This window comes from Equus przewalskii, chromosome 27, assembly GCF_037783145.1.
Source record: "Equus przewalskii isolate Varuska chromosome 27, EquPr2, whole genome shotgun sequence".
In the NCBI taxonomy this organism is placed as follows: domain Eukaryota; kingdom Metazoa; phylum Chordata; class Mammalia; order Perissodactyla; family Equidae; genus Equus; species Equus przewalskii.
The window spans coordinates 3,124,321-3,196,409 of NC_091857.1; the positions used below are offsets into that span (position 1 = coordinate 3,124,321).

General features: G+C 39.9%; 1 long non-coding RNA gene and 2 pseudogenes across 1 annotated transcript; all 3 read left to right on the plus strand.

Annotated features, from left to right (window-relative positions):
- The first annotated feature begins 18,122 nt into the window (after positions 1 to 18,122).
- On the plus strand, positions 18,123 to 28,166 carry LOC139079831 (uncharacterized). The gene is made up of 2 exons (XR_011533773.1): positions 18,123 to 19,390; positions 22,611 to 28,166. It is a non-coding gene; the product is annotated as an uncharacterized lncRNA (long non-coding RNA).
- A 3,358-nt stretch (positions 28,167 to 31,524) lies between these two features.
- LOC103540975 (small ribosomal subunit protein uS2-like) lies at positions 31,525 to 44,583 on the plus strand (annotated as a pseudogene).
- A 6,884-nt stretch (positions 44,584 to 51,467) lies between these two features.
- Positions 51,468 to 53,491, plus strand: LOC139079842 (tigger transposable element-derived protein 1-like; annotated as a pseudogene).
- The last annotated feature ends 18,598 nt before the right edge of the window (positions 53,492 to 72,089 follow it).

Genomic DNA, 72,089 nt, shown 5'->3' on the forward strand with positions numbered 1-72,089 from the left:
TAAAAAATAAATTAAAATTATATTTAAAATATGTTAGTCTAAAACTGGCAAAGTTTTTGGGTTTAGAGATTACATTACTTGATTAAAAAGTTGGTTACACATGAAAAACGTTAGGATATTTTTCTTAGAATTAACCACAAATTGGGTTCTGTGCAATATCATCACAGCTTTGGAACTTCTTTTCCTGCTGTTAAATTTGTAGCTCAATTATAATTTCCAATATGCTATACTTTATTTTTATTCTACAGACCTTTCTGTGTGGTCACGGTTTTTATGTGGCTCTCTCGTTCCAGGACATGAGTGCCAAACGAACTTCAGTTACCCCTAAGAAGACGTGCTTCACTCTTCTTGTTCTCTGTCCTTGCTCTTAACTAAGGAAGCGCTTTGTATAAAATCAGGAAGTTGGCTATATATATTTTAGAACAAGCCAGGAGAGTCTCAGCAGATACACAGAACAGACTTTTATGCTAACATAAGGTTTATCCTATTTCTTCCAAGTCTTTGTTTCATGGGCAGTTGACATGCATGTAGTATGGTTTGTTCTTTTGGATAGCTCCTTTCACGGAACGAGAACTAGAGGTGAGCCCTTCTCAGTGAGCCCCTTAACACTGATTCCTGGCTCAGATCGTCCAACGGGATTTTTATCCTCACACAAGGCTTATCATATTTCTTCCAATAACTTGTTTTATGGCAGTTGGTCCCTACCCCGGTGGGACTTTCCACAGGCTGCCTCATGACATGGCAGCTGTACACTTCCAGGGTGAGTGATCCAAGAGAGAGATGGGGAGAGAAGCATTGCCAAGACGGAAGCCACAGTCTTCTCAGAACTACGTCTCAGAAATGGCATCCTATCGCTTCTGCCATTTTCTGTTCACCAGAAGCAAATCAACAAGTCCAGCCAACACTCAACGTGAAAGAATGCCCAAAGTGTGAATTCTAGGAGGAAAAACTATTGGGGCCATCTTAGAGGCTGCCTGAACACCAAATAAAATTTGAGAGCAGTGTTGAGAGGTGCTCAGAAAGCAAGTGGGCTGGGCACCTTGCCTGAGGTATTTATATGGAAATAAATTTCAGTGGATATTTTTCAGGACTCAAGCAGGCGGACTGGCCAGAACAAGGAGTGACTCTGGTCACAGAGCTGACACCATGAAGAGGGGCCCCCAGGTACAGGTGTCTGAGGAGTACTAGGAGATAAGAGCCCAAGTTCCGGCTTTGGGGTCTGGGCATATGGACAGGGAGAAGTTGTGACTCAGAAGCTGCTTAGAGGCCATTTGGATCCACAAGGACAACTTCTATTAAACTCTGTTGCTTCAGTTCGAGAACTGAGTAGAGACAGGAGACAAGAATTTGGGAAGCTTCAATGACTCACCTTTGAGAAGCAGAAAGAGGCAAAGCTGACATGAACCACAGAACAGTGTTCTCAAAGTTTGCTTGGTATCAAAATCACTTGTAACTTGTAAAAATGCAAAGAATGTTACTTCAATAAGCCTAGCATCTGTGTTCTTCATTAACGCTCCAGGTAATTCTAATACATACCAAAGTTTGAGGACCACTGCCCTAGAAGAACCACTTGTGTTCTCTAAGGAGTATGCCATTTACTGATTCATGATAATTAATTCACTGAATTAACAGACAAGCACTAAACTCTGACACAGCTCGTGGTAGAAATAAGAATGTGCATCATTGTAGGCAGAAATGGAGAAAAAGATGGTTATAACTAAAAGCATTCCAAGAAAAAGTCCTGTGCTTTTATGCTGGAGAACAAATCATAGCTGGCACTGATTAATAGATTCTTCTCTCTCAGGCTGGCAAAATGCAAAAGAATTTGCCAGAAATAGCAGAATGGACACTCAAGCCAGCATCTGGAAGTTATTCTTAAAGAAATATGGCATTAGCTAAAATCGGAGTGGTGGGTCAACTTCTATTTATCCATGCTTTGGTCCATGCTGACTAAAGGTTAATGCAACTTAAACTAAAATCTTCATCTTGTTTTCACTCTCTTCCTTCTTCTTGTTACATCATATTTATTTCCAAACCTGCTTGACAAACATATATTGGTGGCAGTCTACTAAGACTTAGATACTTATTCTTTTATCAAATAATCTTTTTTTCTTAAGCTTAATTCTCTTTTCTTCTTCTTCTTCATCTCTCTCTCTCTCTTTTTTTTTTTTTTGGTGAGGAAGAGTGGCCCTGAGCTAAGCTCTGTTGCCAATCTTCCTGTTTTTTTTTTCTCCCCAAAGCCCCAGTAAATAGTTCTGTATCCTAGTTGTAAGTTCTTTTAATTCTCCCTATATGGGATGCCACCTCAGCATGTCTTGATGAGTGGTGCATAGGTCTGCGCCCAGGATCCAAACTTGCAAACCCTGGGCCACCGAAGCAGAGCATATGAACTTAACCACTGCACCACTGGACTGGCCTCCAAAATAGTCTTAAGGTGAGAGGGGTCCCAGCATAGAACATATGTGATCCTTGACCGCAGAGAGACCTAGCTTTAAATCCAAGTGATGCCACTTTACTGACTATGAAAATTAAGCAAACAATTCAACTTCTCTAAAGTTGTTTCCTAATTGCTTTGAAAGATTATTGTTAGAAGGAATGTATGCAAAATGGTCCCAAAATGTGTGCAAAATGAGCACCCAGAGCAGGTGCTCAAGAAACTAGACTATTATTTATATTAATGACTGATACTCCCTAACTCTGTAAACATCGAAATATATTAGAACCACAATTCGTTCAGGATCTTGTGCAGTTTATGCCCATCAGGCTGTATTTCTGATTTTAAGTAAGAATTATAGTGTAGTAATTAAGAGCACAGATTCTGGACCCAGCTTGTCAAGTTCAAATCTAACTTTGCCGTTCACTACCAGTGTATCTGAGGACAAGATTTACTAGACAATTTACTTAGCCTTTCTCTACCTTGCTCTCCTTTTTTTTTGGTGAGGAAGATTGGCCCTGAGCTAACACTTGCTACCAATCTTCCTCTTTTTGCTTGAGGAAGATTGTTGCTGAGCTAACATCTATGCCAATTTTCCTCTGTTTTGTATGTGGGATGCTGCCACAGCATGACTTGATGAGTGGTATGTTGGTCCACACCCGGGATCCGAATCTGTGAACCCCTGAGGCAGCATGCGGACTTAACCACTATGCCCCTGGGCCAGCCCCAGCTCTCCTCATCTTTAAAATGGGGATAATAGTGATGCACCAACATCACTAAAGGACTAAATTAGTATTAGTAAAGCACTTACAAGAAAAAGCATCATACATGTTAGCTATCGTTAATCATAATTTCTTTTTTAAAAAGTCCATCCTTTACCTATGCTTTTTACCATATCTACCAATTACTGATGTTGTTTATCAAAGAAAATAATGAGTTGAATTGTCTCTTTGTGCAGGTTTCAGTGTTTTGCTGGAGTGATGGTGCCATACTTCTCTGGATCGTTTGCAGACCTCACCCTGAGTATAGGCTCCAGCTCTTCCGAGCACGTGAGCTGCTCCCTGGGTGCCAGTCACTTTTGGGGCCTGTGGTTAATTTCCCAGTCCATGGAGCTCAGATCCCAGAACAATTTTCTCTCAGTACACTGCTAGCACCGTGTGATCTGGACACGAGAAGGCGCCGTCCAGACTTGCCTGACTGGCTCTCAAGGAGCGCCTGCCCTCTTGAGAACTCCGCTCAGAAGCGAAATAATGGGAGAAAGTGATCCAATTTCTTCTCCTCTCTGACGGCACGCAGCAGTACAGTCTCCTGAGCGGTGGTCGGCCAACAGGTGAACAACAGTGAGAGTAAAAACAGGCCAACCTTTTCCTCTACACGTGAGAGGATATCATATTAACTTGCTTTTTTTCATGTTGTTTAATGAAGGTATTTCTTTCAAAGATTGCCTTCTTCTTAAAACAGAAATAGTTCTACCAGTATCGACGGAGGGAGAAGTTTCAGAGATCACGAAATTTGTTCTTGTGGTCATTAGGGGGAAAAAGGCTTCTCAGGTGGTCTCAGGAGCGTGCCTTTTCCTGAGTCCGCTATTGCTGACGGCAATTCACTCTCTGGGCTGGTGGACGGTAAATCGATGCCACCTTGAGAGAATGCCCCGTAAAGCATTTCTACCCCTCTGTGTGTTTTTGAACGTTCACTTCTTAAAACTGGAAACTGCGTGTGGAACACATCAAGTCGATGTTAAATATCGAAGTTTTTCTGATGTCTGCCCCAGCCCCGGGGACAGAGACCCACTTTGATCCCCTCTCGCAGCTGTGACGCGAGCACTTCAAACGGAGGGAGAAGGAAGTATCGTGTGGAGAGCCGTCTGGATTCCCAGGGCCAAGGCGGCTGTCTTCCCGGGGCTCTCACTAAGAATTCAGAGGCTTCTTCCCGTGAACACGAGCCCCCGAGGTGCAGAAGCCCCGCGATGCAAGGCCTGGAAGAGGTCTGAGCCCGAAGCGGGAGAGCTGTGAGGGCAGATCGGCCACCGAGCGGGACAACACGTGTGACTCGCCCCCTGGGGGCACCTGGCCACAGGACGGGAGGCACGAGTGCAGGGCGGGCCCCAGGGGGGCAACGGAAGCAAGGGCAGCAGGACAGAGACCACGTGTGTGGAAAGACGCTCAAGAGAGAGCAGCAGCCTCAGCAGACCGCGTCGCAGCGTCCAGAACGTGCAGCCGTCCCAGCAGAGGGAGAGGAGAGGACGAAAGCCCAGAGAAGGAGGCACGGCTTCTCTGGACTCGCCTCGCAAACTACAGGGCCCTGGGGACACGTCACTGGCTAGTGAGTGAGTGCGGAGGACTCCCAGCTCTCTGGGGACACACACACAGATTCAGCAGAAAAGGAGAGCAGACAGTTGTCAAAGAGCAGAGCGACATGTTGACATACTTATCTACGGCTTGACAGTATTTACAAATCCTCCTTGTGAAGTAGGCTTAGGATTCAAATTAAACCTCTACTTGTCTGATATGCTTATAATTATGTGTCAGCTTTGTTTTAACTGTTCAGTAATGTCAGCAAATGGTTTATCTTTAATATATAATTGTCACTTTTCGCAAATCCCATTTGTTTTACAAGTTCAAATAAAGTATGACACAAAAAAAGGATGGCTAATAAGGCCTGTTTCCTCATTAGCATCCTTGACATTAACAAGCAGTTGTCAAGGGCTGATGCCAGGGGACTAGTGGTTAACTTCCCTGAGCTCTGCTTTGGCAGCCTGGGTTCCGTTCCCAGGCGCGGACCTACACCACTCGTCAGCCAACGTGCTGTGGCAGCCCACATACCAAATAAAGGAAGATTGGCACAGGTCTTAGCTCAGGGTGAGTCTTCCTCAGGCAAAAAGAGGAAGATTGACAATAGACGTCAGCTCAGGGTGAATCTTCCTCAGCAAAAAAAAAAAAAAAAAAAAGTCAAATTTGCCCACAGTGTGACTGAATGTTAAAGTGTAAAGGTGTGCACATATCCAGCAGTATGGAATACCTGCATTTCTGAAACTTCTCCAGGGATGCACTGTGAGGTACAGGCTCCTTAATATTACCAAAGTCTCTGCAGAAAATAATATACCATCTAATACATTCAACTCATGGTGTTAAATTGTCCAGGGAAGACCCTTATTTGGATTACTTGCAGGTTTCCTTTTAATGAGTCAGCATATCTTTAGCATATTATAAAAAATGTCTCTCTGTAAACTGTCTTATGTTTACTATAAAATCTGTTTTTGAAAGAACATTATTTGTAACATTACACAAGTTCCATTTATGGGAAATATTTTTCTGAGTACCTGGAAAAGTACTGAGCAACCAGTTCAATTTTATCTGGCAGACAATTAAATCACATAATTTATTATGTTTCCCACTTTGCTTGGCTTCTAGAGAGCTTTTAGAGGCGAAATCGTGGTCCATCCAGGTTAAATTCACCAGACCTTATTGCACGAATTTCATGTACGAACCTCACGTCTGGCTTCATTTTTTCTGCCCTCCTTTTTTCTCTCTTCTAGTTTCCTCTATTTAAACAGAGAAAGTGTTGGGTATTCTGATTCTTCTGTGGAAGCAGTTAGGCAATAGGCGGAATTGATAGATGTCTGGATCTATTTATTGAAGTCGGGTGGCTGCCTCCCACCTGCAGGCTCCCTGGCGTAGAGGAAGGTCAGGGCCACAGCTCAAAAAGGGTCAGTTTCATGTGTGTTCTAGCTGTTTTCACTGATAACGATTTCTTTCTGTTGCTGCTGTTCCCGGCTCCCAATCTTATTGCTGTGGCTTTTGTTAACTTACTATCTCATTTGCATTTTTGGAGCACGTTTGTTGCTTTCTGGTTACTTGGAGGTGATTGTGCTTCTCTCTGAAGTGAAATATTTGTGTCTTTTGATTAGACGCCTCCTTGATTTCATAAGCATTTACTTTTTTTTTTGGTGAGGAAGATTGGCCCTGAGATAACATCTATGCCAATCTTCCTCTATTTTGTATGTGGGTTGCCACCACAGTATGGCTTGATGAGCAGTGCGTAGGTCTGCACCCAGGATCTGAACCTGAAAACCTGGGCCACCAAAGCAGTGTGTGAACTTAACCACTACACCACCAGGCCAGTCCCAAGCGTTTACTATTTTTTTTTGAGGAAGATTAGCGCTGAGCTAAAATCTGCAGCCAATCCTCCTCTTTTTTGCTGAGGAAGACTGGCCCTGAGCTAACATCCATGCCCATCCTCCTCTGCTTTACATGTGGGACGCCTGTCACAGCATGGCTTGACAAGTGAGTCTTTTGTTGTCTATATGGAGGACAGACAAGGTTGAATCGCACACATAACCACGTTTGGGACGATTTTCCCCATGGCTTCGTCCACAGCCTTCCACGCGTCCATCTCAGCCAAGTGTCTCCCAGGTTTCTACTGTCATCTGGGTCAGAGGCGCTTTTCTGATCTGGCCTTGGAAAAGCAGGTGGTCAGGAGGTAGATGGGTGAGTTCTGGGAGGTCTAAGGAAGCAGCTGGACACTGGCCCTCTGATCAGTGCTGTCAGTTCCATTATCAACCTAGAGTCATCATCACTGACAACCAGCAGTGGATACACAGCAGCCGCATTGAGCCTGCCTTGAGCGTATCTTCCCCTATAAAGACAGAGAGAGAGACTAGAGGGAGAATCTAAAACGAGGATAGATATTGGAACCCTCCCTGGTTTGACTGAAAATAGAGTAAGAAAAAATAAGAACAGAGAAGTCACAAAGGGAGGATTATAAAGGAGGAAGTTTGGTAGGGGGCCAGATTTATTTATTTGTTTTCCCTGAGGCCAATTCATCTTCACCAATTCAACAAACGTTTATTTCAAGAAGACTATATGTCGGGCATAATTGTAAGTACTGTCCTACAGCAGAGAAAAACAGACGAAGCGCCCCCTCTGATGCAGCTTGGATTCCAGTAGGGGAGGCAGACAATATACAAATAAAGGAATCAATAGTGACGTTGTGAAGAGAAATAAAACAGAGGGGGACAGAAAGTGAGGCAGTGGAAGCCGGTGTGGCAAGGAAGTCTCGGTAAAGTAACTTTTGAGCAGAACCTTGAATCAAAGGAGGGACCAACCTTGGGGACGTGTGGGGAGGGACGCCCAGGCAGAGAGTGCCCGCAGCTGCAGGCTCTCCCAGGCCTTCGGCAAAAGCTGAGCACAGAGCTGGTTTTCTGTTGTGAGATCCTGGATGGCCATATAGGTGGTGACAAGAGATAAAACGGGGAGAAACTTTTCACTCACACAATTTGCATAGATTGCTAGTCTAAAAACTACAGCCAAATTTGTCTTAAAAATGAACTTTCTTGAAAGATAATTCATTACCCAAGATGCCATCATATCTCTCTAATTAGCCTTTTTAGATCTTGCATTTTTAAACATGTAAAGGGATAACACAATTTACAAGGAAATGGAGCAACAGGGAAGAAGAAAAACTATAGCATTTTGTGATACTCATGATTGAACGTTCTCAGTTTTAAATTTTGAATAAAATTCAAATTCTGAATAAAAACTGCACATATCTCAAAAGTAACTGTCAACTAACATTGTCATGAACATCAGCTCTTTCAGTTGATGCTGGAGAACAGAACCAGGGCTCTGTTATGTCTCAGTGACAGTGACCCTCAGAGCTAAGTCACAATGTATATGTTACATAGAATGATTTAAAAGGCAATTAAGTAAATCCAGAATTTATTACTACAACTCACTCATCTGGTTCTTCCATCCTTTGTCAAGCTTAACCAGTGTAAAGGGATTAGCTGCAGGGGGCAATGCATATTTTATGGTTTGTCCAGTGCAGGCCTGGGGGTAGGAAGAGGAAACCCAGCAACAGATGTCCCTGTGTCACAACTTACTGACTTTGTATTTCTGTTTCCAGGAAGACTGGTGGCCACGTCTCTTTCAGTTCTGAGTGACAGGGGTGCCCACATTTCTACAAATCAAATATCCATCTGTCAGACTGAGTTGAACCAGATTTCCATGATGTGGAAAAAAATGCTCGAGAGAATTGCAGATAAAGCCATCAAAATTATGTTCCACCTGTGGCCATGGCCAAGCAAAACCTGCCAGTTCTATCCCATGGCGGATCTGGTGACAGCTCTCATCACTTGGCTTTGCCTGCTTCGTTCCGCCTTCCTCAGTTTCACTCCAGGCTGGATTTTCTCCAAGACCCTGTAGGCTCACGCATCAGGTGAATTCAAGAGATGAGAAGTTCCCTAAAAGGATCTGAGCCTATTTCACAGGCATAATTCACATTTGTAATGGTTTCTCTCAGGTGGCTTATTGAATTCTTCTTTTAAATATATTTGGGCTTTTGCATGTGTATGCCTTGACAAAATGGATTTATATTATATTATATAAATACTCTAGATAAACTATGAAAATTATCTCAAATTCAAAAAAATAGTTTCTAAAGATATATTTTTAAGTATTGGGGAAAATATAAAAATTAAAACATGGATTTCACTCTTTAATTTTTATCATTCTAGAGTAAATTTAGAAATTTCCTATTTTTTCCTCCTTTCCTTGATACTATATTAATAACAAGAGAAAGACTAAGAAAATCCAATGTAGTGGTTTTTGTAATATATTGGGAGTTATAAGGAGTCCAAAACTCTAAGGTTGGAAGATAAAATGAACTCAAATGCAGAGCTCTTTTTCTTAACACAAGTATGCTGTTTAACATACATTGATGCAGATCAAGGCTGCCCCAGGGAGAGAAGCCCAGGCGTCCTGCCCTACATACCGATCTATATCATCCTCTGGGAAGCACAGGACATCCTAATCTGATTCCTATCCAAAGTTATGGGACCACTCAATAACCACATCCCACCTGCACTGATACCATTTTAACGACTTTTTTACATAATCTTTCCTTTGTCTTGTAAAGAGATAACTCACATACCTATGCCTTATAAATTTAGCCCTACCCTCAACCCATGTTTGCAGCTCTTCACTGCCTGTGGGTCCTGTCCCTGTGCTATTCTCTGAATAAAAGAGCACTACCACCAGACCTTGAGAGTCCAAGAAATCTTTCTTTCAACTCCCCAGCTTGCTGAGGCCACATCATTCCTTCTGGAGGCGCATACGGGGATCTTGCTTCATCAGCTTGTGAACTGAAGTTCTGGTAAGTGCGCTTTTCTTCCTTGTGCCTTTCTCTTTTTCAAGGATACATCTAAATTCGCTTATTCATTGGGAACCTTCTCGGACAGCTGTATGAATCCACCTTTTCTGTCCATCGCTACTCTATGGGGCAAACCATGGTGTTCAGCCTGAAGAGAATCAGTACCTTAAGCCTGAGGGTGATGAAGAATGAATTAACCCATTCCTTCCTAATCCTATCTCTAATATATAAATTTTACATGGGCGCAGGTCTACCACTTAAGTCATTAGGACGGTCGCCAATCTCCAAGACTCCTGTGGCAGGTTTCTTTTCCTAAGGCTGGATTGGGATCCCTCCCTATGGCTCCTGACCAAACTCCAAACTGCGGGAAAGTCCCAATCAGGACTCCGGTTCAAGGAAAGTACCAAACTCTAACCTTTGGTTGAGTATGGAAACCCCTTCTTGGGAGAATGGCTCCAGGACGCCATTGGGTAGAATGTCCCCTAGACCGGCGGAAAATTCTTCACTGTTTTTCTTTATTCTTTTATCTCTGGGACCATTCACCAAGCACGTATTACTGCCGAGCATAATAGGGAAGATAGACAAGGGATGCAATGCAGGGGGATGCCCCCATCACCCCTTGCTACAGGAACCCCACAGGAAAAACAGCAGGTAGGATGCTGCCCTAGGTTCCGGGCGTATTTTCAAGGTAATGGACCCTTTCCTTTCATCTGACTTAAAGTTACAGTTGCCAATTTGGGCTCATTTTGAGCTTTGCAAACAAGAAACAAATAAACCTTTAAAGACTCAAAGCCTCCAGCCCTGAGAGCCCCCACTCTGGCTTCCGGGCCTGATCCACCCGGCAACCCCAGGTGGGGTGCCCTCTCTTAATGGTTGACTCCTTGAGTATTTTAGGCTCCTACAGAGTCAGTTATGAGGATAGGAGACCTGTGATTTATTCTGTGAACTGTCCTGCTGGAGTCGTGTGCCCAGCACGGGAACTGTTGTATGATTCTTATCTTGATAACCCTCTGGAAGAGGCCATGAGGATGAGGCCTGATCTCTTCCTTTCTTTGTTTTGTTCGTCACCCCCTCTGTTGTCATCAAGTTGAGGTTAAGTTCAGGCTGGACCTGAGCAGAGCCTGGACCTGCTTTAAAACCAAAAACAAACCTTTTGCGGGGACCTAACTCTCAACCCTAGCACTGGGAGCCCCAGGCCCCAGCCAGCTCCAGGCCTTGCCTCCCGCTTCCCTGGCTCACCTCGTGCTGGCTCAGGGACTAAGTGCCTGGGCTGAGTGGGACTCAGCTACATCTTGTAACTATGTTGATGCCCGCAGTCAGCTCTGCACCCTTCTCCAGCCCACTGTCTGTTGGACACCAGCTTTTCTGCCATGGGGAATGCCCCAAGCATCCCTGGAGACTCATTGCTTGGGTACATTTTAACTAATGGGAAACACTTTCAATTGGATGGGTTATATGCCCCAGCAACTCCATTTGGGAGAAAACTTAAGGGGTTTCTCTTTGCCTTTACGATGTAGTTGGACAGGTAGATCAACCTATAATATCATTTGAATTACAAGCCAATTTCTGAGAAGTCAAGAGCGAGTGTCCTGGGAAAATCCTTGTAAAGCTAGAAAAGCAGCTCTAGAGGCAGTTCAGGTTCCACTCATTTCCCTCATCTCAAAGAGCTTACAAATCCTCTGGGGACTACCCAGCCCATAACTAATTCCTAAGACAGAGGAATATAAAAAGGGATAAAGGAAAAAACACCCATAAGAGCACCCTTGGCAAAAATCTAGCATCTTGAGTGTCTTCTCCACAAATATTAGTAAATGGCTCAAAACAAAGTTTGGATTCATAATTGGTGAGCTTTATATTACTGTACCTCATTCATGTAATTTTAAAACAATAGCTGTGGAGATTCTGTGTATGTGTGTTTATATGTGTATTATACTTGTGTGATATTGTGCCTCTGGATGGTATGGCCAAAATCAAGAGCTCTGTTTAATTGGCTTAAAGTAAGCACTTACATAAATTCTAAATGTAATAGAAATTAACCCAGTGTCTTTCAAGTTAACATGATGTGAATTAACCTTTGTTAAATGAAAGCTTGTTTAAGATTGTTGGTTTGATTGAAATGGGCATGTTCTCAGAGTTGTCTGTATTCGGATATGATGCAGGCATGCAGCCTGCGTTTACTAGTCAAATAAGCTCATGCTGTCTGTTAGAAACTTGTCAGCAAAATAATAGCTTTAAATGATGGCTAATTTTGTCTAATATCTCATGAAGTTTTCATGGGTAATATGAACATAATTGTTGTAAACAAATGATTTAGATAGATGAAAATGGGTAAGAGTTTGTGGGTACAATAATTACGTTTTATGGTCTGTATACTTGGGCAAGAAAACAGCTTTCAAATTCTTTTTGGTAACAATCTTGAGTTTTTCCTAGTTAAGTTAAATGATAAAAATCTGTTGAGTATCTGGGTCATTTTTGGATAGGATGGAACACTGAAACATTATTGCTAAGTGTATCTAAGTTTATCTACTTTTGGCTTCTTATTGCAGAGAGTCTAAAGGAGGTTTGGGTTGATTAGTAAATATACCTCTGTTTTACTACTATGAAGTAGCATGTTTCCTAGAAATTATGAAAAGTGTTTAGAATGCTGATATAAAAGGTGGTTCATAATTGCTTAGTTTTTTTTCAGTTTTTATAGGGTCTGTCAAGGGTTAAAAATTCTAATTAATATATGTAATTAAAACTACGGGAAATTAATAAGGAAAACAGCTCTGTATTCAAGGAAAGTAAAAATGAATGTCTTCAGTAAAGAGGGTATAAAGAATGGAAGCATTTTTGTTTGTTAAGAAAGATAAACTTGTCCTAAAGTACTAGTAGGGAAGAAAGCAAGCACGGGACAAATCCTGAATGTAAAAAGAAAGTTGTAGAAGGTTTGTGAAAGAGAAATTCTGAAAGGAGTTTTATGCCTGGTCAAGTTGGCTAAGATTAAAGTAAATCCAATTAAGTAAATGAGTTTTAATGTTAAAAATAAGCTGGTACAGAAATTAAAATTTGGTTGTCTCTCAAAGGATAATTTTCTTGAACTTTTGGCCTGCTCTAAGTCTACCTACAAGACAGAAAATCTGTGTTTTGTTAAAATAATTTCCTATATTCAGAAAGAAAGAGGTCTCTCCTAGGATTTTTTGACTGTTTTAACTGGTCTTGACTGTTTCTGTTGTCATTTTGAGTATACACCTGAGCATTGTTTCACAGTGAGTGTTGTTTCCTATTTGAACAAATGTTTTAAACTCTTTTGATTTTTCTGACAAGTTTCTCCTTCAAAAAAAAATTCAAGTCCTGAATAAAGGCCTCCTTTTGACTTGGCAAAAGGATGAGAATTTCTCTGAGGATTTTCAGAGGGCCCCTGAGACTTCTCAAAGAAATTTTCTTTCTCTTCCTATAAGGAGGAAAATACTAAACTAAGTAGGCTTATTTTGTCTATTAAATTACATGGGAAGCATTGTCAGATAAGCGATGATAAACTTTCTTAGGTGGCATTATGTAGGTGAATGCTATTGATATAAATGCTTTAAAATCATATAACATTATAAAATTCTAATCTGTCCTGATTTTCAGCCATAATTCAGGTTGTTATCTAGAAGTGTTGTATGTCACAGAAGTAGCCAAGTTTCTTTGTGAATTGCACTTTTGAGTCTTTTGCCATTTGCAGATAGTTGCTGTTTTACTCTGATGCTTTTTGATTTTGCAAATATGTTTCATCTTTAGAGAAGGTCACGGAAAGGATTCTGACACGGGATTCTAGACTACAGGTTTCTGATAAACTTTCAGATGGTAAAACTGAACTGGGTAAGAAATTACAGAATTCTAACAGAAACTGATTACCTCATAAATCTGCTAACAGAAGATTAAGATCAAGAACTGATTATATAGAACTGTATGAACTGATGAGGATGATTATAATTTTTTATAACTTTTGTTTGAAATATTGTTGGTTTTTTGATGTTCTATTTTGTTTTCTCGGATTTAAGGAAATATTTCTCTCTTTTTTCTTATGCTAACTATGACTTATAGCAACTTGAAATTATACCTTTGTGAGCAGAACTGAAACATTTATCTTTTTGTCCCTACCTGATCCCTCCAGAATTTGGAAACTGTTTGTGAGTGAACATGGTTATTTCATGGCAATATAGTTATTTGTGTAAGTTCAATAAGAATCTGTTCTCCTTATAACAGGACACATTGGTTGTCTTACCAAGGCTTTGACTGGAATATTATATTTGAGAGAAACATACAGACTCAGATATGACAATACCAACTTTGAGGAATAAGGTTGACTTTCTGGAATAAAGCCCCTTGATTATTGGCCTGGTACCTTGTTTATAGAGATTCCAGCAATCTTACCTGGTAAGTAAGGAAGCTCACTTCTCTGGTTGGTGTAAGGAACCTCAAAATATTTTGGCGGAACTCAAGAAGAGAGGAGTCCACCCAAATCTGTAGGTATTGCAGGCAAAATCTGATGGCAAGTCCTCAGCTTGGCTTTTCTGGCCTCAAGAGGCCTTTAAAGTTCAATCTGAGATTCCTCATAAAAAAATTCCAGCAAGGCAAATTTAAAACAGCATATATAATCAATTGCTATTCTTGCTGCACTTATGTAAATAATTGCACCAAGTTTTATTGGAACTGCACTTATTTTGCAAACCAGTTAATCTTAATTTGGCTATCTTTTATAAAAATGAGGGTGATTTTAGAGCGAAAAATTATGTTTCAGTAGAAGCTATAGTACACATTCATGGATATTAGATTCTAGCTCTTCTCTTCTACAAGATTCATCTGTTACTAATCATACTGTCTTCTTGTGGCCATCCCTCTCTGATACCTGGGAGCTCCCTGGTCACAATCAGACCTTTTTCTTCAACTCTACTGCTCAAATGCTAACTAAATTTGCCTTGCCACTGGTGGATCATAATGAGTTCCTGAGGTAAAGTCCCCAGCCAGTCAATACACACAGGATGGACTATATCAAATTTGGGATGAATATATTTGGTTCACTCTTACTAGTGGTCAACTCAGTCAAAAGGCCACTCTATGTTCTGAACAAACCAATCTCACTTGTGATACGTGGCCTAATAGCACCCGACCTATGGGACAAATTCCCTATTATATATGTTCTCGTATCATACCTTAAAAAATACTGATTGACTAACTGAGATAGACAGCCCAGCACATGTTGGTTAGCCCCTAGCAGCACTCACTGGTTATGTGGCTCCAACTTGTGGCCTTGGCTGCCACCTGGATGGATTGGATGATGCACCATAGGCTTCATCTGGATGCAAGGTAGAACTACATTTGCTATATCTCCTCCTGCTAACCTACCCAACCTGCAAAAATGCTGCACCCGTTCTGTCTTCCACTGGTATGACCACTTTGCCTCAATTTTCCTTCTCCAATTAGGAATCAAAAGTGTCATTTGGCACATGGAAACCCTAAACAAATTTCCTATCTGATATGAGTCACCAAATTAAATCCATGTCTGACCCTACCCTATCCCTAAATGATTGGTTGGACTCCTCGTCAGGTCCAGGTCTCTCGACTACTATCAAAGCTTTATTCATTGGGTTAATCATATTGCTTGTATTTCTTATTATAATTTGTTGTCTATTTCATTGTTAGCCCTCCACATGTCAACAAAGTTTTGCCTCCTGGACCAGTTCTCATCAAATGATTCTCTCATCTCCAGAGGATCTGTATACCTTGTCAGCCTTGGAGTCCATGGGTGCAACCTTCTGGTCCACTGAACATCCTGCCTGTACCCCTATGGCCCCATTTAGGGACAGCTCTATGACCTTGTACAGCCAGAAGTAGTTACAGAAGATGGACCATCGTCCACATCCCCAAAAGATTTTGGGGCCAAATGGGTTAAGGGGGGTTTTATGATGAGAATCAAGGCTGTCCCAGGCAAAGAAGATCAAGGCATCCTGGCCTACATACTGATCTATATCATCCTCCCATAAGCATAGGACATCTTGACCTGATCTGATCTGATTCTTATCTAAAGTTATAGGACTACCCAATAACCAGACCCCACCTGCACTGATACCATTTTAATGACTCTTTTACATAATCTTTCCTTTGTCTTGTAAAGAGATAACTCATATACCTATGCCTTATAAATTTAGCCCTACCCTCAACCGATGTTTGCAGCTCTTCACTGCCCATGAGTCCTGTCCTCATGCTATTTCCTGAATAAAGGAGCGCTACTACCAGACCTTGAGAGTCCAAGAAATCTTTCGATTCCTCTGCTCGCCGAGCCTGCATCACACATTACATATATAAACACACACACATGCATATGTACATACGTATGTACATATGCATGTGTGTGTGTGTGAGGTTGGTTTGGTTTGGCAAGTAAAAGAAGACAAACACCTTGTCAATATTTAAGTCGTCTGTGTCTTTAACACTCAGCTTGCTATTGACATGTCCTAACCACCCAAGCCTTACTTTCCTACTTTGTAGACTCGAACTAAAGGAACGGGGAGCTATTGTAGGGGACTCAGTACTCTACATGGGCAGAGAGGCTGATAAACACAGATGCGATGTTTTACAGGCTATACCATCACGTATGAAGTGTCTGTGGATTATTCTACCACTATGAAGCTGAATCTTAAATTCCTGAAGTTGAAGGAAAGCCCGAATACCATCATTTGTTATCTTCGGGTAAGCTTCAGTTCCCTAATATTGACAGCTGTCACCTTATACTCTGCTGGAACAAGGAAGAAAATAAATAAACACAGTCACAGACACAGATCTTACTGAATTTAAAAGAATTTCAGGCAAGAGGCCAACTTGGGATTTGGACTGGAATTGACAATATGTCCCTCATAATGTGAATAGCTAACATTTATTGAGCTCTTACTGTGTGCCAGACAACTGTTCTGAATGCCGCCTCATGTTAACTCATTTAGTCCACATAAAAATGATGATCCCTGTTTTATAAATGAAGAAACTATGGCCTAGAATAGTTATGTAACCTGACAAATTTTGCCCCCGGCAAATAGCAGTGCCTGGACTTAGAACCAGGGAGTCTGACTGCTCAGTACTGCTCCTCCAGGTGAGGAACTGTCATCATCTATGCCAGACTTTACCCTGCGAGTTTCTCTGCATTTCTGAGACCATGTACCTTTAGTCCAGTAATTTGGCACCTAACTCTACACTGGGTCTGAAGATTCCGTGCAGTGTCCTTGAGGGCAGAGATTTTGTCAGTTTTCGTTTAACTCTTAAATTGCCAGGGCCTAAATCAGTGACTGGTGCCTAATAGATGCACAATATAGTATTTGTTTAATAACAAGCTTCTCATCATAGTCATGTTTTTTAAGCATGAGCTTGAGTGTCTGGATTCAAATTCTGACCTTACAATTTACTGGACATGCAGTCATCTCTCTGAGCCTCAGTTTTATGGTCTGTAAAATGGAAGGAAGCTGTAATTCTGCTTTCCTAAGATTTAAATGAGATAACAAGGATTTAGGATTCTAAGGAATAAATGAGATAATACTTTTAACCACTTAGCACAAGGAAAATAGTTTGGTAATTTCCTAACATACACTTACCATAAGACTCAAATGATCCCATTACTATGCATGTCCCAAAAGAAATAAAAATATATGTTACCACAAAGACCTTACCAGAATAAGTCCTTTATTCATAATCACTAAAAACCGGAAAAAACCCAGAAGTGAATCAATGCGTAAATGGATGGAGAAATTGTGGTTTAATAGAATATTTCTCAGCAATAAAAGGAACTATTAACACACGCAATAATATGGAAGACTCTCAAAATCATTATGCCAAAGCAAAGAATTCAGACACAAAAGGCTACGTGTGTTGCAATTCCATTCATATAAAATTCTGGGAATGTACAAACCTACATAGACAGAAATCAGATCAGTGGTTACCAGGGTCCAGGGCTAGGGTTTGGGGGAGGGAACTGATTACAAATGGGCAGGAAGGAATTTTTTGGTGTGATGGAAATATTCTATGCCTTACTTTTCGTGGTGACAGCATGACTATATACCTTTGTCAAAACTCAGAACTTTATGCCCAAATGGGTGACTAGAACTCCATATAAATTAGACCGCAATAAACCTGATGTTAAAAAAAATACTTAGCAAAATTCCTAGTATATAATAAATACACTAAATTTTATATGTTCTTATTTTTCTTTTATATTTGGCCTTTCTCTTTTTGAAAAAATAATATTCAAAGACTGGATCTAAACGAGAGGAAAACCTTTATTAAATGAGTGGCTATTAAATGGTAATGCTCTCTAAGGCACTGAGTACAGTACACTTTCAACAATCACAAATTTATTTTTGACTTGATTTCTTCTGTGTTTGGGGCCTCCTTTCAGAGATATTCACTGTACTGAAGAGTCTTAACTGCCTGATTTTTACCTTCAAATGATGAAGATTACTGTTTCCTTAGGCTGCATACTGCATTGATACTATTCAGAAAATCCTTCTTAATATTTGGTTCTCATATTTTCTACTTACTGCCAATGAGATTTTATTGATTAATTCTCCTCCATCTTCCAGACCTCTTGCATCAGTCATGGACTTGGGGAAACCACCCAGAGTGTGCATTACTCTGGGGCTACCACCGTAACAGGCCCGTCGTCACTAGGGCAAAAGGAGTAGGTGGTTCCTGGCACTGAGGCAAGATAGTATAAGGAGAGGGCAGCCTGAGTGGAGGAAGTCTCTGGAAGAATTTCATGGTCGGGCCACAATGAGCCAGCAAGAATGGAACTAGGGTAATGAATCCCTGACCTCACATTCCTTCTTCCCTCCAAGGTCCTGCTGTGACTTCCATTGCTGGAGGAAAGAGGACCTGTTGGTACAATCCATATTGCCCAGCGTCCCAAGACCTGTCGTGATAAGAGTGGAGAATGGCTCTGGAGTGGCAACTAGGAGACAGCCAGCTCATCACCCTCCAAAGATTCAGAACCAGAAAATCCCTCTTTTTTCAAGGATTCTCTCTTTTGCAGATTTATTTCCCCCACTCTTCTCTTGTGTTTCATGTTTTGAGGATTTCTCACTCTCCTTGTTATTTATCTTTCTCTTGTCAGATCCTTTTGTCAGTCTAAAAATTAAACTCTCATCTAGTTGGCCTGGTACAGGGTCTTTCCACTTTGGCCAAATGGCCCAAACTAAAGCCAGATGGACCTAGAATGTTGTATGAGGTTGCCCCCGGATGAAACCGACCAAAGAGTTTGGTCTCTGGAAAAAGGCACAAGTCTTGGAAGGAGGTGAGTAGGACAAGAGAAGCGGAAATCAATGATACGGAGAGAATTGAGGCTTCTAGGGAAGTTGGGAGCAGTCTGCAATAGTGGAAAAGTTTGGGGACAGGGAGTAAACTATCTGGGCTTTGTTCTGGCATCAATGGAGATTGCTGTGTGGCTGTGTTCAAGTTATTTTAACTCTGTGGACTTCGGTTTCCTCATCTATAAGTGCAGAACTACCAGCCGCTCTGTAGGGAGCCAGCATGGTGTAGAGCCTCAGCGTGCGGGTCCAAAGCCGTCTGCCTGGATGCAAATCCTAACTCTGTCACTTGGTAGATTTGTGACCTTGTGCAAGTTACTTAGCTTCTCCGACTCCAAGCTGGTATCATAATTCATCTATCTGGCATATAGAAACTACTTAATAAAGCTGAGCTATTAATATTCCAGGCCTAGAGATCAGTTACAGTGATTCTAATCTTTGAAATAATCACCAGCAACATAACCGAGAGCACAAATGCTGATTTACTGAGTATTTGGTAAGTTATTCTGAGGGTCTGGGCTATGAACTGTCACCTGCTGTATTGTTATAGAGTATTTCTTACAAAGAGGATAAAAATATTCAAATATTCATGTGCTTAGCAATGGGAATTTTTGATAAAATGATGGTCTTTAATATAAGGAAAATTATCTCCAACTGTCACTTTGTAGCCATTTTATAAGATCTCTATTAGCAGTGAAATATTTCATTTTATAATGTCATATATTTCCAAATGACTTGCCATGTGTCTCACATGTATTTAGAGTAGAAAAAAATGCATTTATTACAGTACCTGTGTTTCTAACTGGAACTCAAAAGAGCTCTATGGATACAGTCAAGAACCCATGTTTGTAACCTCCATTTTAGGAATTCGTCTCTTTTCACTTGATCTGAAATATGGTTCATGAAGATAGAATTTTAAATGACTTAAAAAATTGCTGAGCTTCTTCCTCTGTCCTCTAGCCTGAGTTAGGAATTAAGTTATTGTATTTCATTGAGTTGGATAAATTTGGTTTGTTTAATTAATTAGCTAAGTCATGATGGAAACAATTACAACACATTTACCAGGAAACGTGAATAAAATATTTCTAAGTTTCTCCTTTAATAAGGAAAAATGACTCTTTCTTGGATTACCTTCTCCTTACATTACTCTCAAGATATTTAGGGAATCCAACAAACTTTTTTTCTTTTTTTTTCTTTTAAAGATTGGCACCTGAGCTAACAACTGTTGTCAATCTTTTTTTTTTTTATGCTTTATCGCCCCCCAAGTCCTCCCACTATATATAGTTGTATATTCTAGTTGTGAGTGCCTCTAGTTGTAGCATGTGGGACGCCGCCTCAACGTGGCCTGATGAGCGGTGCTGTGTCCACACCCAGGATCCGAACCAGAGAAAGCCTGGGCCGCTGCAGCAGAGTGTGTGAACTTAACCACTCGGCCATAGGGCCGGTCCCTCCAACAAACTTTTATTTACACATAATCTCTAAGGGGGTTGTAAGTAAGAGAGGCAACAGTTAGTTTGGTTAGGATTACAAATTATAGAATTAGTATTGATTGGGGCAACTTAAATTGTTGGCGTTATTTATTGTTGTTTTCCCAGTTAAGATTAACAATGGGAAGAATCAACAAAACAAAATAAATTCCATAATCGTCACCTGCTAATTTATGGAACAAAATATTCATTTGTAAGTTCTGATTTCTAAAGAAACGTGAATTTTCCCTGAATAACAGCGTATAGCAACACTATTTAATGAGCTCTATCTGGCTGTAAATATCTGTGGGTTTATAAGTTTGCTTTATTTGTTCTTAGCACTCTAGACATTGGAATTCATTTTTTTGAAGTTATGATATTAATTTAAAAGACTTAATGTGGTATCTATAAATATCTGTTTTATTTGCATTGGAAATTAAGCTAACTTTGCATGTGTTTTCTAAAATACATACTCAAAAATTCATTTGTAAGTTTCTTTAAATGACTACAGATGATCCACACCTGTTTTGTATTTTCTAAAACAAATTAAAAAAACAAAACAATAAAACAGTCTTTAAAAAACATCTTGTCTTCTGGGTACATACACAGAAAAAGATGCAACTTCACATTAAGGTTGAATAAGATCATATATAGGTTACAGAGTCACTATTTTGAAAGGAAACATTGTTTGTTGTAGCTTTCCCGGAACTAGGTTGCAATTTCACTAACCATAGTATAACTTTGTTAATTATGAGAAAAAAATTCTTTTTAAGCCAATTTATTTATGAACGGGGAATAAAAATTAATGTCCATTCATTCATTCATTTGAAAGGCACTTTTTGAGCACTCATTAGATGGCAGACATTGCATTAGTCCTGAGGTAAAGAGATATTCATCTCGCCTCTTCTTGAGGGTCCACCGTCTGGTGGAGGAGGCAAACAAAAATAATGACAGAACTGTGAGCAGGATTTTAGGGGCCACTAATCTTCCTTCTTTCCTTCCTTCTTTCTCTCTCCCTCCCTCCCTCCCTCTCTCCCTCTCTCTCTTTCTCTCTTTCTTTTCCTAATAAAGCACCTTCTAGTGCTCTTTAGCCTGAATGCTGAATTCTAGCAACTGCTGAATCTAATTTTCTGAACCCTGCCTTAGAGCTTAATGACATTTAAGTCAGTCAGCCAAGATGGCCAAGTGGGGAAAAACAAGTCTTTATTTGCTTGCAGTATTTTACTGACAATTAACATGGCCTAGACTTCCTGTGGATCTTACATTTCATGTTGATCTCTCAGTATATCTGGGTTCAAACTCTCTGTTTTTTTTCTATCAATATAAGTGTTACAGAAAATGAAGCTAAAAGCAATTAATGTAAAAGTAGCAGCTTAACACAAATATTAAAACATATGCCTAATTAATATAAAATCAGCCTGTCAAGACATCAGACTTTTGCCCTTTAGTTCCATTAGAAAATTAGAGATTCATTCTTTTGGAGAAATGTTGTCTTCCAGAATATAATTATAACATATTTAAAAATATAATGCATATTGTATATTAATAGTTAAAAATAAAATGATTTTTAACCAAAAATATTTTTATTAATAACAACTCAAAAATTACATGTGGCAAATATGCTGTCTTTGGTTAAATATTTGATTCAGCACCTTAAGTATTAAATGAAAACAATGATGTGCTAAAATAAATAAGATGTATTATATTCATTCAAAAAAGTCCCCTACTGGGGCCAGCCTGGTGGGATAGTGTTTAAGTGTGTGCACTCCACTTCTGTGGCGTGGGGTTTGCTAGTTTGGATCCCGGGTGTGGACCTACACACTGCTCATCAAGCTATGCTGTGGCAGTTGTCCCACGTACAGAATGGAGGTAGATTGGCACAGATGTTAGCTCAGCAACAATCTTCCTCAAGTGAAAAGAGGAGGATTGGCAACAGATGTAGCTCAGGGCCAATCTTCCTCACCAAAAAAAAAAAAAAAAAAACGTCACCCTAGTAAGAAATAATAAAAGCAATCCCTAACATTCAGAAACTGACACTCATAGCAAGACCTCAGTGTTCATAGAAGCAGGCCTGGCCCTCACAGCTAGACTGTGTTGTTCTCCTTTTGGACATAAACAGTCTCATAGAACACCAACATCAGCCAAGGTCCCCCTGAGACTGTGAGAAAGTGAGACAAAAACAGGACCATTTTATAATCTTGTTCTAAAACTGCTGCTTCTTCACTAATTACAGCTTTGTTCTCGTTCTAGTCTGCCCTTTTTATAGCTAGGAGTCTCTGCGATACCCAGTCACGGATTTGCCTCTGCCTTCCGACAGCATCTAATCTAGAGAAAACTCCTGCTTCCTCAGGAACCTCTCGAAGTCACCCAAACAAAGCCCACATACTAGACAGACGATTTGTAAAACCCTCTTACAGAGAGCCCCATGTTTCCATGTCGTGTGTTCTTCCATGCCGTGAGGCATAACAGGGCCAGCTGGTTCAGCTACAGGTGTGGTCCTGGTGGTGGTTGGTGAAAGGGAATCGACGCTACTTATAACCTGCCCCGGATCCCACTGCAGCCAACACCACCACGCTACTAGTGACTGAGACACCGTGTCTAAGGACAGCACCTTGCGGCAGCTCTCATGTTTAAGACTGCGCTCTGGATCCGTGTTCCCTGGGACCATGTGGCAGCTCTGCCACTCACCAGCTGTGTGGCTGTTAGCAAATTCTTAATCTCCGAGCCTCTCTCTACTGAAGTATCTGTAAAGTGGGATAATGATAGTGCTGCTCATAGGTTTGTTATGGGATGGACAATTTCTGGAACATTCTTAATGCTTAATAAATGTTAACCATCATTATTTGAAATGATCAGTACTAAATAAAAAGGAAAAATTTTGCCTAAAATACAAATATTGTAATGGGAGTATGTGAAACCTGATTTACAAAACATATTTTTGTTAACATATGGTCATGAAGACGAAACTCAGTGTAGTTCAATATTATGTAGCCTAATCTTGGAGACACTGAGTGAAATTAGATGTTCTCTAGCTATAAATTCAAATCTGGAAATTCTTCAATTTGTAAATTCTGTAAATTCAAATATTTTTCACATGGCTTTCTATATAAAGTTTTAATTTGAGGTCTGATAATTTATCTTCAAAAATTACCCCTTCAATGAGACACGCTCCCTGGTACTCAGGCCCTGTGTGGTCGCTTCCTCTTGAACTTGAGTCGGCACTGTGACGTTTGAACAGAAGGTGACAGAAGGGATGCCCATGACTTCTGAATCTGGGTCCTAAGAAACTTTGCGTCTTATTGCCAGGATCTCGGGCGACACTCGCTCTTCAGAGACTCCATCCTGACACCAAGCTACCAGGCCCCCAGGCGCGTGGAGAGGTGGGTCTAAGCGTTAAAGTTTAGGGTCCTAGCTCAGCCACGGCCACAGCCTCCGTCAACTGCAGCCTCCGAAGGAGCCGCCCTGGTCTAGTCCATCGTGGCTTCAGATGGCTGCACGGCCAGCAGCTATCTCCCTACGAATGTGTCAGAGACTCGAGCTGGGAGCGCCTGCTGAGCTCAGTCTAGCCACACATTCATCAGATTCACAATAAAATATAATTTCAAACCACCAAGTTTTGGATGGTTTTTTGGTAGCAATAAATAACTGGAAATGAGGTAAGGTTTTAACAGTTTGTGCCCATTTACATTTTTCAACAGAGTGACAGGAAGAAAATTTTTGCTAGCTGACACATTTTTGATGTCGCTAATTTAATAACAGTAACACAAAATGTCCGATGCCTGAGGATTCGCGTGAGGATTTCCTTCACGGTCAGCGCTCAATGAGTTTCGTTCTCATTTCTCTTTTACTCCGATATTTTAGGTTCTGGTATTTATGTTTTCCATATGGCAGAAAAGGAGCATATTAGCTGTTGGGGAAAAGGGGAAAAACCCCATGACTCAAGCAATACAAGAAGCTGCTTATCGTTCTTGATAGCTCTACAAGAAACAGATGTCACCAAAGCAACTTCCTGCCAGGGGGACGACCCGCCAGAGGGGAGAGGAGCCCCGGGAAAGCAAATTAGATAATCGGCTCGCTGCGCGGCGTTAGTGTGCTAACGCATCAAGGGATCGACCACATGTCGGCTGCTAATAAATGGAGCAAATTCTTACTTCTGGCGGATGATAACTTCGATTGAAACACTTCACGTCTGATGGCCTCAATCAACTTCATGTGTGCCTTCTAGATGCTGAGGGGAAAAACGTACTTTGCAGATGTTTTGAAACACAATTGGACTTTCTCTGAAAACCACCTCTTAAATCGTTGGTCTGATTCACTACCAAATTATGAGATTCAGACCGGCCTCAGAGACTTCCTAATGTTCCATAGATGGAGAGCTGGATAAGAGAATTGCAATACCAAAAAGCCTGTAAAACCTCAGAATTTAGACAAACATGAATTAGTAAAATAAGATGGAGATATTTAATAGTAGAAATATATTGGAGAGAGTTGTAAAAATATTTTCAGCAATCTCCACAGAAATAATGGACTCTAGAATCTCTCTCAAAGGAAGGTCGGGAAATGTGATGACAAGGAGATAGATTTTTTTCCTTAAAATTGTAATTTCTAAATATAAATCTTTTCCCTTATTTTACTTCCTACATCTTTGTTATATTTATCAAAATTGACAATCTCCCTCAGTCACAAAGCTTTCCCAAATAAGTAGCATTTTGCATATGATTCTACTGTTGCTACTATTTCTCCAAAATATTCCTCTCCCTTAGTAAATCAGGTTGATTTAATCCAGTTTGGTTTTGCTAGACTATATATTTATTTCATTTTTTTGGCTTACTTCTTGGATTCTCTACATCTGTGAAACACTTTCCTGTTTACAAGCCCCAAGTATAATTAAAGGAACTATGGGTACTTGCAAGGAATGCAGAAATTCTGGCTTCAGTTTCCAGTTATAGGTTCACTTCACAGTCACACTTGTTGTTTGCCATGTTTCTGGAATGTTATGTGAGAGGTGATATGTTCTTTTAAAGGGTCTTGGACTGAGAAATCTTATCCACGTGAAAATCGCTGAGTAAAGAACACAAGGCCGACTTGCTGCATCTCCTTGGAGCTGCCCTCCACTGCTCCTTCAAATGAAGGCAGTTAACTTCTATAAGATCTGACAGCGACCAACCCTCTCTTGTCTCCTTTCTCCATCTCTCTATTATCACACGGTTGAGCCAGCTCACCTAGTCCCCCTTCCCAGGCCGTGGGCCACAAAGACTGAGAGATGACACTGTGTGTTCTGGTCTGGCCTGAATTGCTGTTATTTCCTGCAGTGAGAAAAATCCAAACCCACACACCACCGGCAATTTGGCCAAATTTATTGAGGCCTGGTCTTTTTGAGTGTTTCAGGCCACACATGGCCTTAATAATGAAACAATTCCTGGCTTGATCCCTGACTTCAAAGATTAAAGATTGAGTCTCGTTAGAATACGTTGCATTCTCAACCATTCTCCTCCTGATTTCTGTCCTCAAATGCCCACTATATCTTTCCTAGCACGTGCCTACACTGCTTTGCATTTGGAAATTTTCAAATTCTACAGTTTTGCAGTCAGTCCGACACGCTGCTGCCTGAGTTAACTTTATAAAGCGCAGACTTTTTTTTTCTGATTATGGCATTTCCCAACTCAAAGTCCGTCTCAGCACTTCTCCCTCTAAACCCCTCACTCAGGATGTTGCAGCCTGATATATTATAGCTGTGGGAGATTTTCTCTTTATTGTTCTAACCGGGACACACTGAAGAGTAAAGCAGGCACTGTCATCAGTGATCACAATGGAACATTAGGCGTAAACCCAGAATTGTGGTCCTACCAACAATAGGCCACCCTGCTTCTCATAATCCAGCGCGCTGGATTCCTCACTATTCCACAGCCAGGCATTTCAGCTTCCCTAGCAGCTTCTCTTTTCCTCAAAACAAGAATTATGATTGCTACTATTAATCTAGTAACTCATTTCATCTTCACAACAACTCTGTGAAACAAGTGCACTTATTATTCCAGTTGTAGCTGAGAGGAACCAAGTCACAGAGAAACGTGGCTGTTTAGTGATCAACAAGTATTCAAACAGTCACAAGACTGGCCCCAGAGCCCTTGCCTGTAAACATTCCTTCATACTTTTTTCCTGCAGTGTATTTTCCCTCAGACTTCCTGAATTCCCATTCTTTAGGAAGAATAGCACAGTACTTGAGAGAACAAGCCTGCAAGTCAGACTCCCTGGGTTCTGGTTTGGGCTCCCCGACCTCCTGGGTCTTAGGTAAGTTACTTCAACGTTTTGTAACTCAGCTGCAAGAAAACGGCTCATCATGGCACCCATTTCAAGGGTCATCGTGATGATTAGATGAGTTAATTCATGTAAAGGTTCAACCAGGTACTAAGTTCATGATGAGCAGGTTGCATTTGTATTAAATGCTGCCTCTCCTTCCAAGCTTTCCTTTCCCCATTGTCATAGCACTTTGTTTCACTGCTGTGAAGCCTGGAGAATCACTCACCTGAGGAACACTTAAAGAATTCCGATGCAGTCCAGATTTAATATCAGTATTTCTGGTGGCTGGCCATCAGTATTTTTAAAAAACTCTCCACGTGATTCAAAAGTGCAGCCAGTGTTGAGAAAACTGCATTAATCTTTTCTGATATGGGAGATCTTTGTATATGTGTTTATCTCTTTCCACAAATTTCAAGTTCCTTGATTGCAAATGCCATATTGAATTCATCTTTGTATTTCCAGTGGCAGCTAGCACGGTGCCTTATATATAAGCTGGCACAAATGATTATTAATTCCTTTGAATTAAGTACACATCTCCCAAATACATTCTTTGTTATAAAGGGGAAAATCTTTTTGTCACCAGTAATGAACCTAATACGTGTCTTCATCAGAGGTTGGCAGGATCCAGGTAAAAAGGATTGGCTGGGAGAATAGCAAGAAGGTAGTGATAAGACAAAATATCTAATTGTTCGTTTTAAGATAATGGTCTGCAAACTTGGCTGCACTTTACGATCACCTGGGAAGATTTTACAGAACAATCTGAACTCCTACAATCCCCAGGAGGTTCCAATGTTCAGTTAAGGCTGAGAACCACTTACTTGGATGGATCACAGCTGACCCAGGATCTGCCTCCTGCCACAAGATCTGAACACCAACTCCTACAGTTTGCAAGTAGATACCAAGAGAATGAAAAGAACAGAGAACATCCTCGTGTGTAAAAGTCTCTGGCTATATGGAGGAAGCAGGATATCAGCACGGGGAAATATGTACATATGCACGTGCAGACACACACACCTCCACGTTTTAAGTTTCCTTGACAGTCGTGTGGTGGGAAAGGGGTACATCAGTCTATAGTGACAGGATGTCCCGAGACACTGTAATCTGGGAGGGAATTTTTTTTGGGTGAAGAAGTCAAGGAAATGGCTTTGCCAACAGAGTCACCAAATGTGCATTTTTAAAGAAGGACATTGAGTCTAAACCGCTACATAGGATCTGGACTGAATCCTGATAATTATAATTTGTCAGCTTACTTTAGAATTACCATATCTAGTGTTGCTGAGTACCAGGCACCGTTTTCACCATGTTTCACCACAATTAATTGTCAGGTGGAAGGATTTTATGTTATTATATTGGCCTTGTTCAATGCTCTTAGAAATATTTTAACAAATAATAAGGACTAAGGATGCAATATGAGCATAAAACGAGAATTTGAATATTTGTTCTATAGTGTACAAATTGTTAGCACATTATGTATTATTTCAAACTGAAGTAAAACCAGTGCTCATACTATATTATTTATGTTCTTTGTCTTAAATTGTTGTAAACTTTCACAACCTATCACATAATTTATCTAAATATCTTTCTATTTAAAGGATTTTTACAGGCATTTCTTTCTCCTTTCTCCATAAGAGAAAGAAAAACACAGGGGATAAACATAATGTTTCAATAATACATCATAATATTTTTAAATTATAATTTTTCATGCATTTCCAAAAATATACAAATAATACATTCCAAAAAATTGTTGGTCTTAAAATAACATCCTTTTGGTAGAAACCAACTCTACTCTGTATAAGAAGATGATGTTGTTGGTCCATCTGCAGGGTAATAATATAATAACAACCAGGATGTGTTGAGTGCCGACTATCTGCCAGATATTTTTTAGTGCTTTACTTGAATTAATCCATTGAATCCTCAAAACAATCCTATGCAAAAGATACAAATTAATCTGCATTTTACAGATGAGGAAATTGAGGCACAGAGCATTTAATTCACTTACCCAGGGCTCAACTGAAAATTAAGGGATCCAAAACTTGAATCCAGAGAAAGAGGTCCCAAAGCTCTGAGCCTATGGTATTGGATTTGAGCTGATGTCTTCCCCCAGTACCTGACTGCAGAGGGAATTGGTTTGGCCTGCTTGATCCTCGTCATTTCACTCGACCCTTTTTCTGAGCAAAGACCCGGCTACGTTTAACACAGTCCAAAGCCGTGAGACCGTGATCTATAGATGCAGGTTGCAGGAAATGTCTAGTGCTCTGAAGATAGCATTCTGGCATTTTGGACTGATGGAGAAAGAGAGAAATCCCTAGCACCTTCACTTTTCTCTTTCCCTCCCCTTTCAGATGCTTATTCCAACTTTTCTTGCACCATTTTGATTCTTTTTAAAATCTCTCTCATAGAGAATATAATAGAGGAGATCTGCGTGAAGGGTAGGCTCCAAAATAGCATCAGTGATGGAGATAGAGTACGAAAGAAATATTTGAAGTCAGATAATGCTGATCGGTAGTGGGATATTCTCATCACATTATCCATCCATTAAGAACACATAAAAACCAGTAAAACATGATTGATAATCAACTTCCCAAAGTCGACTGCAGTATTTTAGATAAACATCACTATTTCTGATTATTTCTTCTTCTCTTTGGCCCAAAGAACTTTATTTGCACTGTTTTAGTCCTTATTTAATGCTTCAAAATGTTATACAACGTTATTAAACTATAAACTCCTTAAGATGAGAGAACATATCTTAATCACTGCTGGATTTCTTGCAATTCCCAACAGGGTGATTCATACGTACTACATGTCCAGTAAATGTTTTATTGAATGAAAGTGTAAAGCAGTTTTAAAAGACTGCCACATTCTGGCCTTTTATTAAAGCAGTGTAACGAAAAGTGTGGCCCACGGATGGGCTGCCTCGTCATACCTCTCAGCTTGTTAGAAACCCAGGTTCTCAAGTCGTACTCAAGGCTGCTGAATCAGAGTCTCTGGGACGTGGCCCAGGAACCTGTGCTTAACTAGCTCTCCGGTGATCTGTGTGTCTCTAAAGTTAGAGAAGGACTGTTCCACAACGTATCTCACATCAATTACTTATAACTGGTAATGCATATAAAATCTGTAAATGATCCCAAAGATGGGAATGATAATCAATAGACCCAGCATTATTTTGGAGGTAAAAACTAAAATTCTGCAGATAGAACAATTGATGTATTTAAAAGAACAATATTGAATGTGGATAAATATAAGGCCATTATACCTTAACCACGCATTTACTCAACAGCAACTATATGTCAAATACTATGCCAGATAATGGGATGGATACATATACTTCCTGCTTGCAAGGAGGAATTTTTAGGCCACAGAGACAGTTATCCACAAAAATAATTTAAAACACAATAAAGAAAGTGTGCCAGTTATTAAGCTATTGTCTCTCAGTTTCAACACCCACCCTCCGTATGCTTCTTCGTAGCGCTGGGGCGGGGACTCTGCAAACCACGTTTCTGGGTTGGCAGCTGGCTCCCTGTTAGAGCCTGTGAGTGGGATGCTGAAGGGAAGCTGAAAGGCTGGAAAAAGAAAAAGGGACTTGCTGTTTCTCTTCGCTCCCATTGGCCTTCTGTTGCTGTCAGCGTCTGCCCAGCTTCACTGCTTCACCCTACTATGATGGTTTGTTCCAATAGCGGCAGCTGAATCCAGTTTGTAGTTTTTTGAGTACTGATAGACTCAGCCTCTTCTGAAAATCTTCCGAAACACCAAAACCTGTGAACTAGCGGCCCCCTCCTCAGAGGTCTGACTTCTAGCCCCTCAAGGTCCCTGTCCTGAGCTAAGAACCAGTGCCGGCCCAGAAGCCCCTCATCACAGCTTCTCAGTTTCAGTAATGCCACCCCAGCCCTGCAGGTGCTGGCTTCTCCCTGCAATTGCTACCTCCACGGCGACCTAGTGTTCCATGTTTCCCTTTATCCCTTTAGCAGCTTTGTGCCTGTTAACGATTCCTTATATTATGTTATCTCTGTTAGAATAACTGGTGAGCCTTCTCTCTCCTCACTGGAACTGACCGATACGATAAATGATAGATAGTGACAGTGAAATGGTTCAACAGCACATCCCTAAACTGTTTAAATTAGGGAATATGTGCGACTGAATTTGATTCTAAGACTCACAACAGCCAAATTCTTGTCCAGTTGAGGAATCTTTGTCAGTTCTGACCTCAATTTGGAAATTGCTTTCTTTGCCATATGTAGAAAACAGCCATATAATAATCAATGTATCATAGGTTAAAAGTGAGGTGCTAGTTGATGTTCTAATATGTAAAGGAGGAATAAGAGAAGAAACAGGCTTATTTATTTCATGTTTCCTCAGAGAGCAAAATTTGAAATAATGGGTTGAAGTTAGAAGAAAGACTTTTCTAAAAGTCAACCTTGTCTAAAGATAAAATGGACTTCTGAGGAAGGAACAAATTCCTCATCATAAGAAGTGCTTTAGTTGTTTAGGAATCTGTTACTTGATCCCATTGTAGGGTGACAGTCTTCATTTGGAAAGGTCAGTGAATTAGATGACTTATTACACTGGGGTTCTATGATAATAGCATTCACGTTTCAGTTTTATTATGCCCTTTTCCAATGAGAGAAGGGTTTTCTGAAATGTATAGAACATGCAAAAGGAAGTAATGTAAGGGAGTGCCACGAACTGAATGCTTATGCCCCACAAAATTCATGTGTTGAAACCTAACCTCCAGTGTGATAGTTGGAGGTGGGGCTTTGGGGAGGAAATTAGATCATGACGACAGAGCCCTCATGAATGGGATTAGTGCACTTATAAAAGAGACCTCAGAGAGCTCACTCACACCTTCCCCATGTGAGGACAGAGCAAGAAGATGGCCCTCTTTGAATCAGGAGGTGAGCCCTCGCCAGACACCAAATCTGCTGGCACCTTGATCTTCGACTTCGCAGCCTCCAGAACTGTGAGAAATACATTTCTGTTGTTTATAAGCCACATAATCTATGGTAGTGTGTTACAGAAGACAGACCAGACTAAGACAAGGAGGAAGGTAGAGTTAGAGGAGGGCACTGGAATCTGTGATTGACTGAAGCCTGCCAGGTGGTGAGGTACTGGAGCTGTGATTGTAAAGAACTTGGCAAATAGGCTGGAAGAAATCCGTCCTATCCTGCCCCTTCAATCCTGGTAACAAGCAAGGTCAACCCCTGCAGCTGAGGCTGGTCCTTGTCTTGGCTTCGATGGACCACATTTGAAACACGCTGTTCCGGAACATCATGTACACATGAAAAGTGCTTATCTGTGAGAGGGTTACTTTTTCAGTCTTGTTTTTCCTTTTCGTTAAAGTTTGCTAAGATATTTGCAATAAATTTTAAACTTTGTTATATTGGAACATGGTACAAAATGCTATTGACTTTTCTACAAAAATATTCGAAAATTTTCTGCAATACCAACATCAGCCATGACAACAGCACAGCTTATTGGAATACATTCCTTTAAAAATGTACCCAAACCTAATAAATAGACAGCGGCAAGAATTCTTAGTGTATATGAGATATTAGAAACCTGTGGATGCCAATTTCTATAAATGATGTAAAAAGAACAATCTTACATAAGATTGGTGAGAGTGCTGGGATGAATTAGAAAAACCTGCTAAGTTTTAAACATAGTAATCTTATAGCTTTCACATGTAGATATATTAGAAAGGGTGGATTCATATTTATGGGAGTTGTCTTATTATTACTTTGCTTTTACCTAGACAATGCTAAAAGATGTATACTGAAATGGGAGGGGGACAACCATCTCAATTCTTTGTCTGGACTCTGCCAAATACCCCATTATTTAGAATATCTAGATGTTTAATGTCACTTAGACCCGCATGTTTAGTTAATGAACTAAGCTTTCAGTTCGTATCTCAGTGCTTTAGCTTCAAAAATGCATAATCATTGACACAAAGTTTTAGTTTCCCCAAAATTAGAGTGTATAGGTGGGATCAGATAACTTCTATGTGTAAGAAGTGATGAAATTCCTGTTGTGGCAAGACATTGGATGGAATTTTCCAGATACTGGATATTTATTTCTATAGATCTCATTTTTCCATCAATCAAATCCTCTGACTCGAATGAGCATAGGTACAGGATTATTTCCCTTGTAACTTGAAAATGCAATGCTCAGAGGGGAAATTTCAAGGGATGGGATTGATATTTTCCCAAACAGTTCTCGAAGACTGCTAAATCAGTATATAGGATTAAAGACCATCTTTTCCAGTATACTTGGAAAGGTAATGCACACATTTTAAAGGTTCACCGAAACGATATCACATAGACTATGGCCAGGACACCATTTATTTAGTTTCCTTTAGTATTATTTTCATTGTAAAAGTCTTGAGAGCCTGAGCTTCCTTTGCCTAGAGGTGGAGATCTGGAGTGAACAGTTACATACTGAGATGCATATTTTGCCTGTGTTGGTCATTTTACCATATTTCATTCCCAATAAAATGATAGGATATGAATACTTTTCCAGATTTCTATAGAGAGCTAAAGCACAATGCTAAGTGAGGAACTTTTTAAATCTCTTGCGTCAGGGATAAAGTGAGGCATAACTGGACAAAGTCTGTGTTAGATTTGAAAGTATACTCAAGTGAATCTGACTTAAAATATCTATTCTCTTGACAATACAAGTACAATAAAAACGGATTGTTTTTCCATTTTGATGTGTTCTGATTACAAAGTACCAAATGTGTTTACTTCTCAATGGGAGATCTGGTTTCCATGGGGACCAAGCCAACCTCATCTGCTGTTTTGCAGACATGCTCTATGCACCACCTCCACTTTGGCAGAACTAGAGGGGGCTAAACACAGCCCCCCTGGCAGTGTGCGCAGCCATCCATACAGTTTCTCCTTGTTCTCCACCCCCTTCCAACAACAGAGCCCAGGAGGGGGCTTCAAGGATGTGCAGCTTTCCTCCCACTTTGAAGTCGCATCACATGGGATGCTCTTTGAAACTGGAACATTCTACGTGATGATAAACATCCGCCATGTGTCACAATGTTTCTTCAAGTTACGTGTCTAATTATCTGGCAGTATAAATAGGCGCCTATTTTTTATTGTTATAATGACTTTATTACAGATTCTGCACAGATCAATGGTATTTCTTACACAGATTGATCAAATGTCTGTCATATGCTGGCAATTTGCCCTATTCAATATATGCTTTCTAATGGCTCATGTGTTCATCACGCACTTTAAATACCAGCTTGCTGTGTGCCGAGCATTGTGCTAAGCAGGAAGGATGTGGAGGCGATTAAGACCGAGGTCTTACTCTAATAGTTCAGAATCTAGAGGAGAAGAATCACCAGAAGTGGTATCTGTAAATCACTGTGGTGAGTTTAATGGTATGATATTCGTATCGGATGATGTGGGACTACAGCAGGGACCCCAATCTCATCCTGTGGCATCAAGGAAGGTGAAGGGTTCCTGAGGGCCTTGCTTAAAGAATGAGTATAAATTAGTCTGGCGAAGAAGCAGCAGCTTGAAGCAGTGAATGAAAGCAAGAACCAGCAGCTCCTGGCTTGGCAGCCAGAGGCCATTCTGCGCCTGACTGAGACCTGGGCTGTAGACACAAGCAACAGCAGTGAGCTGAGGTCAGGTCATCAGTCACCCTGTGAGATGCTAGAAACTTTGGATTTTATCCAAAGCCATTGAAGAATTATAAAGATAACATCTAAAGAAGACGATTGGTCAGTTGTGTGCTTTATGAGTAATTATTCTGGAATGTGTGGAATATGTGTTTGAAAAAAATGAGGTGTTTGAATAAATAGTCATTTTTTTCCAGGCCAAAACATAGCCCAGATGGATGTTAGAGACAAAACCTTTAACATCTAAAATTTAATATTTCACTGAATGCAATTCATGTGTTACCATTAAAATAAATGTGTTACATTTTTATTAATTCTACAGAGAGAATCCTAAAGAGAGAAGAGCAGTCTGAGAATGGCACCCTAGCAAGCCTACTGACAGGTACACAGCCCTGAGGCGGGAGCAGATCCGGCGTTTCTCGGGTCACTAGCAGAAACTGAACCAACAGACAAAAGATACAGGGAGCCAAGAACCTTCTCAAAGTTTGAGGTTTCCAGTGGACTATCAAAAATATAATGTTTCCTACCAATAGAAGTAGAAAGGCAGAAACCTAAAGATTTGAAGGAACTCAGAGATTATTAATTCAATTATTTTATTTTACAGAACTGCAAACCAAGGCCAAAAAGGTGAAACGATCTAATCTAAATCAAACAGGGGTCTCCACTGCTCTCTACTGAGAGGGTTTCCACTCAGCTGTGTAGAGTACAGGATAAGTAAAACACAGGTGAAGAGAGAATTTGGGGCAGTCGGAGTGACTATGAATTGTATGTTTTATGTGCTGCTTTCCTAGTCTAAGAGTCCATGGGTTTTTTGAAGAGGATGTTCCATTATAACAGATTCAAGATAAAAATCTTAGGAAATGAGTTTGAAACATTGACTCCTCTCAAGCTAAAGTTAATATATTTGAAATAACTACGTTTTTGCCATTACCTTATTCCCATTACCTTTTTACATTCCACTGTTACTAGCTTATTGAAAGTTTGGAGTTCTGCTTAGTCCCACATGGATAAGATCATTTCTCTATTCTAGAGAAGGGTACAACTAGTAGTGTGATATATATCATTACACTAATATAAATTTTATTCCTTAGGAAATTGACTTTAGTTAACTCTACTACTCATTCACAGCAATGTTTTGTAATAATTCAAGTAACGATGTAAGCAGCAGAATTAACTTAAGACATCAAGACATCCATTAAGAGGAAAAAAACTATGATGGAGGAAAATATTTAAGTTTCTTGAAAACTAAAGAAATCTGGTAAAATGAAAAGCAAAGATTGTGAGTAGTTTGAGAAAGAGTCATAAGAAATTTTTTTGACAAACGTTAGAATATTAAATGAAAAGGTAAAGCATTTGTCTTTCATACGGAATAGTAATAACTATTATTCAATATTTCAAGTTACAAAATGTGTGGACATTTGTGTGTGTGTGGATGCCATTCAGTTCAGTCTTGGGCAATTGAAATGGGTAAATAACACCCATATGGTAAACAGCTTGGTATGCCCAGTATAAAGGAAAAGGTGTTGGCAGTGAATCTGAGAAGGAGGCATTATTATTTTCAGTCTTTAAGGTGATGTAAATGTCCAGCTTCCAGGGCTTTATTTCTTTTCTTTAGTTTTTTCCTTCTTTTCTTTCTTTTTTGTTAATATGTTAGACTTTGGCTGGGCTTTCACAGATTGAAATATTTTTCAATACTAAATGCTCATGCCCGAAAAAAGTTAGTTGCCTTGGAGTGTGATGGAAGGCAACCTAAATATTTGCTTTTATATATCAAGAATCAATTGCATTATAGAAGAGATGAAAACACATAAAATATGATTTCTTTCTGACAAAATTTTCTATTCCTTATAAAGCAACTTAGTATGTGTGAAGCAAAGATAATTTAATAATAGTAGTTATATTAACAGTTAGCATATATTGAATATTTATTATCTGCCAGGCCCGTTTTTAGTAATTTCTATGTATTGTTGAATGGATTTTCTTCCATTCCTATAATAAGTCTCTGAAATTAGCATTGTGATGATGCTAATTTTGCAGATGTGGAAATTGAAGAACAGAGAGTTTAAGTGACTTCAAATCCAGGCAATCTTGTTCCACAGCCCAACTTGTAACTACAGTGATATGATGCCTTTAGGTTGTTCTGTTTTGTGCAACATTTCACCAGCTGCAGGAGTAGGGAAGACGTTGAAGACCATGATGTTTGTGATGGAATCGGAGAAGAGCTCAGAAGTGGGAGTCAGGAGGATGCAGCTTCAAATTTCCACTATGCCAGTGGTGTGAGGTACTTAGCTTTCGGAGGCCTCACTTTCGTCATCTACAAAATGACATCATTCTTCTCATAGTGCTATTTTGAGGATTGAAAGAGATTATACACGTATTACATTTAGCTAATAGTAGGCATATAATATGCTTTCAATAAATGTGAGCAGGCATATAGTATGCTTTTAATAAATGTGAACTGTTATTCATTTCATTTCATTTTGAGGGGAAGATTAGTGCTGAGCTAACATCCATGTCCATCTTCCCTATTTTATATGTGGGACGCCTGCCACAGCACTGCTTGATGAGTAGGTCCGCACCTGGGATCCGAACTGGTGAACCCTGGGCCACCGAAGTGGCGTGTGCAAACAACTGCTATGCCACTTGCCCAGCCCTGTGAACTGCTATTTTTTTTAAAGCAAAAATCTGGTGTCTAAAGAGAATACATTGTGAAAGACCAATTATGTTCATTTAAGCAGAATGAAGTTTCATGTATCAAATAATTTTTGAAGTTTTTCTTTCTGAAGTAGAAGATAAGCATTAAAAAAACACTTTCATTTTTTGTTTTCATTTCATTTCATATTTCAATAGTACATATACTTAATTCTGGTGCAATGTAATAATTCTAATTCTAAATCTCTGAGCTTAGAGACTTCAATGTTTATCAAAAAGTAAAAATTGAATTATTTGTCTGTGTTATGTAAAGCAATGTTTTTGAACACACAACCTCAGACTACTAACATCAGGGGTCATAAGTGTACACTTATACCACATCTGTAACTCTTTCTGAGTTTTTGCATGGACTTTTCAATAGAACTGATTTTTTTGAATTAAATGTCTATCTCTAGAAAAGTTTCGTAATAATTTCCATGTGGAAGACAATGTTTGTGTTTTGTTTTTATAGACCTGGAATCAAAGCTTTAAAATCTCACAGAAAGTTGAGGTAAACTGTCCATTTTTAACACGTTTTGAAATATGACATCTCAAAATAATACACCTTTGAAGATGAATAATATTCATTATCGTAAATTTTTTAAGCCACATGACACAATAACGTCTTTAAAACGTTTTCTTATTTTATTATGTTTTTAATGAATTTTTAGCCATTTGAAGAAAGCACATTCAGGCTGGATCAGGTAACGATGTGTGCAATACAGGAATGACTTCTAAAAGTGTAACCGAAAGAGAGTAAGCATCATATTTAGTGGGAATAGTCTGTCATAGGCAATCTGAACATGAACCAACTTTAAAAAGGCATTACACAAATATGTTAAGAAAATAAAAATCTGAGAGTAGGGCTGATGTTTTACACAAACAGAAAAAATAAAACATTACATTTTTGCTTTTTTAGAGTATAGGCTTTCAACATATTTTACACTTACGCAAAATAAACTATTGCTTAGATCTAAACATTTAAGGATTTTTACTTATAAAGAGTCAAAATCGTGCGGTTTTCAGAATCATCTGCCTTTTGAATCAATTTGGAAACTTCAAATAACTTCTAGTTTCAAGTCTGTGGAGACAAAGGGACCTTCCCGGCATGCAGGACTATCAATGTTATTTAACTAATCTTTGGACGCACCTAGGAGCAACCTAAGGTGCAGTCTGAGATAGCGGGATCCCATGTGCCTTGTTTACAGGATTCATCACTGAGGGAGATGAGCCTCACCTTGAAACGCGGGCAGAATAGTCTCTTCCCGCAGTGTGCAGAAGGGCTGTGGCAGGGCTGAAATCAATAGTCACACGTGGCCTGTGAAATCAAATCGATTCGAAGTTTTCCTTCCATGATATTAGCAATGGTAAAGGATGATTTATCAAGCTCTGTAACCACTTGGAATTCATGAATTTCAAATTAAAATTTGAGTCTTGAGTAGTAAATAAATATATCTTGGGATTATGATGGAGTTCTCAACCTGGGGTGCATGGAAGGACTTCAGGGGGTCCAGGAGCACAGGGCCATGTGACATTGTGTTCTTTTTCATTTGTATCTGCCTTTTTCTGTGAAGAGATCCCTTAATTTTTATTACATTCTTAAAGAGATCCATGAACCAAAAAAATGTAAGAATCAGTACATTGAGAGAAAGGGAACTCCAAACATCCATCATGTGTTTTAAAGAGGCTTGGAAGAATTGGCCTAATTGTAAATTTTGCGTGTCAAAAAATAATAATAATAATAATCTGTAGAGGCTCTTGAAACAGTTCAGAAATGCCATGATGAGGTGATCTGGGAGCTGTTCTTACTTCGATAGATGATCTAGTACTCAGAGAACTATGCCTGAGAATCTGAAATACATATTCACGGGGAGAGGTAAGAGTTAAAGAGTAAAAACGCCACGGACGTTTATTTAGCAGGTATTATGCACCTGGCACTGACCCGGGTCTTTGCACACACGGGCGTCCAGAGGTGTGAGGCATCACTTGGCAGTTAGGTGCTGTTAGTCTCATTCACAGTTTAAAATAAAAAGCAGAAGGGTGCAGACCCTCAACCAAGTGAACACAGGTGGTGGAGGGCAATCTGGAGCTCCTGCCCAGGTCTGACTGGACCGCACCATCTCTGACACGTCCATGTTTTAGTTTTTGTGTGTTTAAAACAAATATTATTATTTTGTAGGTAGAAAGTGTCAGGGATTTTTTTATTCACTGGTATTCAGATGTAAGTTTGGTGCCTAGGACAAAATAGAAACTCAGTAAATGTTTGTAAAGTGAATGCATCTGGCTCTACCTACCATTTCATTAGTGAAGATATGAGAACAAGGAGGTGGAATAGTGTGTTGAAGGCCACTCACCTCGTTAGTGGCAAACGGCAGGAGAGCCCAGTGTCCTGCCTTCTAGATGAAGAATTTGTCTCCACATACGAGTGTCAAGCTGCTTCCAGAATACTCTCTCCACCCCTGGATCAGTACCGGCTCTCCGCAGTAGACGGATGATCTTTCTTTCCCTCTTCCTATAGCTTGGGGTGCAGAGAGATTGTTCTGAATCATCACAACTGAAGGTCGGTTAAGTTAGCACTCTACCCTCAACAAGTTTTCACTCTGTCCTTAAAGAGAATTTGACCTTGAATATGATATAGACTCCATCGGCTGATAGATTTCTCTAATGTTCTTTTGCTGTCTTTCTGATCTATAAATGATCATATACTTCTTCCTCCCTGTTTTGTAAGTTCGCCTTCACTGTATCTCTAGCAACAGAAATGGAACAGGCTGCAAACTGCACTCTCTTCTTGGCTGCCTTCATTAGGAGTGCGATTTGTGTTGGCCACAGAGTCTAGCACTTGGGTTAATGTCTGCTGTTCCTGTCTTGAAATTCTTAACAAAGTGTAATTTTGAACTGAGCCTCGCAAATTATGTCGCCGGTTCTGCTTTTTATTATCCTCCTGCCAACCAGTACAAATCTGTTCTTCTTTTTATCTTCTCTGTTTTTGAAGGACATCTCCAATAACTGCCTCATTATGTAATGTTAGAAACAAAGGTTCGTCTTCAGCTTCTCCTCTCCTTGACCACCTCCACATCCAATTGTTGGAAAAGTCCTATCAATTCTAACCTCACAAGGTGTCTTACAGTGAGTCCCTCTTTTCCATTTCCACCCCATTCAATAGAAAAAAAAACTCCAGCGCTGTAACACGACTCAAACTTGATTTGAAATCAGGTCTCTGCCATTTATTGGTTGTAAGACTTCTACCAAGTCAATTAACTTCTTGGATTTCTATTTTCTCATGTATGAATTAGTAAGAGTAAAACTTACCTTGAAGATTTAAGAACTAGAAGTATAATTTCACAAGTGCTTAGTACAATGCTTATTTTTAATTTAGAGAGCTTCTCATAAGACTCTTAATTTCAATTCTCTCCCAACTTCTAACAATCTTTTATCCTGATATCAGTTATCAGTGTATATTTCTGAGAAATATATTTTGTCCACAAATTATTTATTCATTCAACACTTATTGAGTATTTATTCTCGTGAAGATTTAAAACAGAGCTCCCCCCCCAAAACAAAACCAACAAAAGAGTGCCCTCAAATTCGTTGATAACCCTGCTGTTGAGAGACGGGGTGTGGTCTCCTCCTTTGGAATCTGGGCAGGTATGGAACTGCTTCAACCAAGAGACTGAAAATGACATCATATGACTTATGGGGCTGGGTCATAAAAGGGCATGTGGCATCCAACGTGTTTCCTGGAACACTTACTTCTGGAGCCCTGAGCCACCATGTAAAAAGTCCACTGACCCACAGGCCACCATGCTGTGAGGAAGCCAAGCCACATGGAGATGCCATCATAGTCACTAGTCACGGCCCTGTTCTTCAAGTTGTCCCAGTCCAGGCACCAGCCATGCAGGTGAACAAGGCTTCGGATGGTTCCAGCCCCCAGGTGTGAAGTCATCCCAGCCTAAATTCCTCTCAAATGAGGCTCCAGATATCATGGAGCAGGAACAAGCCACTCCCTCTCTGCTCTGTCTGCATTTCTGGGCTACAAAATCTGTAAGCATAATGAAATAGTTCTTTTAAGCCATAACTAAACTTTGGATTTATTTGTTATATAGCAATTGTAAGTGGAACAACTCCAAACTGAAAGAAAAGGACAAAAGTCCCATGTGTTCTATATGCATATATATATGTCTTGGCTGCACCTCTCTTTCCCAGCCTTCTGTCTGATGGCCCCTGTCTCTGTGCCGTAGCCCCGCTCCTTGGCAACAGGCTTTGCTTTCCAACCTTCCCTCCTTTATTTACACTGCTGGTGCTTGTTGGAAACTCTTCCCTACTGTCTTCACTCTCTTAAGACTCAGTTCACGCACTGTTCACACACTGCTTTCTCATTTAATTCTTCAATCCCTCCACCTATAAGCATAGTTTGGTCTTCTGAATCCAGATAGGACTTTTTACCTCATTTTGACGCTTTAAACATTCACCAAGCGTTATGCTTGTTCTTGGTTGTGTGCACATTTAATCTTTCCTAAGACAGAACTTAATGGGACTTATACTTTACCTACAATAAATCTCTCTTTTTAGATGGTCAGTGCTTCACTGATAACCCAGTGTTGTTCTGAATTAGAGCTGTGGAATGAGGTGCTTCTTACCTTGAAAAAGTATTTACCAGCTACAATATTTACGGATGCCAGACTTTCTTCCTTCAACTATTACCACACTACTAAATCTGTCCTTTTAGATTTTCTTGTATATTCTTGATTGTTTTCTGCACAAATATTTATTTTACAATCATCTATTAGTTTTTTAGCCACCATTGATCTCAACTCCCTCTTCTGTCCCTTAATTAACATTCTCCCAAAGATTCTCTAAACCTAGAATGAACATTGATTTTTTCTCCCTACACCACCTGACATCAACGTGATACACTTAATCATCAACTTTCACACAAGGGAAACGCTATAAAACAAGATCGAATAGGCCCCAAAGTACAATATCCTCTGAGGTACATATTATGATTTACACTTTGAATTTTACTTTAATTTAGATATCATTTATTCCCTGCCTTTCCAGAATATTGAAAGGAGCAGAGATTAGTTTAATTAAAAAAAATTACTTATATTGTAATTGCCACAGGTTTTTCTCTCCTCCCTAAGTGGCATTCCTTTGGCTTTAGGAAGAAGGAATGGAAGATAAGGAAATTTGCATTTACTATGTATGCCGGATGCTGCTGAGCAAAATCCTACTCCTCACTTCATTTGCTTACTGTATACTTTTAAAGCAAATTTCCTTCAGTCGAAGGGAAAGAGATTGTTAGACAAAGTCAGATGTTTCTGTGTCTAACCAAGGGGTATCAACTATTGTTCAAACAGCTGAATCACACTATTTCTGTGTACTACACAAAGGACTGGCTAAATACGTGTAGCTGTAACCCAGTAATTACTGAGAGATAGACAACCCTAGGAAAGAAGTCATATAACGAATGTGGAGTTAGGCCCTTACTGAGAGTCCTTGATATCTGCAGATGTCCTGCAGCTCTCTGAACTCCAATCATGTTTTTAACCATAATTGCTTCCCTTGCATCTGTCTGGGTTGCTATCAACAGAGGCTTACCCCTTCCGGAGAAGAATAAATGGGAAGACAAGTGAATTCTGTGGAAGCTCCAATTCTGCTTTGGTGCAGATTTCTCCATAGTAAATAACAGAGTGAAGCGTTTAATAAGAGATTCAACTAGAGCAAGTGTCCTTAATTAGATTGTTCTCCACAAGGAATCAGTAGGTGCTAATGTTCCCTTGTTGGCCATAAAGTCACTGGGGGAGAAATGGCAATCACAGCATAGTCTAACCTGATGAACTTAGGTACAAAGGAAAAATGAAAACACTTTTAAGAGACCATCTTTAAGAAGGCAGCACAATTAAGATTGCCATTCACAAGAGGTTTGCAGCTCCTTCACTGTCTCTCCAGAAGGGGTTCCACAGCATCCATGGATGCCCTTCGAGGCATAACGAGATGCATTTCTGTGTGTAGATTTTAGGGATTGGAAATGTTATTAATCAAGAGAGTCACTGTGCTTTCGTTGCTTCCAGAATCTTGCAGGGCTTGTATACAGCTGCACTTAAAGACAATGAATTGTTATAAATTTGATCACATTCATCCCTGGGGCCATCTGATTGCAAAATTGCCCAACAAGCTGTTACAGTATTTTCAACTAATTAGCTAACCCGTACATTGGATTTCTTTCCTTTCTTATTTTCTTTTCTTGTCTTTATAGTATATATTTCCTTTTTCTCAAACAGTGTGACTATCTCGGTGTTTGTTGTGCTACCAAACACTCAAATCACATCTCAAATCTACCTTTTCTCATATCACTCCTCAGGTGAGAGAAATAAATGGTGCACATTTATTTTGAAATTTTATTGATTTTAAATCACAGACATTAAAGAGCAACACAGTTCAATTCAGGAACTCAGGGAACTACATTTGACCCCGGATCATGCGATTTCCTAAATCAGGGATGAGGATTCAGGAGTTCTTCAGGACATCGTTATCCTAAGAAAAGAAACAGAGACACATCTTCAGTAAAAGAGATTGTTATATAGAGGAACAAATGAATTCTTCAGAAGGTGTATTTCTGCCTTGATGCAAATTTCTTCATAAAATCGTGAAGTAAAGCATTAAAAAAGGGAGTCTTTCAGTGTTACTCAGAGAGGAGTCCATACAGAGCTCCCAGTGTGACTGAAAGGGGATCTTTCACAATTCCCAGAGCCCTTGATGTCCTGCAAATGACGGAGGAGGATGTCCTCGAATTCCTTGCAGCGGGACCCCCTTCAGTGGCACCGATTTTGACTTCGCAAGTGAACAGTACATCCACGCAAGGAAAAGTGATGGCATCCACATGATAAATCTGAAGAGAACACTGGGAGAAGCTTCTGCTGGCAGCTTGTGCCATCGTTACCTTTGAAAACCCGGCTGATGTGTGTTACACCCTCCCGGAATACTGATCAGCAGGCTGTGTTGAAGTTTGCGGCTGCCACGGGAGCCACTCTTATTGCTGGCCACTTCACTCTCGGAATCTTCACTAACCAGATCCAGGCAACCTTACAAGACCCATAACTTCTGATGGTTACTGACCCCAAGGCTGACCATCAGCCTCTCCCAGAGGTGTCTTATATTAACCCACCCACCATGCTCTGTGTAACACAGACTCTCCTCTGCCTAATGTGGACTTTGCTATCCCATGCAACGGCAAGGGAGCTCACTCAGTGGGTCTGATGTGCTGGATGCTGGCCCTGAAAGGTCTGCACATACTTGGTACCATCTCCCGTGAACACCCATGGGAAGTCGTGCTTGATCTCTACTTCTACAGATATCCTGAAGAGATGGAAAAAGAAGAACAAGCCTATGCTGGAAAGGCTGTGACTGAGGAGAGTTTCAGAATGAATGGACTGATCCAGCTCCTGAGTTTGCTGCTACTCAACTCGAGGTCGCAGACTGGTCTGAAGGTGTGTATCTGTGCCTATTCAGCCACTCCCTTCTGAAGACTGGGGTGCTCAGCCCACCATGGAAGACTGGTCTGCAGCTCCCAGTGCTCAGGCCACTGAATGGGCAGGAACAACTGCTCAGTAGTCTTAAGCTGTCTTCCACAGATTCTTAAACAGAAGATGGAAATAAAGTTGATGGAAAATAAACAGTCTCTAAAAAAAAAAGGAACGATTCAACGAAAGAAACCATTTTGGAGAGAATATGTACCCCTAAAATTCATATGTTGAAGCCCTAGCCCCTCGATGTAACTGTATTTGGAGACTGGGCCTTTGGGAGGTAATTAAGGCTAAGTGAGGTCATAAGGGTGGAGCCCTTTAGCCCCTGGGACTGTTGTCCTTATAGGAAAAGGAAGAGACACCAGAGCTCACCCTCTCTTCCCACAAGAACAAAGAGAAAAGGCCCTGTGAGGATGCTACCAGAGGAGCATCCTCAAGCCGGGAAGAGAGCTCTCACCAGAAACCAACCCTGAGAGCACCTGGAATGTGGATTTCTGGCCTCCAGAACTGTGAGGACATTAATTTCTGTTGTTTAAGCCATCCAGTCTGTGGCATTTTGTTGTGACAGCCCTTGCAGAGTAACACAGCAAGTATCTGTAAATAGAGTATTTCAGAGGAAGGCAAGGATGGTTTTCCTAACAAAAAGAAAAAGGAGGTGAGGGATAGAAAAAATCTATAGTTTCAAAATAAGTGAATAAGAGTGACATAAGAGCCAACGTGGTTTGTAAAAGTCGTATTCTTCCCAGGATAATCATATGAGGAGAGTGCTATGTATTACTGTCTGTTTCCCTCAAATCTGCAGTAAAACCGAAGTGTGCTGCTCACACATCACAGAACTTTGGAGAACCCAGCATACTTTGTTGTCTTCTAACTGCCTACAAGTGACCCTATCCTTTTCCTTTGTGTACTTTAGTTGAGACGCTGCAAGGGACAGTGTAAGGATGGTGAGGGGGAGCAAAATATGCCACTTTGGCATGTTGATTATTTTGAATTAAAATTACTTGAGAAATGGCTGATGCAAAAAGGACAGTCTGACCCTCCCTTGTCTCCCTGAAAGCAAGAACTGAATTCCCCATGTGAGGAGACCCCCCTGTACCTGGAAGGTGAAAGGCATCCTTATCACCAGAGAAAGGGAATCCAGGGCCAAGTAGGCTGTTAGAAACAATCTTGGTTACTTCTTCATTAATTTGCTACCCCGCACTCAAACCCCTTTGTCAATTCTTCACAAACAATTGTTTCTTTGTTCAAAAGATATAAAATCTGCCTGCTTTGGTCTCTCCTTTTAGTCTCATAGTTTTATGAGCTCCTGTACATACCAAATTAAATCTGTTTTTCCCCTTTTAATCTGTCTCATGTCAATTTAATTATTTAGGCCAGCCAAAGAACCTAGAAGGGAAGAAGGGAAAAATCTTCCTCTCCTACAATGGCATAAAAGCTCACAGTGCATTATGGGGCTGTTGCTGGTTAGAGGCAGGCCCAGTACCTGGGAGGTCATGAGCCACTCAAGGATGATAGATACACAATCAGTTCATGCTGTTTCATGGAAGGTTGCTGTCTTCAATCTCTTAGATGCCCAAGTGGATTTTTATGGGGAGTTAAAAACAACATTACAATAAAATGGTGATCATGAGAGCTGCAAAATTATGGAAAAGTAAATAATATGATTGCTAGAATTAAATCTAATAATATGCAATTCCAGTAGGATACAACTGACATCATGGATAAATTTCTTTCATGTAAAGAAGTTTAGACATCAAATAGCTTAAATTATGGAAATTATGCTTGCAAGGTTCCCAAATAATGATTATCATTGGCATAATTCAGAGGGTGCCTCAGCATTAAACCTCCTAGTTAGACATGTGTGATCCAAGGGTCCTCAAGCCTCCTGACCTTTTCTTTGACTAGATATGAATCTTCTCATTTTGTGGGAGATGCGACACCCATCACAGTATTATAGAAGATTCCTTAAGAGGAGGAGTGTTCATTTTCCATGTCTTCTCTGATACTTTGGATTCTCAATTTTCTCTCATCCTCTCCCTTCCTTCAGCTGCTCTTCTTTTTCCTTGTGGCTCTAGCTGCTGCCATAAATGAGCAGAGGCCATTTCTCCTATATTCACCAAAGTAACTCTAACATGAAACTTCTGTATAAATCAGAATTTTTATTGAAAATTTGGAAGTAACAGAGGAGAGAGATCATCAAAAACGAGGAAGAAATTTACAAACTGATATTTTTCTGTTACTCTTGAAGCATGGAATTTTCACTGGCCTGCCCTGTGTTGCTGTTTTGTTGTTTTTGCAAGATCTTTCTTCTTCCAACTCATTTTCAGATATCCCAATGTTTTACTCATGTATCCAGCAGACAACTCCTAACTGCAATTATTTTGTTATGCAAAGCAATTTAGCTCTCACTTTGTTTTATATTTTTTTCATCTAGACCTAAAACATATTTATAAATTGTTATTCAGTAAAATTACTTTTTTTGTGTACTGTTCTATGATGTTGAACATATATATATATATATATATATATATATATATATATAGAGACCACCACTGTAATCAGGATACAGAACGGTTCTATCACCCCAAACAACTCTCTTGTGCTGTCCTTTTACAGCCATTCCCTCTCCCATCCCTAAGCCCTGACAACCACTGATCTGTTCCCAGCACTACAGCTTTTTGAGAACATCATATAAATGGAATCATAGACTACATAACTTTTTGAGACTTTTCTTTCACTCAGTATAATGCCTTGAAAGTCATCCAAGGTGTATACATCAATAGTTCGAGCCTTTTTGTTGTTGAAACGTATTCCATTCTACTGACGTTCTGTGGTTTACTTTTCAGCTCATGTGTTTAAGGACATTTGAGTTGTTTCCTATTTGGGTGATTATAAATAGAGCAGCTATAAAACTTTGTGGAGAGGTTTTTATATGAACATAAGTTTGTGTTTCTCTAAGGTAAATACCCAGTAGTGGGATTGGTGGGTCATATGGTAAGTGCATATTTAACTTAAAGAAGAAAAAACTGCCAAACTGTTTTTCAAAGTGACTGTACTAATTTTGTCTTCCTACCAGCTCTGTATGAATGTTCCAGTTCTCTGCATCCTTAACAGCATTTAGTATTGTCAGGATTTTTCAGTCATTCTAATAGGTGTATACTGCTGTCTCATCATGGTTTTAGTTTGTATTTCCCTTACAGCTAATGATATTGAATACTTTTTCATATGCTTGTTAGCCATCCTTATATCCTCTTTGGTGAAGTATCTGTTGAAATCTTTTGTCCATTTTTAAATTGAGTTGTTTGCTTTTGTAATAAGTTTTGAGAGTTCTTTATATATTAAAATTTGTCTCACCTACAATATTTTCTGATGATTAATCTCCAAAGGACAGTGATTCTGATATTGTCTCCCATTATTACTTTTAAAAAAATTCCAGGCTCAATAGAAATGTCCTTCCTACTTGCCAAGCCTGGAATTTGTATGTACATTCTTCATCTTTACCCCTTTTCTTGCTCAGCCTCTATCATGCTTCTTCAATTATGTCTTTTCTTTTTGGTATTTTCAAAACCTCCTTTTGCACAGTCTTTCCTTTAATGTTAAAGTCTTTATATCTAATTTAAAAAGGAAACTAATTTATGACTCCTCCCTAAATTACTGCCTCCTTTTTGTCCCATCACTGCTGTGCCTCTCAAAAAGTATTCTACATTTATTGTCTCCTGCCAAATTTACTTCAGCCCAGACTCTACTTTCATTCCTGTTCTGGAACTTCTCTTAGAACAGTCCCCAGTAGTCCAGCCTGGAGGCATAGTGGTTACATTTGCATGTTCTGCTTTGGTGGTCTGGAGTTCACAGGTTTGGATCCCGAGTGCAGGCCTAGTCCCGCTCGTCATCCATGCTGTGGCAGCATCCCACATAAAATAGAGGAAGATGGGCGCAGATGTTAGTTCAGCAACAGTCTTCCTCAATCAAAAAGAGGAAGACTGGCAACAGATGTTAGCTCAGGGCCAATCTTCCTCACCAAAATAAACCCAAGAACAGTCCCCAATGACCAGCAGCTGCCTCTACTGGGGGCCTCTTTGTGTGCATTTTATCTACCACTCTGCAACACATGACATTTTTACCAACCACTTCTCTCTAGATAATGACAACATCACAAAGAAATCAATCACTGTTACAAGAAAGGGTAAAGTAAATAAATGTCTTTGGAAGTTAGAATCTTTTAATATGCTTTCTGGAAAAAAAGAATTTTTATAGAAAAATTCATGAGGATAAAAGATGCAGAAATGCTTAGAACTTCCCATCCACAAATAATTTACCTGGGTATATTTATATGTGAAAAGCACTTGTATGCATGGTATCTTGTCTGATTTGAATTCTACCATACTGAAGCACATGAATTTGATTGACTAATATAATCTTTCAGTGCTCTATTTCCTGATTTGCAAAGTGGAGATAAAAGTAGTAGCTAACCCCAAGAATTTCTGTAAATATTATGTGAGATGATGAATGTAAACTATTTAGTGGAAGGCCTGAAATTTAGAAAGCCATTAATAATTAAAATAACTAATTGAAAAAACAAAATTTTTTTCCATATTTTTCTAATTCATTTAAAAATGAATTTTAAAGACATAAATCATTCAGCTTGAATTATCTTTTAGTATTCACACCACAACGTATAAAACAAATTTGTGGAGGTTTGGGCAGTCTTTTTCTTTTGATTGTGAAGATATAGACACCGAGCAGACCATCTATCTGCGCCTTTTACTTAATTTGGGTACATCATGTCTCTGTGCCTCTACAGAGAATCTTTAAGCAAGAATCTTTATTTGTAGAGTTTAACCAAGTCACTGGGAACTCTACCTTGTGAATGTACTTGTACTGAGAGAGGAGAGAATCGTGAAGGAGTTCAACCATGACTTCAAATGTTAATTAATGAAAGGATGATACAGAACACCTCTGCTTCATTATCTTTTATTTCTTAAAAATCAGCTCTTGTAACAAATTCTTACACAGGTTCGTGCATATAGTTCAGTTCCCAAGATTTTCTTGGGTCCCTTCATTTTACAAAACACTTTGCATTAACGTCTTAGGGAATTACTGATTTATTCTCTATAAGACAACACACACTAAGGGATGTTCATTTTGCTGTTTTCTTCCGTAGACTTTCTTGCCTAAATAATTCAGTTGAGAGTCTCTTGTGTAAGCCCCGTTGTCTTTGTTTATTTTTATTGTTGAGTATCCATCTATGCTTTTATAATTCCAGTTTCGCAAAAAAGGGAAGGCTATTAATCAAATGCCACTAAAATGGCTCTTTTTTGGACCATCTCTTTCGGCAATAACAAAAAAGTAAATCATGTAAAAGGAATCCATTAGAATCATCATACTTAGGAAATATGTTTATGGCTAATTAGAATAATGTCTCTTGGTAATATCTTGGTTCTCTACTTGAACACACAGTAGAAAATTGCTCAATGTTCCTACTTTTCTTCATCCACTGAAGATGGAACAGTTATTTCAAACCAAATTTTGTGTGCATGTGTAGTATGTGTGGGTGGGTGGGGGGAGGTGGCAAGGTAGCAATCTCCTTTCTTCCTAAAAATATTATATGACATATTTATTTTAAAACTGTTTTTAATAAGTTTGATTTATTCTTAAAAGTTGCATAAGAATCTTTATGATACAGGGTGTCACCTTTGAATAATGTTGAAATATTCAAATTTTAATTTAATAACTTTTAATGTTGGTTTCAAAATTTGAACAATGGAATATGGTTTGTTTTTCAGTGTCTTTGCTGTTTGGTCTATTTTATGCATGCACGTTGTAAAACATTCAAACAATACAGAGTAGATGAAGCCACTGGGTTTCATTATCACATCCATTGGAGGTAACAACATGGCTCTATCTATGTCCACACGCTGAAGTTGATGATCTGTGATATGAACTTACAATTTATCAGCTCCCTGAGATAAGGGAAACTCAAATGGGTGACATTAATTTGAAACTGGATGAGCAAAGTATTTTAACTCAGGGGTGGAGAATCTCAGATCAAACCTTCTCAAAATTTAATGTGTATGCTAATTAACTCATGTCTTAGTCCATTTGGGATGCTATGACAAAAATATCATAGACAGGATGTCTTAAACAACAAACACTTATTTCTCAGAGCTCTGGAGGATGGGAAGTCCAAGATCAAGGCACTCGTAGAAGAGGTGTCTTTTGAGAACCTAATTCTTGGTTCACTGACCTCCAGCTTCTTGTGTCTTCACGTGGCCAGGAGCTCCCTGGGGTCTCTTTTGTAATGACACTAGTCCCACTCATGAGGGATCCACTCTCATGAACTAAACACCTCCCAGGGGCCCCACCTCCTAACACCATCACAGTGTAGGTTAGGATTTTAACATACGAATTTTTGGAGGAAACAAACATTCATTCCATAACGCCTAGGGAATCTCATTAAATGACGTTGTGATTCAATATCTTTGGTGTAGGGCTTGAAATCCTGCATTCCTGACAGGCTTTCAGTTAATGCTGATACTGCTCGCCCTGGAGGCACTGCGGAGCAAATGAGTGTACAGGCACGCCTTGTTTTATTGCACTTTGCTTTATTATGCTTCACAAAGTTGCATTTTTTACAAATTGAAGGTTTGTGACAACCCTATGTTGAGCAAGTCTATTGGTGCCGTTTTTCCAACAGCATTTCCTCACTTTGTGTCTCTGTGTGACATTTTGGTAATTCGTGCAATATTTCAATTTTATTTGTTATAGTGGTCTGTGATCAGTGATCTTTGATGTTACTATTGTAAATGTTTTGGGGAGCCACAAACCACGCCCATATAAGACTGAACTTAATCGATAAATGTTCTGTGTGTTCTGACGGCTCCAGGCGGTCCCTTCCCCCATCTCTCTCTCCTTGGGCTTCTCTATTCCCTGAGACACAACAGTATTGAAATTGGGCTGATTGATAACTCTACAATGGCCTCTAAGTGTCCAAGTGAAAGGAAGAGCCAAATGTCTCTAACTTTAAATCAAAAGCTAGAAACGGTTAAACTTAGTGAGGAAGGCATGTCAAAAGCCAAGACAGGCCAAAAGCTAGGCCTCTTGTACCAGTTAGCCAAGTTGTGAACGCAAAGGAAAAGTTCTTAAAGAGAATTAAAAGTGCTACTCCACTGAACACATGAATGATAAGAAAGCAAAACAGCCCTATTACTGATAAGGAGAAAGTTTTAGGTGTCTGGATAGAAGATCAAACAGCCAAAACATTCCCTTAAGGCAAAGCCTAGTCCAGAGCAAGGCCCTAACTCTCTTCAATCCTGTGAAGGCTGAGAGAGGTGAGGAAGCTGTGGAAGAAAAGTCTGAAGCCAGTAAAGGCTGGTTCATGAGGTTTAAGGAAAGGAACTGTCTCCATAACATAAAAGAGCAAGGTGAGGGCCAACCTCATCGCCTAGTGGTTAAGTTCTGGCACTCCACTTCAGTGGCCCAGGACTCATCAGTTCAGATCCTGGGCGCAGTCTTACATACCACTCATCAAGCCATGCTGTGGCGGCATCCCACATAGAAGAACTAGAATGACCTACAACTAGGATATACAACTATGTACCAGGGCCTTGGGGAGAAAAAAAAAAAAAACAGGGAGATTGGCATAGGTGTTAGCTCAGGGCCAATCTTCCTCACCAAAAAGCATATCTTAAAAAAAAAAGTGCAAGGTGAAGCAGCAAGCACTGATGTAGAAGCTGCAGTGAGTTATCCAGAAGATCCAGCTAAGATAGTTAATGAAGGTGGCTACACTAAACAATAGGTTTTCGATGTAGACAGTCAGCCTTATATTGGAGGAAGATGCCATCTAGGACTTTCATAACTAGAGAGGAGAAGTCAGTGCCTGGATTCAAAGCTTCAAAGAACAGGATGGCTCTCTTGTTAGGGGCTAATACAGCTGGTGACTTGGAACTGAAGTCAATGCTCATTTACCATCCTGAAAACCCTGGGACCCTTAAGAACTATGGTAAATCTATTCTGCCTGTGCTCTACAAATAGAACAACTAAGCCTGGGTGACAGCACATCTTCTGACAACATGGTTTACTGAATATTTTAAGCCCACTGTTGAGAATTCCTGCTCAGAAGAAAGATTCCTTACAAAGTATTACTGCTCATTGACAATGCACCTGGTCACCCAAGTGCTCTGATGGAAATGTACAATGAGATGAATATCGATTTCATACCTGCTAACACAACATATATCTGCAGCCCATGGATCAAGGAGAAATTTTGACTTTGAAGTTGTATTATGTGAGAAATACATTTCATAAGATTATAGCTGCCATAGACAGTGATTCCTCTGATGAGTCAGGGCAGAGTAAATTGAAAACCTTCTGGAAAGGATTCACTATTCTAGATGCCATTAAAAACATTTGTGATTCATGGGAAGAGGTCAAAATATCAACATTAACAGGAGTTTTGAAGAAGTTGATTCCAACCCTCATGGATGACTGTGAGAGGTTCAAGACTTCAGGAGAGGAAGTAACTGCAGGTGTGGTTGAAATAGTGAAAGAACTAGAATTAGAAGTGGAGCCTGAAGATGTGACTGAATTACTACAATCTCATGGTAAAACTTTAATGGGTGGGAGTTGCTTCCTATGGCTGTACAAAGAAAGTGGTTTCTTGAGATGGAAGCTACTCCTGGTGAAGATTCGGTGAAGATTGTTGACATTGCAACAAAGGATTAGAATACTCTATAAACTTAGTTGACAAAACAACAGCAGTGCTTGAGAGGATTAACTCCAATTTTGAAAGAAGTTCTGCTGTGGGTAAAATGCTATCAAACAGCATGGCATGCCACAGAGAAATCGTTCATGGAAAGAGTCAATCAATGCAGCAAACTTCATTGTCGTCTTAATTTAAGAAATTGCTACAGCCACCCCAAACTTCAGCAACCACTGCCCTGATCAGCCAGCAGCCATGAAGACTGAGGCAAGACCCTCCACCAGCAAAAAGATTATGATGCACTGAAGCTCCAGGTGATGGTTAGCATTTTTTAGCAATAAAGTATTTTTTAATTAAGGTATGGACATTGTTTTCTTAGGCATAATACTATTGCACACTTAATAAACTATAGTGTAAACATAACTTTTATATGCACTGGGAAAGCAAAAATTTCACATGACTTGCTTTATTGTAGTATTTGCTTTATTGCCATGGTCCGGAACCAAACCTGCAATATCTCTGAGGTACGCCTGTATACTTTTCTTCCCGAGTCAAGATTGGGTACTATTGACTATTCTTCAATATTCTGCAGTTTCTTATGTGGACGTAAGTCTATCAGGTAATAAGCAGCATAATCTATTACTGATAATGTTTGTTAGTTTTTCTTTTTAATACGTAGAATTTGTGAACTATTCATGGCAGACACTGGGGAGGGAGGTGGTGTGCAGACCTAAGCTTACAATTGTACCAGGATTTCAGCATTGCCCAGCTTTATTTGGATAGAACTTTCCTATTTGATTATGGGTGGGTGTTGCCTATCACAAGATGTCAAACTGATGTGGCTCAAGGCTGCCCCAGAGAAGGAAGCCCAAGGTATCCTGGCTTACATACCAATCTATATCCTCCTCCTTCAGGAAGCACAGGACCTCCTGACCTGATTCGACCCAATTCATATCCAAGGTTATATGACCACCCGATAACCAGACCCCACCTGCACTGAAACCATTTTAATGAATTTTTTTACATGATCTTTCCTTTGTCTTGTAAAGAAATAACTCACATACCTATGGCTTATAAATTTAGCCCTACCTTCAACCCATGTTCGCAGATCTTACTGCCCTTGTGTCCTGCCCCCGTGCTATTCTCTGAATAAAAGAGCACTACTATCAGACCTTGGGAGTCCAAGAAATCTTTCTTTCAACTCCCCAGCTTGCTGAGCCTGCATCATATCTTCTGCTAGCCCATACAGGGATCTTTTTCATCAGCTTGTGAGGTGAAGTTCTGGTAAGTGCCCTTTTCTTCCTTGTGCCTTTCTCTTTTTCAAGGATGCATCTAAATTCACTTATGCATTGGGAACCTTCTCAGACAGCTGTACGGATCCACGTTTTCTGCCCACGGCTACTCTATGGGGCAAACCATGGTGTTCAGCCTGAAGAGAATCAGTACCTTAAGCCTGAGGGTGAAGAAGAATGAATTAATCCATTCCTTCCTAATCCTATCTCTAACGTATAAATTTTACATGCGTGCGGGATCGACCACGTAAGTCATCAGGATAGTGGCCAATCTCCAAGATTCCCGTAGCAGGTTTCTTTTCCTAAGGCTGGATTGGAATCCCTCCCTATGGCTTCTGACCCAACTCTGAACCCGGGAAAGTCCAAGTTGGGGCTCTGGTTCAAGGAAAGTTTCAAACTCTCATCTTTGGTTGAGTATGGGAACCCCTTCTTGGGAGAACGGCTCCAGGACGCAATTGGGCAGAGTGTCCCCGAGACCAGCAGAAAATTCTTCACTGTTTTTCTCTATTCTTTTGTCTCTGGAGCCATTCACCAGACACTTACTACTGCCAGGCATAACAGGGAAGATAGACAAGGGATGCCATGCAGGGGGATGCCACCATCACTCCTTGCTATAGGAACCCCACAGTAGAAACAGCAGGTAAGACACTGCCTTAAGTTCAGGGGGGATTTCAAGGTAATGGACCCTTTTCTTTCACCTCTCTCAAAGTTCTAGTGACCGTTTTGGGCTCCTATGGAGCTTTGCCACCTAGAAACAAAGAAATCTTTAAAGAGCACAGGCTCCACACCTGGGAGACCTCCCGCTCTGGTTTCCAGGTCTGATCACCCTGAGCACCCCAAGTGGGGTGCCCTCTCTTGGCACTTGAGTCTTTGAGTATTTTAGGCACCTACTGAGTTGGTTATGAGGATAGGAGACCTATGGTTTATTCTGTGAACTGTCATGCCAGTGTTGTGTGCTCCGGCACAGGAACTGTTATATGACCCTTATCTTGATAACCCTTGGGAAGAGGCCATGAGGGTGAGGCCTGATCTCTTCTTTTCCTTTCTTTGTCTGTCTCATTCGTCACCTCCTCTGTTGTCACCAAGTCAAGGTTAAGTTCAGGCTGGACCTGAGCAGAGCCTGGACACTCTGTAAAATAGAAAACTTTGAAACTCTTTTGCCAGGGGCTTAACTCTCAATCCCGGCACAGGGAGCCCCAGCCCCCAGCCAGCTCCGGGCCTTTGCCTCCTGCTTCCCTGCCTTGCCTTGTGCTGGCTCAGGGACTAAGTGCCTGGGCTGAGTGGGACTTGACTAAATCTTCTAACTATGTTAACACCCACAGTCGGGCTCTGCACCCTTTCCCAATCCACTGTCAGTTGGACACCAGCTTTACCACCATGGGGAACGCCCCAAGCATCCCCAGAGACTCACTGATTGGGTACATTTTAACTAGTGGGAAACACTATCAATGAGAAGGTTTATGCACCAGAAACTCCCTTTGGGAGAAAACTTGAGGGTTTTCTCTGTGTCTTTAAGATGTAGTTGGGCAGGTAGAGTGATTTATAACGTCATTTGAGTTACAACCGAATTTCTGAGAAATCAAGAACAACTGTCCTTGTAAGACTGGAAAAGCAGCTCTGGAGGCCGTTCAGGTTCCACCCATTTCCCTTATCTCAAAGAGCTTACGAATCCTCTGAGGACTGTGTCGGCCATCACTAATTCCTAAGACTGAAGGAAAAAAAAAGGAAAAAGGGGAAAAAACTGCCATAAGAGCACCCTCACCAAAAGTCCAGCATCTTAAAAATCTTCTCCACAAATATTAGTAAAAAGCCTCAAAACAAAATTTGGATTCATAACTAGAGAGCTTTATATTGCTGTGCCTGGTTCAGGGCAGTAATTTTTAAAACAATAGCCGTGGAAATTCTGTGTATGTATTTTTATATGTATGCTATATATGTGTGATATTTTACTCCAGATGGTATGGCCAAAATCAAGAGCTCTGTTTAATTGGCTTAAAGTAAGCACTTACATAAATTCTAAATGTAGTAGAAATTAACCCAGTGTCTTTCAAGTTAACATGATGGGAATTAATCTTTGGTAAATGAAAGCTTGTTTAAGATTGTCAGTTTGATTGAAATAGGCATGTTGTCAGAGTTGTTGGTATTTGGATATGATGCAGGCATGCAGCCTGCGTTTACTAGTCAAATAAGCTCATGTTGTCTGTTAGAAACTCGTCAGCAAAATAATAGCTATAAATGATGGCTAATTTTGTCTAACATCTCATGAGGTTTTTGTGGGTAATCTGAAAATAATTGTTGGAAACAAATGATTTGGATGGGTAAGAGTTTGTGGGTACAATAATTGTTTCATGGTCTGTACAGTTGAAAAAAAAAGCAGCTTCCAAATTTTTTTGGTAACTTAAAACTTTAGAGTTTTGCCATGTTAAGTTAAATGATAAAAGTATGTTGAGTATCTGGGTCATTGTTCAATCAGATGGAACACTGAAACACTTTTGCTAAATGTACCTAAGTTTATCTACTTTTGGCTTCTTATTGCAGAGAGGCTAAAGGAGGTTTGGTTCTATTAGCAAACATGCCTGTGTCTTATTACTGTGATGTGGCATGCTTCCTAGAAATTATGGAAAGTGTTTAGGATGCTGATATAAACGACAGTTCATAGTTGCTTGGTTTTTTAGTTTTTACTAGGGTCTGTTAAGGATTAAAAATTCTAATTAATATATGTGATTAAAGCTACTGGAAATTAATAAGGAAAACAGCTCTGTATATAAGGAAATTAAAATGAATGTTTTCAGTAAAGAGGGTATAAAGAATGGAAGTATGTTTATTTGTTGGGTTAAGAAAGATAAATTGGTCCTAAAGGATTAGAAGTATAGAAAGGAAGCATGGGACAAATTCTGAATATAAAAAGAAAGTTGTAGAAGGTTTGTGAAAGAGAAATTCTGAAAGGAGTTTTATGCCTGGTCAAGTTGGCTAAGATTAAAGTAAATCCGATTAAGTAATTGAGTCTTAATGTCAAAAATAACCTGGTGCAAAAATTAAAATTTTATTTTCTGTCTCAAAAGGATAATTCTCTTGAACTTTTGGTCTGCTTTTGATAAAGACGTTATGAAAGGTGTTTCTTTGAGGAAGTTTACCTAAAATACAGAAAATATATGTTTTGTTAAAATAATTTACTATGTTCAGAAGGACTGAGGTCTCTCTAAGATTTCTTGACTGTTTCTGTTGTCATTTTGAATATATACCTGAGCATTTTTTCTTATTTGAACAAGTGTTTTAAAACCTTTTGACATTTTTGACAAGCTTCTCCCTCAAAAGAATATTCAAATCCTGAATGAAGTCTTTCTTTTGACTTGGAAGAAGGAAGAGAATTTCTCTGAGGATTTTCAGAGGGCCCCTGAGACTTCTCAAAGAAATTTCTCTCTCTTCCGATAAGAAGGAAAATACTGAGCTAATTAGGCTTACTTGTTCTGTTAAATTACATGGGAAGCATTGTCAAATAAGCAATGATAAACTTTCTTAAGTGGTATGTGGGTGAATGCTCTTGAAGTAAATGTTTTAAAATTATATAACATTCCTAAAATTCTGATCTGTCCTGATTTTCAGCCATAATTCCAGTTATTATCTAGAAGTGTTGTATGTCACAGAAGTAGCTAAGTTTATTTGTCAATTGCTCCTTTCAATCTTTTGCCATTTGCAGATAGTTGCTGTTTTACTCTGATGCTTTTTGCGTTTGCAAATATGTTTCATCTTCAGAGAAGTTCATAGAAAGGATTCTGACACAAGATTCTGGAATACAGGTTTCTGATGAACTTTCAGATGGTAAAACTGAACTGGGTAAAAAGTTACAGAATTCTAATGGAGAAACTGATGACCTCATAAATCTGCTACTAAAAGATTAAGATCAAGAATCAATTATACAGGACTGTATGAACTGATGAGGATGATTAGGATTTTTTATGACTTTTGTTTGAAATATTGTTGATTTTTTGAGGTTTTGTTTTCTCAGATTTAAGGAAATCATTTTCTCTTTTCTCTTGTGCTAACTATTACTTATAGCAATTTGGTGAAGTTATACATTTGTAAGCAGAACTGAAACATTTATGTTGTTCTCCCTACCTCATCCCTCCAGATTTTGGAAACTCAGTGAATGAGTGAGTATGGTTATTTCATGGCATATAGTTATTTGCATAAATTCAATAAGAATCTGTTTTCGTTATAACAGGACACATTTGGAAATATTGGTTATATTACCAAGGCTTTGACTGGAATGTCATATTTGAGAGAAACATACAGACTCAGATATGACAATACCAACTTTGAGGAATAAGGTTGAGTTTCTGGAATAAAGACACTTGGAAATATTGGCCTGGTACCTTGTTTACAGAGATTCCAGCAATCTTACCTGGTAAGTAAGGAAGCTTACTTATCTGGCAGGTGCAAGGAACCTCAAAATATTTTGGAGGACCTCGAGAAGAGAGGAATCCATCCAAATCTATAAGTATTGCAGGCAAAATATGATGGCAAGTCCTTGGCTAAGGTATTCTAGCCTTGAGAGGCCTTTAAAGTTTAATCTGAGATTCCTCATAAAAAATTTCAGCAAAGCAAATTTAAAAGAGCCTATATAATCAATTGCTATTTTTGTTTCACTTATTTAAATAATTGGACCAAGTTTTATTGAAACTACACCTATTTTGCAAACCAGTTAATCTTTTGGACTATCTTTTGTAAAAATGAGGGTAATTTTAGAGGGAAAAAATACGTTTCAGTAGAAGATATAGTACCCATTCATGGATATTAGATTCTAGCTCTTCTCTTCTACAAGATTCATCTATTACTAATCAAAATGTCTCTTTGTGGCCATCCGTCTCTGATACCTGGGAGCTCCCTGGTCACAATCAAACCTTTTCCTTCAACTCTATTTCCCAAATACTAACTAGATTCACCTTGTCACAGGTGGATCATAGACAATGAGTTCCAAAGGTAAACTCCCCAACTTATCAATACACACAGGATACTATATCAAATTTGGGACAAATATATTTGGCTCACTCCTACTAGTGGTCAACTCAGTCAAAATCCCACCATGTGTTAGGAACAAACCAATCAAATTTGTGATATGTGGCCTAATATCACCCGACCTATGGGACAAATTCCATTATATGTGTTCTCATATCATAGCCTTAAAAAAATACTGATTGGTTTGGGACTGACTGGGATAGACAGCTCAGCATATGTTCATTAGCCCCTAACAGCATTCCATGGTTATGTGGCTCCAACATAGGGAGGGCCTTGGCTGCCATCTGGATGGATTGGGCGATGCACCCTAGGATTCGTCTGGATGCAAGGCAGAGCAACATTTACTATATCTCCTCCTGCTAACCTACCCTACCTACAACAACACTGGACCTGTTCCGTCTTACACTGGTATGATCACCTTGCCTCAATTTTCCTTCCCCAATTAGGCATCAAAAGTGTCATCTGGCACATAGAAGGTCTAAACAAGTTTACCATGAAGGCATTAATGATACACAACATAGCCTTTTGCTCCTCGATTTAGAAGTATCCCAAATACGTAAGACAGTCCTCCAAAATCGAATGGCACTGGATGTCTTGACAGCAGCACAGGGGACACTCATGCCATTATTAAAATTGAATGTTGTGTCTATATTCCTGAATACCATCAAATTATCTCTGGCTTCCTATCTGATATGAGCCACCAAATTAAATCCTTGTCTGACCCTACCCTATCGCTAAATGATTGGTTGGACTCCTGATCAAGTCCAGGTCTCTGGACTACTATCAAAGCTTTACTCATTGGGTTAATCATATTGCTTGTATTTCTTATTATAATTTGTTGTCTATTTTGTTGTTTGTCCTCCATATGTCAACAAAGTTTCACCTCCTGGACCACTTCTCGTCAAATGATTCCTCATCTCCGGAGGATCTGTATACCTTGTCAGCCTTGGAGTCCACAGGCACAACCTTCTGATCTGCTGAACTTCCTGCCTGTACCCCTATGGCCCCATTTAGGGACAGCTCTACGACCTTGTACAGCCAGAAGTAGTTACAGAAGATGGACCATCGTCCATGTCCCCAAAAGATTTTGGGGCCAAATGGGTTCAGAGGGATTTTATGATGTGAATCAAGGCTGCCCCAGGGAAAGAAGATCAAGGCATCCTGGCCTACATACTGATCTATATCATTCTCCAGGAAGTATAGGATGTCCTGAACTGATTCTACTTGTGATTCATATCTAAAGGTATATGACCGCCCGATAATCAGACCCCACCTGCAATGATACCATTTTAATGATTTTATTACATGATCTTTCCTTTGTCTTGCAAATAAATAACTCACATACCTATGCCTTATAAATTTAGCTCTAACCCTCAACACATTGCAGCTCTTACTGCCCATGGGTCCTGTCCCTATGCTGTACCTCTTCACTGCCCATAGGTCCTGTCCCCATGCTGCAGCTCTTCACCGCCCATGGGTGATGTCCCCACGCTATTCTCTGAATAAAAGAGCACTACTACCAGAACTTGAGAGTCTAAGAAACCTTTCTTTTGACTCCTTGGCTGACTGAGCCTGCATCCAAATGACCTGAGTGGGGCTTAAAGTATGCAGTGCTGTTCCAATATTGCCATTGGGCAGATTCTGGCATCCTTGAAACTCCAGAGGGTCAAGATTACCAAAGGAGGGAGAGAATATGGTCCTTCTAAGAAAGCATAAAAGGTATTCTAGTATATGTGGTTTTGATTGCTTAAAGGAATACAGTAATTCTTAATTTTTTTCTCTATAGCAAAATATTTTATTAGCTTTTAACGATTTATTGATTCAACAAACATCCTAATATCATTTCTAGTCCTGTATGGATCCCTAGGTGTGTGGATAGTACCTAACTAAGGCAAGGACAGGATGTTTAATTCTTTCAATAACAGCTGGACCTGCATTGCCTTGTCACTCCTTTTAAGTGGAGAGAAAAAACATACAGAGGGAAAATGGAAATGTAATTTACAAATGAGGAGGGAAGAGGACTTCCTTGACCTCTAATGAAAAATAAAAAGCAAGAAATTTTGAAAGCCCCTAATACTATTGCTATGTTTAAAGCATTTCTTATATTTCTGTTACTTTTCCGTTTTGTTTGGTTTCCCCAGAATAGCTTGTTATTTGTGGGCAATTGTCTGGAAACGACAGAAAATTATTTTTAAATTGTAGACATCAATATGCTACAAAGCTTTTGCATTAGGCACTAGTTTATATAAATTTGTATAAGAATTCAATGAAAGGGAGCCAAATTCAAAAAGAGTTTGAATCATTCAAACATTTTAGATAGTCAGGAGCTCAGAGGTTCTTGTACTGCTGAACACAAGACTAGTTTAACAGCAGGTTTTGTTTTGCATGAGATTCCTGCATAAATTTCTCCCTAGCAGAACTCAGAGAAAGTTACTGCCTCACCCTTCCCTGGAGGAATATTTTGAAGGAAAATTAATTAATGATACCTTTCAAATACCACAAAACTACAGAACATCAGAATGTCAACATCTATGGCAACCATATCCCAATGCGCTTTGGATGCTAAACTCATCTTTGATGATTAGGAGAGAGTGCAAGGTGCATCCTGCTTGGGACTCTTTGTTAAATGTCTTGTGAGAAACACTGTATTTGTTCCATATGGCCATGGTTCTTGGGCCTTTGTATTTCAAAGATGAGTAAATAGCAAAGCGAAAGGAAAAGGAAAAGAAAAAAAGGGAAATGGATACATATTGTGTGTGTATATATATATAAATTATTTTAACCAAAATAAGTGCATTAATTTAACCAAATAAGTGCATTAAATGAATCAATTACTATCACTGTCATTTCTAAAAAGATTTCTGTCATTCCTAAAAATAAATGATACGTTAACACAAAAATGTAGGTAGGGAAAATCTCTGATAAGATACAGTACTAACGGTCAACTAGCACAGCATTTCTCACCTATCTGTAAATTGCTCTCATTCTCAGACCATGTAAAGGGTGTATGTTTCTCTTTGTTTGTTCTTATTTGTTTGTTTATTTGTTTTTGCTTTCCAAATGGAATAGAAATGATGCGGGGTCGGTGAGCCAGGAGTCAAAAGAAAGATTTCTTGGACTCTCAAGATCTGGTAGTAGTGCTCTTTTATTTAGAGAATAGTGTAGCATGGGGACAGGACCCATGGGCAGTCAGAGCTTCTGCTGCCCCAAGTTGAGGGTTGGAGCTAAATTTAAGGCATAGGTATATGATTCATCTCTTTACAAGACAAAGGAAAGAACATGAAAAAAGTTAAAATGGTATCAGTGCAGGTGGGGTCTGGTCATTGGGTGATCCCATGAGTTTTAGACAAGAATCAAATCGGATTAAGTAAAGGTTAGAAAGGTTAGATGCCACCACCCTAAACCAGTTACATGAGATTGCCAGACAGCAACCAACTTAAGTTCTTGCCTTCCCCATTAAGAGCTTCTAGGGACAAGGTCATCTCTCCTCTTCTTCCTGGTACAGAGAGGGAGGCACCTTTTACAGATAGAGATTTACCTTACAAATGTAAATGTGTCCCAACAAGGGCAAGTTCCATTCCCCAGAGCCTCCTTCCCTGTCCCAGTTTATCGAAAGCAATCAGCCCAAAACAATCCTGATGCCAAAGAGACACATCCTGGGGTGGCCAATTTCAGGTCCCTACAGGGTCATCCCTCCTTCCTTCACAAAGGCAAATGTCTCAAAAGGGCAAGCAAAATTCCAGTCCTCGGAGCCTGCTTCTCATCTGCAGTTTTAAAAGTAACCAGCCTAAAATCCTCATCATAAACCATTTTAAAATTAAGCAGCCTAAAAGTCCTCATCATTAACTACTAGCTGGTGAAAACTTCATTTCAAATGATAGTTCAGAGATAACACATCAGGAATTTTTCCCTTGTTAAAAGTGGCCAAATAGCTAAGATTTCTGACTTGTCTTAGCATTAAACCTATGGATATCTAGTATACTAGAATTTAGCAGAATTTGTTGTCTAGTTTGTGGCTTCAGTGAGGAAAAGAGTCACAGATTTTTTTATCTGAGTTTTGTAAAATATGAGTTTCTTCATGACACTATTCTAAATAAATTTTTACCATAAATGTTATGTTCATACAAGGATAGACCAACATCTTCCAAGGAGGCTTGTTCATCACCTTGTTAGTGAAACCAAGCATCACACTTACTTGGAGGATGGGAAAGAGTCAGTGTTCCTCGAGTTAACCATGTGCCTCTATTGTGCGATGAAATATTAACGCTAACTCTTGCTCTCCATTGCTGTGGTACTTGTTCTTTCTTAAAACTTCTTCTGCAGAGGATACAGTCACTTTCAAGAAGGAATAGAAGTTGAGCTATTGAAATTTTTTCACCGATAAATGTATTATATGTATATTTAATTAGTCATCATCATTTGAGATATCTGAAGCAATAATTATGCAGTAATGTTTGGTTCATATAACAATGGATCCCTTGAGAACCTATAAAATATGATGCAATTTAAAGTATATTAAATATATTCATCTTCTTGGAATAAGAAAACATACTGCTAAATCTAAGCTGAAGCATAGCCCAGTTCAACAAATTAGTCTTTAGAAGAAAATTCCACTTTATGCGCTCATTTTGAAAGATGACTAAAAGTAAAACTCAGGGAAGAAAGATAAACAATGCTATTCTCTTATAGCGTGACTATTCCATATTGGGGGAAATAAATAACATAAAATTAAAATATTTAAAATATTATGATATTTGAAGCACTCCATTTTATGAATCTTAAAAAAATCAGTACATTATCAAACAACACTGAAGTAGTGCAACAACTATGCTTGAGCTGAGCTAAGCATCTAGTGCAGTGGTGGGCGCTGGGTGGACATTTAGTAAGTACATGCTGAATGAGTGATGCGTGAAAAGGCAACTGAGTTCTTGAGTTTCTCACTTGTCTGATAGTGTTTCTGTGTGTGTATAATGTTATGTAAATGTGCTGAGGTTTAAAGTTGGTTTTCAAAGTTTAAAGACTTAAGATGAGCATATAGATACACCTACACATATGAAAAATAACTATACAATCTTAAGTGTGGAAACGACAAAGTAAGGAAGTAATTTATTTCTTTTATCAAAGACTTACAGTTAGGAAACTTTCAGTCCATGTTGTCCTTCATGGGTAGAAGATTTTATGTCTATGTTTGGTAAACAATGTAAGAAAATACACACATTGCAAAACTGAAAATTCAGAATTTGTTTTAGAAAACTTGGTCACATGATAATCTCCACATCAAATGAAGACAAAGGAAGCAAATTGGTGCAGAAAAAAAAAATCCTGTCCTCTTGAGTAGAACAAGAAGAAAATTATTGCCAAAGGAAATATTGATTGTAACATGTATGTATACGCCAATCCTCAGGGTATAAATATTGGCTTGCTAAAAAAAGCAGTCATATAAATCTTTTTATTAAGCCCTTTACTATCAATAACTTTTGAATGCAAAGCAGGATTCTCTTCCATAAGAAAACATTGGTAATTTTATCCTGGACAGGGGTTAGCTTTCCAAAGCAGCTTTGTTATAAGACTATCTGGAAGACAGCTTCGCAGGGAACATGAAGGCAACCTGTCTCAATGCACGGGTTTGGACTGACGCTGCCTTTTGGTGCACAGCCTGCTGAAGCATAATGATAGGTATGAAACACTACCTGGAACATAGGGAGCTAGAAGGATACAGACCGCTTTTACAGAGAATTTTGACATAGCATGGAGGCATACTGCAATATATGTCATTAACAATAATAGATTTCTTATTAATTAATATTTTATTTCAAACAAGATTGCTTACTTTCATTACTTTAATTGGCCATATATCTAATGCCAAATACTCAAATATCAACTGAGGAATCCATACCATGTATTACTACCCTAAAGGACTTTTTATAAAATTTATAAAGCATTTTACTCATGATTACCTGCAGCAATCAAGTAAGCAGAGTGTCTCCACAGAGAATTCTAAAAAGTCAATAAATGCTTACTAATTTTATTTTTAATCAGATCAGGGGTCAGCAAACTTTTTCTGTAAAGGACCAGCTAATAAATATTTTAAGTTTTGCTGGTCAACAGGCAAAATTCAGGATATTATGAAACTGCTTATATAAGAAGAGAAAAAACACATTTTTTTTTTGCTATTTTTAGATTAAAATTAAATATAATAATAATTAACATAATTATAGAATTATTTTAATAAAATTTCATTTAATTGAGGCTCCAAGTTATTCTTCTCCATCATAAAAATTGATTGCAAATGTTCATCGATTATTACTCATCTGAAATGAAATTTTACAGGTTTCATCTTTGAAAATGGCTTTTCCCATATGGAGGTACTGCCAAATACTGCTATGAGTCCACCAGCATATGATTTTAATTGCATGTATTCATCCCTCGAAGGCATTTACAGAATTCTATTGAATTCTTCTCTTGATATTTGTCTTTTATTTTTCCATTGCATTTGGAGGGGAGGAAAAATTTTCCTCTACCCTTCTAGGTTCCTTTGGCTTATTTCATAATTAAACCAACATAAGTTGATGAACAGGAGAAAAACAAATTTAATTACATATATACAGGAGCCCCATAAAAATATGAGACAGAAGGGCAAGTTGGGCAGTTGTGGCTTATATGCCATCCTGAGCCAACGAATGGGATGGAGGCCTGGGGCTTCAAAGGGAGGAGAGCCATCCACAGGACAGGAAGGAAGGCAAATGTTTAGAACTAGGTGTTTGCCCTGCCAGACAGGTCGTTCAGATAAAGTTATCACTGGGAATAGCTCTCTCTGTAAGCCAGGCACCTACCTAAATTCTTTTAGGTAGTTAAAGGAGAGGTAGAAATTTTTCTTGAGGCTGCAGAGTTTTGACTGCTTTCAGCTCAAAACAATCCACATGCCAAAGTGGGATATTTCAGGGTCATGTATTCTGCTCCCCTTCACATTGCAAAGAAATCATTCCCAATGGAAAGGTTAGGTGAAAGCTTCTCAAATGGAAAGTTAAATGGATTTTGAAACAAAGGAATTTCCTTTGTACTTTCATTAAGATGTGAACAATGTTGGTGCTGCAGCTCGCCCTTTGCAAATACACCTGCTCCACGTGTTTATGGGAATGGGGATCTTCTTGTTTTAGCTTTGACAACACAAGAAATTAATAGAACAACTTGACATTACTAATGATTCATATAACGTTGATTGACCAAATGACTTATTATAGAGTGAAGTCCACATGTAAATGCTGTTTTGCTTTGTCATTGATGGTTGAATTCATTAAGAAATATTTTCAAGTCTGCAGCAAAAGCTAGTTTCCAAAGCTATTTGGTGGTCATTAATATAGACCAAGGGCAAGTCTTCTCATTCAGAAAAATATTCCAATTTAATCTGTAAGATGGAAAATTGCAATAAAAATCACCAGTGCTAGCATATCAAACTGCTGTGTGGTAGGACAAGTCAAGATATTCGGCTTCTATTTCTGACAGAAATCACAGAACTACCCACCAGAGTGAATGTAGCTCACCAGTGACACTACAGGTTTAAGAACACAAGATAGATTCAAATTTTTTGTGGAAAGTTCTTGCTGATGAATAATAAAATGAATAAATATAGACTTAAACAACTTATATTTTCACATCCTTTGTGAATTTATCCAAATTTGCCTTTTTTCTGCTCCACACTATTTTCCCAAAAGCAGCTGAAAGACATCTTAGCAGATTCTACTTCAGGTTGTACTGAATAGTGTTTTCTCAACTTCTTCGAAAATGTTCTCACTTATAGTTGTTCGAAGCAAACTATTCAGAGAGAATGATTCTTCAGTCGCTTCAAACTCTCCACTGACTCCTCACGTAAGTAACTGAGCATTATTAGTAATGTCTGTTAATTCATACAAAAACACTGGAAACCATTTATCTTGTTCTTCAGTTGATTATTGATGCTGCTCTCAACTCTTCAAGCAATCATTCTTGTGGAAGGGATAATCCTGTCTATAACGTGAATGTGGAATAGTCATACATTGCTCTCTGGCAGTACAGAAAGAGGTGACAAGCTAGTTTGCCCGTTGACTGTAGTTTGCTGACATTTGTACAAGATGGTAAAGATTCTGAGAGATGTACAGTTCTTGGCACAGAGTGGACCCTTGATAAATGAATATTAATTAAAAGTATATATATACACACATAAATACATACATACTGTATATATATGTGTATAAAAGTACATATATTTTTATATATGTTAGTACATGTTAATTTTGTTTGTTTTTATTTTGTATTTGAGTTCCAGTAAACATAGATGCAAACGCAGATATAAACTATAAAACCCTCTCCTTGGGACAGGCTTATGTGCTGGAGATAGCTCACACTAGCTAACTAGAGTCAATTGTTAAAATTACTGAAATTTTTGAGCCCCAAATTAAATTACGTACAGTTACAGTTAAATGAATTTTACTTAGAAAGGGAGTAGGTCCTCAAATTTCATCTCTACATAATTATCCTACAACGTTTTGCTATTATCTATGTTCTTGAGATTATTTATATCTATTGTATCCTTATGGTGAAAATCATAGGCAAATATGTGAATTTCTCCCTAAAACTGTATTCAATGACCAACGTATTGTACACATTAAAATTGGCTCTGATGTGTATTTACACACAGTGATAGGCAAATGCTACAGATCAGGACTTTATTTATAGTTTTGTTGATTGTCTACACTTAAATTAACGGAGTTAAGTTCTAATAGTGCAGATTAAATGTAGATGTGTGTTGGGTCTGTAGCCATTACATTGTGGATAACGGACACATATACAAATAATATTTGAAAACTGTTATCCGAATCAGCACAGAAGTCCTTCAAGTCATAGAGTGAAGTTCTGATGTACATCTCGGTTGTTTCATTTCCTCTTATTAAGTGATGTGCCTGAAAATATCGGAGGGCTGGCTGGTAACCGGACCCCAACCCACCGTTGGTCTCTGAGGCTGCCTGCTTGGACCCTGCCTGGCTGCTCCGAGCTTGGTCACCGGGTCTTTGGGGTGTCCATTAAAGGGGCGACTCCGCAGGAAGAAGGGGGAAACCATAAAGGAAGAGGTGGCTCCTCGCCTTTGTCACCGTCTTGATAGCGCAGCCCCAGCGTGCAGTGTGCCCTCGGTAAATATCAGCTTAACAGAAAGTGACAACTAAGAATTCAAGCCCTCAGAGGGAGAGGGTCGGGCCGCAGTGTCGCTAGGGGCCATGGGGCTTCTGAAACGCAGGCCCGAGATCCTTGAGGGAAAATTTCTCCCTCTTTTCTGGGAAAGGCTGTCATCTCTGTCACCCTGCTCTGAGACACACTGAATGTGTCTCACATTTAGGTCCAAATCCCGCTTTTGACCCTGGGGGCGTCCCCGGCAGGCCTGATGGAGCTTGGAGGAGCTGGGCGAGGGTGGAGAGAAGGGGATGAGAGCGAAGCTCGCAGCCCCATGAGGGCCCCCAGCTCACCCACCCGCACGCATCCTCCCTTCACCCAGGCGGCTGGCTGCTCTACGCCCCTGGGGGCACGCGAGGCAGGGCAAACCCCTCGCTGACACCGGGCCCCTCCCTCAACTTGCGCCCTGGTCGCCGGGTTTTCCAGGGCCCAGCCCGCCGGCCGCGGACAGCGCGGCCCTTTCTTGGCGCTCGGACCCGGAGCTGGCGCCTGCTCCCGCGCAGCGCCATCGCAGCCCCGCCGGCAGGGACCGGGGACCGGGGACAGCGCAGCGCCGCCGCCACCACAGCCCGGGACCGGGGACTGCGCAGCGCCGTCGCCGCACCGGGACGCAGGGCAGGCATCCTGCTCCTGCGGGCTGCGGCGGACCAGGCCTGTAGATGCTCCCCAAGCTGCGTGGGCTTGGCAGTTGTCAAAAACTCCCCTTTGTCCATCCATGGGGAAAACAACCAGAAACCCCACGTCTCCGTCCTCCGCGAGGGGCAGAGGGCCGGGAACGCCCCGGGACCCGCGGGGGATCTCAGCCCTACAACCACGCACAGCGACCCTTGCCGCCGCCTTCCTCCTTAGTGGAACGGCTGCCCAGGACTCTGAGGACTGCGAGGCCGCGGGGAGACCTCTAGGGTGTGCCAAGGGATGTGGGGCGGGAGGCTTGCAGCAGCGGCCCTGTGGCCTCCGCTCCCCAGCCTGGGGTGCCCTTTGCTTTTCCCCCTCTTCACGCTGCCTCCCAAACCCGTTCCTTCAGCTGCTCAGCAGAGCAGGCCTCCTTTCACATCTAGTCTTTCTGTTTCCAACGTCCTTTAAATGTTTCTTCTTTAAAGGAATCTCCTCACATTTCAGAGTCTGTTACTTATCCTTTGGTGCCATTAAAATGAAGTGACATGGTCGCCATTAAATTAGTCCAAAATATCTTTAATGTTAACACTCAGGTTGAAGGAGGTTGATGGGGCCTCCAGGATCTAGTGGATACCGGAGAGAAAAGCTGAACCACCTCTCTGGATAGTAATTATTAAAATTTGTAAAGAACTTTAAAAAATACTCTTGGACTTGATCCATCCTTTTCTAGGAGCTTTAAAAAAAAGTTGTAAGAAATCCTGACGATTTATGTAGGAGTGGAAAAATTTTCCTTTCTTCTCTTCTAGGTTCTTTGACTAATCTAATAATGAAATTGATATAAGACTAATTAACAGGAGAAAAACAAATTTCATTTAGAACATATGGGAACCTCAAAGATATGAGGCTCCAAAGGCAGGTAATTGAGGCTTACCTACCATCCTGAGCTAAGGAAAGGCCTGGGGTCTGGGGCTACAAAGGCGAGGAAGGCAGAGATGTTTGGGAAACAAAGGCTGCCCTGCTGTGCACATGGGTTTCCTAGGTACAGAGGCTCTGATGATGGCTCCTTCATGGTAAGGCCACCTCCAGTGTCGTTCAGGGGGCGGGATGGGAGGCAGCAGCTTCTCCTGAGGGGCTGGAGTTTGATTGCCTTGAGCTCCAAATAAGCCTCGTGCCAAAGTGGCGTGTTTGGGGGTGACAGATTCTGCTCCCTTCACTTACAAAGATCTTCATCACAATGTTAGCCTACAACAAGGAACTGGTTAAATAAATTGCATGTCCATTTTATGGGACATAAGTTGTCATGCCATCAAAGAAAAGGGCAAGAGATAAACTACAGAAAAACACTCTGCATGTCAAAATGATCATCAAGTAAATTAAAAAACAAGCTTGTAAAGGTTAATTTGTATGTGGCAAGAGTATCACAGATTAAAAAAATGAGACAAAAGAAAAACTGTCAAAAATGGTAAATAGAGAATTCTCAAAAATAATTTCAACATGTGTAAGAAAAAAAACACTCACTTCCTCAAAAAAAGAGTTAAATTTGGTACTTATTTGTGCCCACCAGATTGTTCATATTAAAATGTCCTTATGTTAATGCTAATAGCACTCACAAACATTGTGTACATTGTTAAAACAGTTTTGGATGGAGGACAGTCTGTTAAAGTAAATTTATTGATGAAATACCATGTGGTCTTTATTGTCTGTCAGGCACTAAGGAAGTCTCTTTGTGAGGCAGGACAAGGAGAAAAGGCCTTGCTGTCAGCTCCCTAAGGAAATGTTACCTGCACTGGAGTTCTCACAAGGGGGCAGAGTGGGCATCCTTGCCCTGCTGACTTGGGCCGAATGACTTGCTTTGACTAGCGGAATGTGGGCAGCCACAAGAGTAGGTCATGAGAGTAGGGCTCATGACCGTGAGAGTAGGTCAGTTCATGTCGAGGCTTTAAGAAGTGTGCTGTGTTTTGCTTGACCTGCTAGGCTTAGGACATCCTGGGTGAGAAGAAGATGCCTACGTAGTTCTTTTATCCTGGGCCCTTGAATGAGAAACAGACCTGACCCAATGGAGCAGACTTGAAACCCAAGCCCAGCCAAGCCCAAGGGAACAGTCTGTAGGGGAGGAAGACAATTCCTCTACCCATTCTAGGTCCTTCTGGCTGAGCTACGAATTACACTCACATGAGACAGAATAACAGAAGAAACATCAGATAAGTTTAAAAGCATGTGTACATGGGAGAAACCCAGGAAAGCTGAGCAACTCAACAAAATGGCCAAGCTACCAGCTTAAGTATTATCTTCAGCTAAAGGCAAAGGAGGATGTTAGGGGGGTGGTTTGGGATTTCAGGCGGGAGGAGGACAAATTACGTGGAGAAGGAAATGGAAATGTTTGTTAAACAAGATTCACTGGGCCAAAAATGGGCTTGTTGGTGCCTTTCTATCACACCTATGTTCCATGATACTATAGCTATCTTATGGTATGAGCTCCTTCCTGGATCAGGCTTTCTATCTTAAATTCTTTTATGCAGTTTGGAGGAAGGTCAAATGTTCTTCCTGAGTCTTCTGAGCCTTGATTGTCTTCAGCTCGAAATAATTCACATACCAGAGTGGCGCATCTTGAGGAGGCCTGGTCTGAACCCCATCAAGTGCTGATGGAAAGAACTTGAAATTGAAAAGTAAATCCTTGTTGTCAAAGCCCCTGAGATTTAAAGGTTATTTGTTATGCGTTTTTGTTACTGCAGCAAAACCAGCCTAATACACATACACAAGAAAGACTCCTCC